This window comes from Heterodontus francisci, chromosome 33 (assembly GCF_036365525.1).
Source record: "Heterodontus francisci isolate sHetFra1 chromosome 33, sHetFra1.hap1, whole genome shotgun sequence".
Lineage (NCBI taxonomy): Eukaryota > Metazoa > Chordata > Chondrichthyes > Heterodontiformes > Heterodontidae > Heterodontus > Heterodontus francisci.
Window position 1 is genome coordinate 15293695 of NC_090403.1, and position 70210 is coordinate 15363904.

The following is a 70210-nucleotide window of genomic DNA, read 5'->3' on the forward strand; positions in this document are numbered from 1 at the left end:
TGTTATCTGGATTCAGGTTGTTAGTGCTTTGTGTTATCTCGATTCAGGTTGTTAGTGCTTTGTGTTATCTGGATTCAGGTTGTTAGTGCTTTGTGTTATCTCGATTCAGGTTGTTAGTGCTTTGTGTCATCTGGATTCAGGTTGTTAGTGCTTTGTGTTATCTGGATTCAGGACGTCAGTGCTTTCTGTTATCTGGATTCAGGACGTCAGTGCTTTGTGTTATCTGGATTCAAACGTCAGTGCTTTGTGTTATCTGGATTCAGGTTGTTAGTGCTTTGTGTTATCTGGATTCAGGTTGTTAGTGCTTTGTGTTATCTGGATTCAGGACGTTAGTGCTTTGTGTTATCTGGATTCAGGACGTTAGTGCTTTGTGTTATCTGGATCCAGGACGTCAGTGCTTTGTGTTATCTGGATTCACGTTGTTAGTGCTTTGTGCTATCTGGATTCAGGACGTTAGTGCTTTGTGTTATCTGGATTCAGGACGTCAGTGCTTTGTGTTATCTGGATTCAGGACGTTAGTGCTTTGTGTTATCTGGATTCGGGTTGTTAGTGCTTTGTGTTATCTGGATTCAGGTTGTTAGTGCTTTGTGTTATCTGGATTCACGTTGTTAGTGTATTGTGTTATCTGGATTCAGGACGTCAGTGCTTTGTGTTATCTGGATTCAGGACGTCAGTGCTTTGTGTTATCTGGATTCAGGACGTTAGTGCTTTGTGTTATCTGGATTCAGGTTGTTAGTGCTTTGTGTTATCTGGATTCAGGACGTCAGTGCTTTGTGTTATCTGGATTCAGGACGTCAGTGCTTTGTGTTATCTGGATTCAGGTTGTTAGTGCTTTGTGTTATCTGGATTCACGTTGTTAGTGTATTGTGTTATCTGGATTCAGGACGTCAGTGCTTTGTGTTATCTGGATTCAGGACGTCAGTGCTTTGTGTTATCTGGATTCAGGACGTTAGTGCTTTGTGTTATCTGGATTCAGGTTGTTAGTGCTTTGTGTTATCTGGATTCAGGACGTCAGTGCTTTGTGTTATCTGGATTCAGGACGTCAGTGCTTTGTGTTATCTGGATTGAGGTTGTTAGTGCTTTGTGTTGTCTGGATTCAGGACGTTAGTGCTTTGTGTTATCTGGATTGAGGTTGTTAGTGCTTTGTGTTGTCTGGATTCAGGACGTTAGTGCTTTGTGTTATCTGGATTGAGGTTGTTAGTGCTTTGTGTTGTCTGGATTCAGGACGTTAGTGCTTTGTGTTATCTGGATTGAGGTTGTTAGTGCTTTGTGTTGTCTGGATTCAGGACGTTAGTGCTTTGTGTTATCTGGATTGAGGTTGTTAGTGCTTTGTGTTGTCTGGATTCAGGACGTTAGTGCTTTGTGTTATCTGGATTGAGGTTGTTAGTGCTTTGTGTTGTCTGGATTCAGGTTGTTAGTGCTTTGTGTTATCTGGATTGAGGTTGTTAGTGCTTTGTGTTATCTGGATTCAGGTTGTTAGTGCTTTGTGTTATCTGGATTCAGGTTGTTAGTGCTTTGTGTTATCTGGATTCAGGACGTTAGTGCTTTGTGTTATCTGGATTCAGGTTGTTAGTGCTTTGTGTTATCTGGATTCAGGTTGTTGGTGCTTTGTGTTATCTGGATTCAGGTTGTTAGTGCTTTGTGTTATCTAGATTCAGGTTGTTAGTGCTTTGTGTTATCTGGATTCAGGTTGTCAGTGCTTTGTGTTATCTGGATTCAGGACATTAGTGCTTTGTGTTATCTGGATTCAGGACGTTAGTGCTTTGTGTTATCTGGATTCAGGTTGTTAGTGCTTTGTGTTATCTGGATTCAGGACGTTAGTGCTTTGTGTTATCTGGATTCAGGTTGTTAGTGCTTTGTGTTATCTGGATTCAGGACGTTAGTGCTTTGTGTTATCTGGATTCAGGACGTTAGTGCTTTGTGTTATCTGGATTCAGGTAGTTAGTGCTTTGTGTTGTCTGGATTCAGGACGTTAGTGCTTTGTGTTATCTGGATTGAGGTTGTTAGTGCTTTGTGTTGTCTGGATTCAGGTTGTTAGTGCTTTGTGTTATCTGGATTGAGGTTGTTCGTGCTTTGTGTTGTCTGGATTCAGGTTGTTAGTGCTTTGTGTTGTCTGGATTCAGGACGTTAGTGCTTTGTGTTATCTGGATTGAGGTTGTTAGTGCTTTGTGTTGTCTGGATTCAGGTTGTTAGTGCTTTGTGTTATCTGGATTGAGGTTGTTAGTGCTTTGTGTTATCTGGATTCAGGTTGTTAGTGCTTTGTGTTATCTGGATTCAGGTTGTTAGTGCTTTGTGTTATCTGGATTCAGGACGTTAGTGCTTTGTGTTATCTGGATTCAGGTTGTTAGTGCTTTGTGTTATCTGGATTCAGGTTGTTAGTGCTTTGTGTTATCTGGATTCAGGTTGTTAGTGCTTTGTGTTATCTGGATTCAGGTTGTTAGTGCTTTGTGTTATCTGGATTCAGGTTGTCAGTGCTTTGTGTTATCTGGATTCAGGACGTTAGTGCTTTGTGTTATCTGGATTCAGGACGTTAGTGCTTTGTGTTATCTGGATCCAGGACGTCAGTGCTTTGTGTTATCTGGATTCAGGTTGTTAGTGCTTTGTGCTATCTGGATTCAGGACGTTAGTGCTTTGTGTTATCTGGATTCAGGACGTCAGTGCTTTGTGTTATCTGGATTCAGGACGTCAGTGCTTTGTGTTATCTGGATTCAGGACGTTAGTGCTTTGTGTTATCTGGATTCGGGTTGTTAGTGCTTTGTGTTATCTGGATTCAGGTTGTTAGTGCTTTGTGTTATCTGGATTCACGTTGTTAGTGTATTGTGTTATCTGGATTCAGGACGTCAGTGCTTTGTGTTATCTGGATTCAGGACGTCAGTGCTTTGTGTTATCTGGATTCAGGACGTTAGTGCTTTGTGTTATCTGGATTCAGGTTGTTAGTGCTTTGTGTTATCTGGATTCAGGACGTCAGTGCTTTGTGTTATCTGGATTCAGGACGTCAGTGCTTTGTGTTATCTGGATTCAGGTTGTTAGTGCTTTGTGTTATCTGGATTCACGTTGTTAGTGTATTGTGTTATCTGGATTCAGGACGTCAGTGCTTTGTGTTATCTGGATTCAGGACGTCAGTGCTTTGTGTTATCTGGATTCAGGACGTTAGTGCTTTGTGTTATCTGGATTCAGGTTGTTAGTGCTTTGTGTTATCTGGATTCAGGACGTCAGTGCTTTGTGTTATCTGGATTCAGGACGTCAGTGCTTTGTGTTATCTGGATTGAGGTTGTTAGTGCTTTGTGTTGTCTGGATTCAGGACGTTAGTGCTTTGTGTTATCTGGATTGAGGTTGTTAGTGCTTTGTGTTGTCTGGATTCAGGACGTTAGTGCTTTGTGTTATCTGGATTGAGGTTGTTAGTGCTTTGTGTTGTCTGGATTCAGGACGTTAGTGCTTTGTGTTATCTGGATTGAGGTTGTTAGTGCTTTGTGTTGTCTGGATTCAGGACGTTAGTGCTTTGTGTTATCTGGATTGAGGTTGTTAGTGCTTTGTGTTGTCTGGATTCAGGACGTTAGTGCTTTGTGTTATCTGGATTGAGGTTGTTAGTGCTTTGTGTTGTCTGGATTCAGGTTGTTAGTGCTTTGTGTTATCTGGATTGAGGTTGTTAGTGCTTTGTGTTATCTGGATTCAGGTTGTTAGTGCTTTGTGTTATCTGGATTCAGGTTGTTAGTGCTTTGTGTTATCTGGATTCAGGACGTTAGTGCTTTGTGTTATCTGGATTCAGGTTGTTAGTGCTTTGTGTTATCTGGATTCAGGTTGTTGGTGCTTTGTGTTATCTGGATTCAGGTTGTTAGTGCTTTGTGTTATCTGGATTCAGGTTGTTAGTGCTTTGTGTTATCTGGATTCAGGTTGTCAGTGCTTTGTGTTATCTGGATTCAGGACGTTAGTGCTTTGTGTTATCTGGATTCAGGACGTTAGTGCTTTGTGTTATCTGGATTCAGGTTGTTAGTGCTTTGTGTTATCTGGATTCAGGACGTTAGTGCTTTGTGTTATCTGGATTCAGGTTGTTAGTGCTTTGTGTTATCTGGATTCAGGACGTTAGTGCTTTGTGTTATCTGGATTCAGGACGTTAGTGCTTTGTGTTATCTGGATTCAGGTAGTTAGTGCTTTGTGTTGTCTGGATTCAGGACGTTAGTGCTTTGTGTTATCTGGATTGAGGTTGTTAGTGCTTTGTGTTGTCTGGATTCAGGTTGTTAGTGCTTTGTGTTATCTGGATTGAGGTTGTTCGTGCTTTGTGTTGTCTGGATTCAGGTTGTTAGTGCTTTGTGTTGTCTGGATTCAGGACGTTAGTGCTTTGTGTTATCTGGATTGAGGTTGTTAGTGCTTTGTGTTGTCTGGATTCAGGTTGTTAGTGCTTTGTGTTATCTGGATTGAGGTTGTTAGTGCTTTGTGTTATCTGGATTCAGGTTGTTAGTGCTTTGTGTTATCTGGATTCAGGTTGTTAGTGCTTTGTGTTATCTGGATTCAGGACGTTAGTGCTTTGTGTTATCTGGATTCAGGTTGTTAGTGCTTTGTGTTATCTGGATTCAGGTTGTTAGTGCTTTGTGTTATCTGGATTCAGGTTGTTAGTGCTTTGTGTTATCTGGATTCAGGTTGTTAGTGCTTTGTGTTATCTGGATTCAGGTTGTCAGTGCTTTGTGTTATCTGGATTCAGGACGTTAGTGCTTTGTGTTATCTGGATTCAGGACGTTAGTGCTTTGTGTTATCTAGTTTCAGGTTGTTAGTGCTTTGTGTTATCTGGATTCAGGACGTTAGTGCTTTGTGTTATCTGGATTCAGGTTGTTAGTGCTTTGTGTTATCTGGATTCAGGACGTTAGTGCTTTGTGTTATCTGGATTCAGGACGTTAGTGCTTTGTGTTATCTGGATTCAGGTAGTTAGTGCTTTGTGTTATCTGGATTCAGGTTGTTAGTGCTTTGTGTTATCTGGATTCAGGACGTCAGTGCTTTGTGTTATCTGGATTCAGGACGTCAGTGCTTTGTGTTATCTGGATTCAGGTTGTTAGTGCTTTGTGTTATCTGGATTCACGTTGTTAGTGTATTGTGTTATCTGGATTCAGGACGTCAGTGCTTTGTGTTATCTGGATTCAGGACGTCAGTGCTTTGTGTTATCTGGATTCAGGACGTTAGTGCTTTGTGTTATCTGGATTCAGGTTGTTAGTGCTTTGTGTTATCTGGATTCAGGACGTCAGTGCTTTGTGTTATCTGGATTCAGGACGTCAGTGCTTTGTGTTATCTGGATTGAGGTTGTTAGTGCTTTGTGTTGTCTGGATTCAGGACGTTAGTGCTTTGTGTTATCTGGATTGAGGTTGTTAGTGCTTTGTGTTGTCTGGATTCAGGACGTTAGTGCTTTGTGTTATCTGGATTGAGGTTGTTAGTGCTTTGTGTTGTCTGGATTCAGGACGTTAGTGCTTTGTGTTATCTGGATTGAGGTTGTTAGTGCTTTGTGTTGTCTGGATTCAGGACGTTAGTGCTTTGTGTTATCTGGATTGAGGTTGTTAGTGCTTTGTGTTGTCTGGATTCAGGACGTTAGTGCTTTGTGTTATCTGGATTGAGGTTGTTAGTGCTTTGTGTTGTCTGGATTCAGGTTGTTAGTGCTTTGTGTTATCTGGATTGAGGTTGTTAGTGCTTTGTGTTATCTGGATTCAGGTTGTTAGTGCTTTGTGTTATCTGGATTCAGGTTGTTAGTGCTTTGTGTTATCTGGATTCAGGACGTTAGTGCTTTGTGTTATCTGGATTCAGGTTGTTAGTGCTTTGTGTTATCTGGATTCAGGTTGTTGGTGCTTTGTGTTATCTGGATTCAGGTTGTTAGTGCTTTGTGTTATCTGGATTCAGGTTGTTAGTGCTTTGTGTTATCTGGATTCAGGTTGTCAGTGCTTTGTGTTATCTGGATTCAGGACGTTAGTGCTTTGTGTTATCTGGATTCAGGACGTTAGTGCTTTGTGTTATCTGGATTCAGGTTGTTAGTGCTTTGTGTTATCTGGATTCAGGACGTTAGTGCTTTGTGTTATCTGGATTCAGGTTGTTAGTGCTTTGTGTTATCTGGATTCAGGACGTTAGTGCTTTGTGTTATCTGGATTGAGGTTGTTAGTGCTTTGTGTTGTCTGGATTCAGGACGTTAGTGCTTTGTGTTATCTGGATTGAGGTTGTTAGTGCTTTGTGTTGTCTGGATTCAGGTTGTTAGTGCTTTGTGTTATCTGGATTGAGGTTGTTAGTGCTTTGTGTTATCTGGATTCAGGTTGTTAGTGCTTTGTGTTATCTGGATTCAGGTTGTTAGTGCTTTGTGTTATCTGGATTCAGGACGTTAGTGCTTTGTGTTATCTGGATTCAGGTTGTTAGTGCTTTGTGTTATCTGGATTCAGGTTGTTGGTGCTTTGTGTTATCTGGATTCAGGTTGTTAGTGCTTTGTGTTATCTGGATTCAGGTTGTTAGTGCTTTGTGTTATCTGGATTCAGGTTGTCAGTGCTTTGTGTTATCTGGATTCAGGACGTTAGTGCTTTGTGTTATCTGGATTCAGGACGTTAGTGCTTTGTGTTATCTGGATTCAGGTTGTTAGTGCTTTGTGTTATCTGGATTCAGGACGTTAGTGCTTTGTGTTATCTGGATTCAGGTTGTTAGTGCTTTGTGTTATCTGGATTCAGGACGTTAGTGCTTTGTGTTATCTGGATTCAGGACGTTAGTGCTTTGTGTTATCTGGATTCAGGTAGTTAGTGCTTTGTGTTGTCTGGATTCAGGACGTTAGTGCTTTGTGTTATCTGGATTGAGGTTGTTAGTGCTTTGTGTTGTCTGGATTCAGGTTGTTAGTGCTTTGTGTTATCTGGATTGAGGTTGTTCGTGCTTTGTGTTGTCTGGATTCAGGTTGTTAGTGCTTTGTGTTGTCTGGATTCAGGACGTTAGTGCTTTGTGTTATCTGGATTGAGGTTGTTAGTGCTTTGTGTTGTCTGGATTCAGGTTGTTAGTGCTTTGTGTTATCTGGATTGAGGTTGTTAGTGCTTTGTGTTATCTGGATTCAGGTTGTTAGTGCTTTGTGTTATCTGGATTCAGGTTGTTAGTGCTTTGTGTTATCTGGATTCAGGACGTTAGTGCTTTGTGTTATCTGGATTCAGGTTGTTAGTGCTTTGTGTTATCTGGATTCAGGTTGTTAGTGCTTTGTGTTATCTGGATTCAGGTTGTTAGTGCTTTGTGTTATCTGGATTCAGGTTGTTAGTGCTTTGTGTTATCTGGATTCAGGTTGTCAGTGCTTTGTGTTATCTGGATTCAGGACGTTAGTGCTTTGTGTTATCTGGATTCAGGACGTTAGTGCTTTGTGTTATCTAGTTTCAGGTTGTTAGTGCTTTGTGTTATCTGGATTCAGGACGTTAGTGCTTTGTGTTATCTGGATTCAGGTTGTTAGTGCTTTGTGTTATCTGGATTCAGGACGTTAGTGCTTTGTGTTATCTGGATTCAGGACGTTAGTGCTTTGTGTTATCTGGATTCAGGTAGTTAGTGCTTTGTGTTATCTGGATTCAGGTTGTTAGTGCTTTGTGTTATCTGGATTCAGGACGTTAGTTCTTTGTGTTATCTGGATTCAGGTTGTTAGTGCTTTGTGTTATCTGGATTCAGGTTGTTAGTGCTTTGTGTTATCTGGATTCAGGTTGTTAGTGCTTTGTGTTATCTGGATTCAGGTTGTTAGTGCTTTGTGTTATCTGGATTCAGGTTGTCAGTGCTTTGTGTTATCTGGATTCAGGTTGTTAGTGCTTTGTGTTGTCTGGATTCAGGACGTTAGTGCTTTGTGTTATCTGGATTCAGGACGTTAGTGCTTTGTGTTATCTGGATTCAGGACGTTAGTGCTTTGTGTTATCTGGATTCAGGTTGTTAGTGCTCTGTGTTATCTGGATTCAGGACGTCAGTGCTTTGTGTTATCTGGATTCAGGTTGTTAGTGCTTTGTGTTATCTGGATTCAGGTTGTCAGTGCTTTGTGTTATCTGGATTCAGGTTGTTAGTGCTTTGTGTTATCTGGATTCAGGACGTTAGAGCTTTGTGTTATCTGGATTCAGGACGTTAGTGCTTTGTGTTATCTGGATTCAGGACGTTAGTGCTTTGTGTTATCTGGATTCAGGTTGTTAGTGCTCTGTGTTATCTGGATTCAGGACGTCAGTGCTTTGTGTTATCTGGATTCAGGTTGTTAGTGCTTTGTGTTATCTGGATTCAGGTTGTTAGTGCTTTGTGTTATCTGGATTCAGGACGTTAGTGCTTTGTGTTATCTGGATTCGGGTTGTTAGTGCTTTGTGTTATCTGGATTCAGGTTGTTAGTGCTTTGTGTTATCTGGATTCAGGACGTTAGTGCTTTGTGTTATCTGGATTCAGGTTGTTAGTGCTTTGTGTTATCTCGATTCAGGTTGTTAGTGCTTTGTGTTATCTGGATTCAGGTTGTTAGTGCTTTGTGTTATCTGGATTCAGGACGTTAGTGCTTTGTGTTATCTGGATTCAGGTTGTTAGTGCTTTGTGTTATCTCGATTCAGGTTGTTAGTGCTTTGTGTTATCTGGATTCAGGTTGTTAGTGCTTTGTGTTATCTCGATTCAGGTTGTTAGTGCTTTGTGTCATCTGGATTCAGGTTGTTAGTGCTTTGTGTTATCTGGATTCAGGACGTCAGTGCTTTCTGTTATCTGGATTCAGGACGTCAGTGCTTTGTGTTATCTGGATTCAAACGTCAGTGCTTTGTGTTATCTGGATTCAGGTTGTTAGTGCTTTGTGTTATCTGGATTCAGGTTGTTAGTGCTTTGTGTTATCTGGATTCAGGACGTTAGTGCTTTGTGTTATCTGGATTCAGGACGTTAGTGCTTTGTGTTATCTGGATCCAGGACGTCAGTGCTTTGTGTTATCTGGATTCAGGTTGTTAGTGCTTTGTGCTATCTGGATTCAGGACGTTAGTGCTTTGTGTTATCTGGATTCAGGACGTCAGTGCTTTGTGTTATCTGGATTCAGGACGTCAGTGCTTTGTGTTATCTGGATTCAGGACGTTAGTGCTTTGTGTTATCTGGATTCGGGTTGTTAGTGCTTTGTGTTATCTGGATTCAGGTTGTTAGTGCTTTGTGTTATCTGGATTCACGTTGTTAGTGTATTGTGTTATCTGGATTCAGGACGTCAGTGCTTTGTGTTATCTGGATTCAGGACGTCAGTGCTTTGTGTTATCTGGATTCAGGACGTTAGTGCTTTGTGTTATCTGGATTCAGGTTGTTAGTGCTTTGTGTTATCTGGATTCAGGACGTCAGTGCTTTGTGTTATCTGGATTCAGGACGTCAGTGCTTTGTGTTATCTGGATTCAGGTTGTTAGTGCTTTGTGTTATCTGGATTCAGGTTGTTAGTGCTTTGTGTTATCTGGATTCAGGATGTCAGTGCTTTGTGTTATCTGCATTCAGGTCGTTAGTGCTTTGTGTTATCTGGATTCAGGACGTCAGTGCTTTGTGTTATCTGGATTCAGGTTGTTAGTGCTTTGTGTTATCTGGATTCAGGTTGTTAGTGCTTTGTGTTATCTGGATTCAGGACGTCAGTGCTTTGTGTTATCTGGATTCAGGTTATTAGTGCTTTGTGTTATCTGGATTCAGGACGTCAGTGCTTTGTGTTATCTGGATTCGGGTTGTTAGTGCTTTGTGTTATCTGGATTCAGGTTGTTAGTGCTTTGTGTTATCTGGATTCAGGACGTTAGTGCTTTGTGTTATCTGGATTCAGGACGTCAGTGCTTTGTGTTATCTGGATTCGGGTTGTTAGTGCTTTGTGTTATCTGGATTCAGGTTGTTAGTGCTTTGTGTTATCTGGATTCAGGACGTTAGTGCTTTGTGTTATCTGGATTCGGGTTGTTAGTGCTTTGTGTTATCTGGATTCAGGTTGTTAGTGCTTTGTGTTATCTGGATTCAGGACGTTAGTGCTTTGTGTTATCTGGATTCAGGACGTTAGTGCTTTGTGTTATCTGGATTCAGGTTGTTAGTGCTTTGTGTTATCTGGATTCAGGACGTTAGTGCTTTGTGTTATCTGGATTCAGGTTGTTAGTGCTTTGTGTTATCTGGATTCAGGTTGTTAGTGCTTTGTGTTATCTGGATTCAGGTTGTTAGTGCTTTGTGTTATCTGGATTCAGGACGTCAGTGCATTGTGTTATCTGGATTCGTGTTGTTAGTGCTTTGTGTTATCTGGATTCAGGTTGTTAGTGCTTTGTGTTATCTAGATTCAGGTTGTTAGTGCTTTGTGTTATCTGGATTCAGGTTGTTAGTGCTTTGTGTTATCTGGATTCAGGTTGTTAGTGCTTTGTGTTATCTGGATTCAGGTTGTTAGTGCTTTGTGTTATCTGGATTCAGGTTGTTAATGCTTTGTGTTATCTGGATTCAGGTTGTTAGTGCTTTGTGTTATCTGGATTCAGGACGTTAGTGCTTTGTGTTATCTGGATTCAGGTTGTTAGTGCTTTGTGTTATCTGGATTCAGGACGTCAGTGCTTTGTGTTATCTGGATTCAGGACGTCAGTGCTTTGTGTTATCTGGATTCAGGTTGTTAGTGCTTTGTGTTATCTAGATTCAGGTTGTTAGTGCTTTGTGTTATCTGGATTCAGGACGTTAGTGCTTTGTGTTATCTGGATTCGGGTTGTTAGTGCTTTGTGTTATCTGGATTCAGGTTGTTAGTGCTTTGTGTTATCTGGATTCACGTTGTTAGTGTATTGTGTTATCTGGATTCAGGACGTCAGTGCTTTGTGTTATCTGGATTCAGGACGTCAGTGCTTTGTGTTATCTGGATTCAGGACGTTAGTGCTTTGTGTTATCTGGATTCAGGTTGTTAGTGCTTTGTGTTATCTGGATTCAGGACGTCAGTGCTTTGTGTTATCTGGATTCAGGACGTCAGTGCTTTGTGTTATCTGGATTCAGGTTGTTAGTGCTTTGTGTTATCTGGATTCAGGTTGTTAGTGCTTTGTGTTATCTGGATTCAGGATGTCAGTGCTTTGTGTTATCTGCATTCAGGTCGTTAGTGCTTTGTGTTATCTGGATTCAGGACGTCAGTGCTTTGTGTTATCTGGATTCAGGTTGTTAGTGCTTTGTGTTATCTGGATTCAGGTTGTTAGTGCTTTGTGTTATCTGGATTCAGGACGTCAGTGCTTTGTGTTATCTGGATTCAGGTTGTTAGTGCTTTGTGTTATCTGGATTCAGGACGTCAGTGCTTTGTGTTATCTGGATTCGGGTTGTTAGTGCTTTGTGTTATCTGGATTCAGGTTGTTAGTGCTTTGTGTTATCTGGATTCAGGACGTTAGTGCTTTGTGTTATCTGGATTCAGGACGTCAGTGCTTTGTGTTATCTGGATTCAGCACGTTAGTGCTGTGTGTTATCTGGATTCAGGACGTCAGTGCTTTGTGTTATCTGGATTCGGGTTGTTAGTGCTTTGTGTTATCTGGATTCAGGTTGTTAGTGCTTTGTGTTATCTGGATTCAGGACATTAGTGCTTTGTGTTATCTGGATTCGGGTTGTTAGTGCTTTGTGTTATCTGGATTCAGGTTGTTAGTGCTTTGTGTTATCTGGATTCAGGACGTTAGTGCTTTGTGTTATCTGGATTCAGGACGTTAGTGCTTTGTGTTATCTGGATTCAGGTTGTTAGTGCTTTGTGTTATCTGGATTCAGGACGTTAGTGCTTTGTGTTATCTGGATTCAGGTTGTTAGTGCTTTGTGTTATCTGGATTCAGGTTGTTAGTGCTTTGTGTTATCTGGATTCAGGTTGTTAGTGCTTTGTGTTATCTGGATTCAGGACGTCAGTGCTTTGTGTTATCTGGATTCGTGTTGTTAGTGCTTTGTGTTATCTGGATTCAGGTTGTTAGTGCTTTGTGTTATCTAGATTCAGGTTGTTAGTGCTTTGTGTTATCTGGATTCAGGTTGTTAGTGCTTTGTGTTATCTGGATTCAGGTTGTTAGTGCTTTGTGTTATCTGGATTCAGGTTGTTAGTGCTTTGTGTTATCTGGATTCAGGTTGTTAATGCTTTGTGTTATCTGGATTCAGGTTGTTAGTGCTTTGTGTTATCTGGATTCAGGACGTTAGTGCTTTGTGTTATCTGGATTCAGGTTGTTAGTGCTTTGTGTTATCTGGATTCAGGACGTTAGTGCTTTGTGTTATCTGGATTCAGGACGTCAGTGCTTTGTGTTATCTGGATTCAGGACGTTAGTGCTTTGTGTTATCTGGATTCAGGACGTCAGTGCTTTGTGTTATCTGGATTCGGGTTGTTAGTGCTTTGTGTTATCTGGATTCAGGTTGTTAGTGCTTTGTGTTATCTGGATTCAGGACGTTAGTGCTTTGTGTTATCTGGATTCGGGTTGTTAGTGCTTTGTGTTATCTGGATTCAGGTTGTTAGTGCTTTGTGTTATCTGGATTCAGGACGTTAGTGCTTTGTGTTATCTGGATTCAGGACGTCAGTGCTTTGTGTTATCTGGATTCAGGACGTTAGTGCTTTGTGTTATCTGGGTTCAGGTTGTTAGTGCTTTGTGTTATCTGGATTCAGGACGTCAGTGCTTTGTGTTATCTGGATTCAGGACGTCAGTGCTTTGTGTTATCTGGATTCAGGACGTCAGTGCTTTGTGTTATCTGGATTCAGGACGTCAGTGCTTTGTGTTATCTGGATTCAGGACGTCAGTGCTTTGTGTTATCTGGATTCAGGTTGTTAGTGCTTTGTGTTATCTGGATTCAGGACGTTAGTGCTTTGTGTTATCTGGATTCAGGACGTTAGTGCTTTGTGTTATCTGGATTTAGGTTGTTAGTGCTTTGTGTTATCTGGATTCAGGTTGTTAGTGCTTTGTGTTATCTGGATTCAGCTTGTTAGTGCCATGTGTTATCTGGATTCAGGTTGTTAGTGCTTTGTGTTATCTGGATTCAGCTTTTTAGTGCTTTGTGTTATCTGGATTCAGCTTGTTAGTGCTTTGTGTTATCTGGATTCAGGTTGTTAGTGCTTTGTGTTATCTGGATTCAGGTTGTTAGTGCTTTGTGTTATCTGGATTCAGGTTGTTAGTGCTTTGTGTTACCTGGATTCAGGACGTTAGTGCTTTGTGTTATCTGGATTCAGGTTGTTAGTGCTTTGTGTTATCTGGATTCAGGACGTTAGTGCTTTGTGTTATCTGGATTCAGGTTGTTAGTGCTTTGTGTTATCTGGATTCAGGTTGTTAGTGCTTTGTGTTATCTGGATTCAGGTTGTTAGTGCTTTGTGTTATCTGGATTCAGGACGTTAGTGCTTTGTGTTAACTGGATTCGGGTTGTTAGTGCTTTGTGTTATCTGGATTCAGGTTGTTAGTGCTTTGTGTTATCTGGATTCAGGACGTTAGTGCTTTGTGTTATCTGGATTCAGGTTGTTAGTGCTTTGTGTTATCTCGATTCAGGTTGTTAGTGCTTTGTGTTATCTGGATTCAGGACGTTAGTGCTTTGTGTTATCTGGATTCAGGTTGTTAGTGCTTTGTGTTATCTGGATTCAGGTTGTTAGTGCTTTGTGTTATCTGGATTCAGGTTGTTAGTGCTTTGTGTTATCTCGATTCAGGTTGTTAGTGCTTTGTGTCATCTGGATTCAGGTTGTTAGTGCTTTGTGTTATCTGGATTCAGGACGTCAGTGCTTTGTGTTATCTGGATTCAGGTTGTCAGTGCTTTGTGTTATCTGGATTCAAACGTCAGTGCTTTGTGTTATCTGGATTCAGGTTGTTAGTGCTTTGTGTTATCTGGATTCAGGTTGTTAGTGCTTTGTGTTATCTGGATTCAGGACGTTAGTGCTTTGTGTTATCTGGATTCAGGACGTTAGTGCTTTGTGTTATCTGGATCCAGGACGTCAGTGCTTTGTGTTATCTGGATTCAGGTTGTTAGTGCTTTGTGTTATCTGGATTCAGGACGTCAGTGCTTTGTGTTATCTGGATTCAGGACGTTAGTGCTTTGTGTTATCTGGATTCAGGTTGTTAGTGCTTTGTGTTATCTGGATTCACGTTGTTAGTGTATTGTGTTATCTGGATTCAGGACGTCAGTGCTTTGTGTTATCTGGATTCAGGACGTCAGTGCTTTGTGTTATCTGGATTCAGGTTGTCAGTGCTTTGTGTTATCTGGATTCAAACGTCAGTGCTTTGTGTTATCTGGATTCAGGTTGTTAGTGCTTTGTGTTATCTGGATTCAGGTTGTTAGTGCTTTGTGTTATCTGGATTCAGGACGTTAGTGCTTTGTGTTATCTGGATTCAGGACGTTAGTGCTTTGTGTTATCTGGATCCAGGACGTCAGTGCTTTGTGTTATCTGGATTCAGGTTGTTAGTGCTTTGTGTTATCTGGATTCAGGACGTCAGTGCTTTGTGTTATCTGGATTCAGGACGTTAGTGCTTTGTGTTATCTGGATTCAGGTTGTTAGTGCTTTGTGTTATCTGGATTCACGTTGTTAGTGTATTGTGTTATCTGGATTCAGGACGTCAGTGCTTTGTGTTATCTGGATTCAGGACGTCAGTGCTTTGTGTTATCTGGATTCAGGACGTCAGTGCTTTGTGTTATCTGGATTCAGGACGTTAGTGCTTTGTGTTATCTGGATTCGGGTTGTTAGTGCTTTGTGTTATCTGGAGTCAGGTTGTTAGTGCTTTGTGTTATCTGGATTCAGGTTTTTAGTGCTTTGTGTTATCTGGATTCAGGACGTCAGTGCTTTGTGTTATCTGGATTCAGGACGTCAGTGCTTTGTGTTATCTGGATTCAGGTTTTTAGTGCTTTGTGTTATCTGGATTCAGGACGTCAGTGCTTTGTGTTATCTGGATTCAGGTTGTTAGTGCTTTGTGTTATCTGGATTCAGGACGTCAGTGCTTTATGTTATCTGGATTCAGGTTGTTAGTGCTTTGTGTTATCTGGATTCGGGTTGTTAGTGCTTTGTGTTATCTGGATTCAGGACGTCAGTGCTTTGTGTTATCTGGATTCGGGTTGTTAGTGCTTTGTGTTATCTGGATTCAGGTTGTTAGTGCTTTGTGTTATCTGGATTCAGGACGTTAGTGCTTTGTGTTATCTGGATTCAGGACGTCAGTGCTTTGTGTTATCTGGATTCAGGACGTTAGTGCTTTGTGTTATCTGGATTCAGGACGTTAGTGCTTTGTGTTATCTAGATTCAGGACGGTAGTGCTTTGTGTTATCTGGATTCAGGACGTCAGTGCTTTGTGTTATCTGGATTCAGGACGTTAGTGCTTTGTGTTATCTGGATTCAGGACGTCAGTGCTTTGTGTTATCTGGATTCAGGACGTTAGTGCTTTGTGTTATCTGGATTCAGGACGTTAGTGCTTTGTGTTATCTGGATTCAGGACGGTAGTGCTTTGTGTTATCTGGATTCGGGTTGTTAGTGCTTTGTGTTATCTGGATTCAGGTTGTTAGTGCTTTGTGTTATCTGGATTCAGGACGTTAGTGCTTTGTGTTATCTGGATTCGGGTTGTTAGTGCTTTGTGTTATCTGGATTCAGGTTGTTAGTGCTTTGTGTTATCTGGATTCAGGACATTAGTGCTTTGTGTTATCTGGATTCAGGACGTCAGTGCTTTGTGTTATCTGGATTCAGGACGTTAGTGCTTTGTGTTATCTGGGTTCAGGTTGTTAGTGCTTTGTGTTATCTGGATTCAGGACGTCAGTGCTTTGTGTTATCTGGATTCAGGACGTCAGTGCTTTGTGTTATCTGGATTCAGGACGTCAGTGCTTTGTGTTATCTGGATTCAGGTTGTTAGTGCTTTGTGTTATCTGGATTTAGGTTGTTAGTGCTTTGTGTTATCTGGATTCAGGTTGTTAGTGCTTTGTGTTATCTGGATTCAGGTTGTTAGTGCTTTGTGTTATCTGGATTCAGGTTGTTAGTGCTTTGTGTTATCTGGATTCAGGTTGTTAGTGCTTTGTGTTATCTGGATTCAGGTTGTTAGTGCTTTGTGTTATCTGGATTCAGGTTGTTAGTGCTTTGTGTTATCTGGATTCAGGTTGTTAGTGCTTTGTGTTATCTGGATTCAGGACGTTAGTGCTTTGTGTTATCTGGATTCAGGTTGTTAGTGCTTTGTGTTATCTGGATTCAGGACGTTAGTGCTTTGTGTTATCTGGATTCAGGTTGTTAGTGCTTTGTGTTATCTGGATTCAGGACGTCAGTGCTTTGTGTTATCTGGATTCGTGTTGTTAGTGCTTTGTGTTATCTGGATTCAGGTTGTTAGTGCTTTGTGTTATCTGGATTCAGGTTGTTAGTGCTTTGTGTTATCTGGATTCGTGTTGTTAGTGCTTTGTGTTATCTGGATTCAGGTTGTTAGTGCTTTGTGTTATCTGGATTCAGGTTGTTAGTGCTTTGTGTTATCTGGATTCAGGACGTCAGTGCTTTGTGTTATCTGGATTCAGGTTGTTAGTGCTTTGTGTTATCTGGATTCAGGTTGTTAGTGCTTTGTGTTTTCTGGATTCAGGTTGTTAGTGCTTTGTGTTATCTGGATTTAGGTTGTTAGTGCTTTGTGTTATCTGGATTCAGGTTGTTAGCACTTTGTGTTATCTGGATTCAGGTTGTTAGTGCTTTGTGTTATCTAGATTCAGGACGTCGGTGCTTTGTGTTATCTGGATTCATGTTGTTAGTGCTTTGTGTTATCTGGATTCAGGTTGTTAGTGCTTTGTGTTATCTGGATTTAGGTTGTTAGTGCTTTGTGTTAACTGGATTCAGGTTGTTAGCACTTTGTGTTATCTGGATTCAGGTTGTTAGTGCTTTGTGTTATCTAGATTCAGGACGTCAGTGCTTTGTGTTATCTGGATTCGGGTTGTTAGTGCTTTGTGTTATCTGGATTCAGGTTGTTAGTGCTTTGTGTTATCTGGATTCAGCTTGTTAGTGCTTTGTGTTATCTGGATTCAGGTTATTAGTGCTTTGTGTTATCTGGATTCAGGTTGTTAGTACTTTGTGTTATCTGGATTCAGGTTGTCAGTGCTTTGTGTTATCTGGATTCAGCTTGTTAGTGCTTTGTGTTATCTGGATTCAGGTTGTTAGTGCTTTGTGTTATCTGGATTCAGGTTGTTAGTGCTTTGTGTTATCTGGATTCAGGACGTCAGTGCTTTGTGTTATCTGGATTCAGGTTGTTAGTACTTTGTGTTATCTGGATTCAGCTTGTTAGTGCTTTGTGTTATCTGGATTCAGGTTGTTCGTACTTTGTGTTATCTGGATTCCGGACATTAGTGCTTTGTGTTATCTGGATTCGGGTTGTTCGTGCTTTGCGTTATCTGGATTCAGGTTGTTGGTGCTTTGTGTTATCTGGATTCAGGTTGTTATTGGTTTGTGTTATCTGGATTCAGATTGTTAGTGCTTTGTGTTATCTGGATTCAGGTTGTTAGTGCTTTGTGTTGTCTGGATTCAGGACGTCAGTGCTTTGTGTTATCTGGATTCAGGACGTCAGTGCTTTGTGTTAATTGGATTCAGGTTGTTAGTGCTTTGTGTTATCTGGATTCAGGTTGTTAGTGCTTTGTGTTATCTGGATTCAGGACGTCAGTGCTTTGTGTTATCTGGATTCAGGACGTCAGTGCTTTGTGTTATCTGGATTCAGGTTGTTAGTGCTTTGTGTTATCTGGATTCAGGACGTCAGTGCTTTGTGTTATCTGGATTCAGGTTGTTAGTACTTTGTGTTATCTGGATTCAGCTTGTTAGTGCTTTGTGTTATCTGGATTCAGGTTGTTAGTACTTTGTGTTATCTGGATTCCGGACATTAGTGCTTTGTGTTATCTGGTTTCGGGTTGTTCGTGCTTTGTGTTATCTGGATTCAGGTTGTTGGGGCTTTGTGTTATCTGGATTCAGGTTGTTATTGCTTTGTGTTATCTGGATTCAGATTGTTAGTGCTTTGTGTTATCTGGATTCAGGTTGTTAATGCTTTGTGTTATCTGGATTCAGGACGTCAGTGCTTTGTGTTATCTGGATTCAGGACGTCAGTGCTTTGTGTTATCTGGATTCAGGTTGTTAGTGCTTTGTGTTATCTGGATTCAGGACGTCAGTGCTTTGTGTTATCTGGATACAGGACGTTAGTGCTTTGTGTTATCTGGATTCAGGTTGTTAGTGCTTTGTGTTATCTGGATTCAGGTTATTCGTGCTTTGTGTTATCTGGATTCAGGTTGTTATTGTATTGTGTTGTCTGGATTCAGGACGTCAGTGCTTTGTGTTATCTGGATTCAGGACGTTAGTGCTTTGTGTTATCTGGGTTCAGGTTGTTAGTGCTTTGTGTTATCTGGATTCAGGACGTCAGTGCTTTGTGTTATCTGGATTCAGGACGTCAGTGCTTTGTGTTATCTGGATTCAGGACGTCAGTGCTTTGTGTTATCTGGATTCGTGTTGTTAGTGCTTTGTGTTATCTGGATTCAGGACGTCAGTGCTTTGTGTTATCTGGATTCAGGACGTCAGTGCTTTGTGTTATCTGGATTCAGGACGTCAGTGCTTTGTGTTATCTGGATTCAGGTTGTTAGTGCTTTGTGTTATCTGGATTCAGGACGTTAGTGCTTTGTGTTATCTGGATTCAGGTTGTTAGTGCTTTGTGTTATCTGGATTTAGGTTGTTAGTGCTTTGTGTTATCTGGATTCAGGTTGTTAGTGCTTTGTGTTATCTGGATTCAGCTTGTTAGTGCCATGTGTTATCTGGATTCAGGTTGTTAGTGCTTTGTGTTATCTGGATTCAGCTTGTTAGTGCTTTGTGTTATCTGGATTCAGCTTGTTAGTGCTTTGTGTTAACTGGATTCAGGTTGCTGGTGCTTTGTGTTATCTGGATTCGGGTTGTTAGTGCTTTGTGTTATCTGGATTCAGGTTGTTAGTGCTTTGTGTTATCTGGATTCAGGTTGTTAGTGCTTTGTGTTATCTGGATTCAGGACGTTAGTGCTTTGTGTTATCTGGATTCAGGTTGTTAGTGCTTTGTGTTATCTGGATTCAGGACGTTAGTGCTTTGTGTTATCTGGATTCAGGACGTCAGTGCTTTGTGTTATCTGGATTTAGGTTGTTAGTGCTTTGTGTTATCTGGATTCAGGTTGTTAGTGCTTTGTGTTATCTGGATTCAGGTTGTTAGTGCTTTGTGTTATCTGGATTCAGGTTGTTAGTGCTTTGTGTTATCTGGATTCAGGTTGTTAGTGCTTTGTGTTATCTGGATTCAGGTTGTTAGTGCTTTGTGTTATCTGGATTCAGGTTGTTAGTGCTTTGTGTTATCTGGATTCAGGTTGTTAGTGCTTTGTGTTATCTGGATTCAGGTTGTTAGTGCTTTGTGTTATCTGGATTCAGGACGTTAGTGCTTTGTGTTATCTGGATTCAGGTTGTTAGTGCTTTGTGTTATCTGGATTCAGGACGTTAGTGCTTTGTTTTTTCTGGATTCAGGTTGTTAGTGCTTTGTGTTATCTGGATTCAGGACGTCAGTGCTTTGTGTTATCTGGATTCGTGTTGTTAGTGCTTTGTGTTATCTGGATTCAGGTTGTTAGTGCTTTGTGTTATCTGGATTCAGGTTGTTAGTGCTTTGTGTTATCTGGATTCGTGTTGTTAGTGCTTTGTGTTATCTGGATTCAGGTTGTTAGTGCTTTGTGTTATCTGGATTCAGGTTGTTAGTGCTTTGTGTTATCTGGATTCAGGACGTCAGTGCTTTGTGTTATCTGGATTCAGGTTGTTAGTGCTTTGTGTTATCTGGATTCAGGTTGTTAGTGCTTTGTGTTTTCTGGATTCAGGTTGTTAGTGCTTTGTGTTATCTGGATTTAGGTTGTTAGTGCTTTGTGTTTTCTGGATTCAGGTTGTTAGTGCTTTGTGTTATCTGGATTTAGGTTGTTAGTGCTTTGTGTTATCTGGATTCAGGTTGTTAGCACTTTGTGTTATCTGGATTCAGGTTGTTAGTGCTTTGTGTTCTCTAGATTCAGGACGTCAGTGCTTTGTGTTATCTGGATTCGGGTTGTTAGTGCTTTGTGTTATCTGGATTCAGGTTGTTAGTGCTTTGTGTTATCTGGATTCAGCTTGTTAGTGCTTTGTGTTATCTGGATTCAGGTTATTAGTGCTTTGTGTTATCTGGATTCAGGTTGTTAGTACTTTGTGTTATCTGGATTCAGGTTGTCAGTGCTTTGTGTTATCTGGATTCAGCTTGTTAGTGCTTTGTGTTATCTGGATTCAGGTTGTTAGTGCTTTGTGTTATCTGGATTCAGGTTGTTAGTGCTTTGTGTTATCTGGATTCAGGACGTCAGTGCTTTGTGTTATCTGGATTCAGGTTGTTAGTACTTTGTGTTATCTGGATTCAGCTTGTTAGTGCTTTGTGTTATCTGGATTCAGGTTGTTCGTACTTTGTGTTATCTGGATTCCGGACATTAGTGCTTTGTGTTATCTGGATTCGGGTTGTTCGTGCTTTGTGTTATCTGGATTCAGGTTGTTGGTGCTTTGTGTTATCTGGATTCAGGTTGTTATTGCTTTGTGTTATCTGGATTCAGATTGTTAGTGCTTTGTGTTATCTGGATTCAGGTTGTTAGTGCTTTGTGTTGTCTGGATTCAGGACGTCAGTGCTTTGTGTTATCTGGATTCAGGACGTCAGTGCTTTGTGTTATCTGGATTCAGGTTGTTAGTGCTTTGTGTTATCTGGATTCAGCTTGTTAGTGCTTTGTGTTATCTGGATTCAGGTTATTAGTGCTTTGTGTTATCTGGATTCAGGTTGTTAGTACTTTGTGTTATCTGGATTCAGGTTGTCAGTGCTTTGTGTTATCTGGATTCAGCTTGTTAGTGCTTTGTGTTATCTGGATTCAGGTTGTTAGTGCTTTGTGTTATCTGGATTCAGGTTGTTAGTGCTTTGTGTTATCTGGATTCAGGACGTCAGTGCTTTGTGTTATCTGGATTCAGGTTGTTAGTACTTTGTGTTATCTGGATTCAGCTTGTTAGTGCTTTGTGTTATCTGGATTCAGGTTGTTCGTACTTTGTGTTATCTGGATTCCGGACATTAGTGCTTTGTGTTATCTGGATTCGGGTTGTTCGTGCTTTGTGTTATCTGGATTCAGGTTGTTGGTGCTTTGTGTTATCTGGATTCAGGTTGTTATTGCTTTGTGTTATCTGGATTCAGATTGTTAGTGCTTTGTGTTATCTGGATTCAGGTTGTTAGTGCTTTGTGTTGTCTGGATTCAGGACGTCAGTGCTTTGTGTTATCTGGATTCAGGACGTCAGTGCTTTGTGTTATCTGGATTCAGGTTGTTAGTGCTTTGTGTTATCTGGATTCAGGTTGTTAGTGCTTTGTGTTATCTGGATTCAGGACGTCAGTGCTTTGTGTTATCTGGATTCAGGACGTCAGTGCTTTGTGTTATCTGGATTCAGGTTGTTAGTGCTTTGTGTTATCTGGATTCAGGACGTCAGTGCTTTGTGTTATCTGGATTCAGGTTGTTAGTACTTTGTGTTATCTGGATTCAGCTTGTTAGTGCTTTGTGTTATCTGGATTCAGGTTGTTAGTACTTTGTGTTATCTGGATTCCGGACATTAGTGCTTTGTGTTATCTGGTTTCGGGTTGTTCGTGCTTTGTGTTATCTGGATTCAGGTTGTTGGTGCTTTGTGTTATCTGGATTCAGGTTGTTATTGCTTTGTGTTATCTGGATTCAGATTGTTAGTGCTTTGTGTTATCTGGATTCAGGTTGTTAGTGCTTTGTGTTATCTGGATTCAGGACGTCAGTGCTTTGTGTTATCTGGATTCAGGACGTCAGTGCTTTGTGTTATCTGGATTCAGGTTGTTAGTGCTTTGTGTTATCTGGATTCAGGACGTCAGTGCTTTGTGTTATCTGGATTCAGGACGTTAGTGCTTTGTGTTATCTGGATTCAGGTTGTTAGTGCTTTGTGTTATCTGGATTCAGGTTATTCGTGCTTTGTGTTATCTGGATTCAGGTTGTTATTGTATTGTGTTGTCTGGATTCAGGACGTCAGTGCTTTGTGTTATCTGGATTCAGGACGTTAGTGCTTTGTGTTATCTGGGTTCAGGTTGTTAGTGCTTTGTGTTATCTGGATTCAGGACGTCAGTGCTTTGTGTTATCTGGATTCAGGACGTCAGTGCTTTGTGTTATCTGGATTCAGGACGTCAGTGCTTTGTGTTATCTGGATTCGTGTTGTTAGTGCTTTGTGTTATCTGGATTCAGGACGTCAGTGCTTTGTGTTATCTGGATTCAGGACGTCAGTGCTTTGTGTTATCTGGATTCAGGACGTCAGTGCTTTGTGTTATCTGGATTCAGGTTGTTAGTGCTTTGTGTTATCTGGATTCAGGACGTTAGTGCTTTGTGTTATCTGGATTCAGGTTGTTAGTGCTTTGTGTTATCTGGATTTAGGTTGTTAGTGCTTTGTGTTATCTGGATTCAGGTTGTTAGTGCTTTGTGTTATCTGGATTCAGCTTGTTAGTGCCATGTGTTATCTGGATTCAGGTTGTTAGTGCTTTGTGTTATCTGGATTCAGCTTGTTAGTGCTTTGTGTTATCTGGATTCAGCTTGTTAGTGCTTTGTGTTAACTGGATTCAGGTTGCTGGTGCTTTGTGTTATCTGGATTCGGGTTGTTAGTGCTTTGTGTTATCTGGATTCAGGTTGTTAGTGCTTTGTGTTATCTGGATTCAGGTTGTTAGTGCTTTGTGTTATCTGGATTCAGGACGTTAGTGCTTTGTGTTATCTGGATTCAGGTTGTTAGTGCTTTGTGTTATCTGGATTCAGGACGTTAGTGCTTTGTGTTATCTGGATTCAGGACGTCAGTGCTTTGTGTTATCTGGATTCAGGTTGTTAGTGCTTTGTGTTATCTGGATTCAGGTTGTTAGTGCTTTGTGTTATCTGGATTCAGGACGTCAGTGCTTTGTGTTATCTGGATTCGTGTTGTTAGTGCTTTGTGTTATCTGGATTCAGGTTGTTAGTGCTTTGTGTTATCTGGATTCAGGTTGTTAGTGCTTTGTGTTATCTGGATTCAGGTTGTTAGTGCTTTGTGTTATCTGGATTCAGGTTGTTAGTGCTTTGTGTTATCTGGATTCAGGTTGTTAGTGCTTTGTGTTATCTGGATTCAGGTTGTTAGTGCTTTGTGTTATCTGGATTCAGGACGTTAGTGATTTGTGTTATCTGGATTCAGGTTGTTAGTGCTTTGTGTTATCTGGATTCAGGACGTCAGTGCTTTGTGTTATCTGGATTCAGGTTGTTAGTGCTTTGTGTTATCTGGATTCAGGACGTCAGTGCTTTGTGTTATCTGGATTCGTGTTGTTAGTGCTTTGTGTTATATGGATTCAGGTTGTTAGTGCTTTGTGTTATCTGGATTCAGGTTGTTAGTGCTTTGTGTTATCTGGATTCAGGACGTCAGTGCTTTGTGTTATCTGGATTCGTGTTGTTAGTGCTTTGTGTTATCTGGATTCAGGTTGTTAGTGCTTTGTGTTATCTGGATTCAGGTTGTTAGTGCTTTGTGTTATCTGGATTCAGGTTGTTAGTGCTTTGTGTTATCTGGATTCAGGTTGTTAGTGCTTTGTGTTATCTGGATTCAGGACGTCAGTGCTTTGTGTTATCTGGATTCGTGTTGTTAGTGCTTTGTGTTATCTGGATTCAGGTTGTTAGTGCTTTGTGTTATCTGGATTCAGGTTGTTAGTGCTTTGTGTTATCTGGATTCAGGACGTCAGTGCTTTGTGTTATCTGGATTCGTGTTGTTAGTGCTTTGTGTTATCTGGATTCAGGTTGTTAGTGCTTTGTGTTATCTGGATTCAGGTTGTTAGTGCTTTGTGTTATCTGGATTCAGGTTGTTAGTGCTTTGTGTTATCTGGATTCAGGTTGTTAGTGCTTTGTGTTATCTGGATTCAGGTTGTTAGTGCTTTGTGTTATCTGGATTCAGGTTGTTAGTGCTTTGTGTTATCTGGATTCAGGTTGTTAGTGCTTTGTGTTATCTGGATTCAGGACGTTAGTGCTTTGTGTTATCTGGATTCAGGTTGTTAGTGCTTTGTGTTATCTGGATTCAGGACGTTAGTGCTTTGTGTTATCTGGATTCAGGTTGTTAGTGCTTTGTGTTATCTGGATTCAGGACGTCAGTGCTTTGTGTTATCTGGATTCGTGTTGTTAGTGCTTTCTGTTATCTGGATTCAGGTTGTTAGTGCTTTGTGTTATCTGGATTCAGGTTGTTAGTGCTTTGTGTGATCTGGATTCGGGTTGTTAGTGCTTTGTGTTATCTGGATTCAGGACGTCAGTGCTTTGTGTTATCTGGATTCGGGTTGTTAGTGCTTTGTGTTATCTGGATTCAGGACGTCAGTGCTTTGTGTTATCTGGATTCAGGTTGTTAGTGCTTTGTGTTATCTGGATTCAGGTTGTTAGTGCTTTGTGTTTTCTGGATTCAGGTTGTTAGTGCTTTGTGTTATCTGGATTTAGGTTGTTAGTGCTTTGTGTTATCTGGATTCAGGTTGTTAGCACTTTGTGTTATCTGGATTCAGGTTGTTAGTGCTTTGTGTTATCTAGATTCAGGACGTCAGTGCTTTGTGTTATCTGGATTCAGGTTGTTAGTGCTTTGTGTTATCTGGATTCAGGTTGTTAGTGCTTTGTGTTATCTGGATTTAGGTTGTTAGTGCTTTGTGTTATCTGGATTCAGGTTGTTAGCACTTTGTGTTATCTGGATTCAGGTTGTTAGTGCTTTGTGTTATCTAGATTCAGGACGTCAGTGCTTTGTGTTATCTGGATTCGGGTTGTTAGTGCTTTGTGTTATCTGGATTCAGGTTGTTAGTGCTTTGTGTTATCTGGATTCAGCTTGTTAGTGCTTTGTGTTATCTGGATTCAGGTTATTAGTGCTTTGTGTTATCTGGATTCAGGTTGTTAGTACTTTGTGTTATCTGGATTCAGGTTGTCAGTGCTTTGTGTTATCTGGATTCAGCTTGTTAGTGCTTTGTGTTATCTGGATTCAGCTTGTTAGTGCTTTGTGTTATCTGGATTCAGGTTGTTAGTGCTTTGTGTTATCTGGATTCAGGTTGTTAGTGCTTTGTGTTATCTGGATTCAGGACGTCAGTGCTTTGTGTTATCTGGATTCAGGTTGTTAGTACTTTGTGTTATCTGGATTCAGCTTGTTAGTGCTTTGTGTTATCTGGATTCAGGTTGTTAGTGCTTTGTGTTATCTAGATTCAGGACGTCAGTGCTTTGTGTTATCTGGATTCGGGTTGTTAGTGCTTTGTGTTATCTGGATTCAGGTTGTTAGTGCTTTGTGTTATCTGGATTCAGCTTGTTAGTGCTTTGTGTTATCTGGATTCAGGTTATTAGTGCTTTGTGTTATCTGGATTCAGGTTGTTAGTACTTTGTGTTATCTGGATTCAGGTTGTCAGTGCTTTGTGTTATCTGGATTCAGCTTGTTAGTGCTTTGTGTTATCTGGATTCGGGTTGTTAGTGCTTTGTGTTATCTGGATTCAGCTTGTTAGTGCTTTGTGTTATCTGGATTCAGGTTGTTAGTGCTTTGTGTTATCTGGATTCAGGTTGTTAGTGCTTTGTGTTATCTGGATTCAGGACGTCAGTGCTTTGTGTTATCTGGATTCAGGTTGTTAGTACTTTGTGTTATCTGGATTCAGCTTGTTAGTGCTTTGTGATATCTGGATTCAGGTTGTTCGTACTTTGTGTTATCTGGATTCCGGACATTAGTGCTTTGTGTTATCTGGATTCGGGTTGTTCGTGCTTTGTGTTATCTGTTTTCAGGTTGTTGGTGCTTTGTGTTATCTGGATTCAGGTTGTTATTGCTTTGTGTTATCTGGATTCAGATTGTTAGTGCTTTGTGTTATCTGGATTCAGGTTGTTAGTGCTTTGTGTTATCTGGATTCAGGACGTCAGTGCTTTGTGTTATCTGGATTCAGGACGTCAGTGCTTTGTGTTATCTGGATTCAGGTTGTTAGTGCTTTGTGTTATCTGGATTCAGGACGTCAGTGCTTTGTGTTATCTGGATTCAGGACGTCAGTGCTTTGTGTTATCTGGATTCAGGACGTCAGTGCTTTGTGTTATCTGGATTCAGGTTGTTAGTGCTTTGTGTTATCTGGATTCAGGACGTCAGTGCTTTGTGTTATCTGGATTCAGGTAGTTAGTACTTTGTGTTATCTGGATTCAGCTTGTTCGTGCTTTGTGTTATCTGGATTCAGGTTGTTAGTACTTTGTGTTATCTGGATTCCGGACATTAGTGCTTTGTGTTATCTGGTTTCGGGTTGTTCGTGCTTTGTGTTATCTGGATTCAGGTTGTTGGTGCTTTGTGTTATCTGGATTCAGGTTGTTATTGCTTTGTGTTATCTGGATTCAGATTGTTAGTGCTTTGTGTTATCTGGATTCAGGACGTTAGTGCTTTGTGTTATCTGGATTCAGGTTGTTAGTGCTTTGTGTTATCTGGATTCAGGTTGTTCGTGCTTTGTGTTATCTGGATTCAGGTTGTTATTGTATTGTGTTGTCTGGATTCAGGACGTCAGTGCTTTGTGTTATCTGGATTCAGGTTGTTAGTGCTTTGTGTTATCTGGATTCAGGACGTCAGTGCTTTGTGTTATCTGGATTCAGGACGTCAGTGCTTTGTGTTATCTGGATTCAGGACGTCAGTGCTTTGTGTTATCTGGATTCAGGTTGTTAGTGCTTTGTGTTATCTGGATTCAGCTTGTTAGTGCTTTGTGTTATCTGGATTCAGGTTATTAGTGCTTTGTGTTATCTGGATTCAGGTTGTTAGTACTTTGTGTTATCTGGATTCAGGTTGTCAGTGCTTTGTGTTATCTGGATTCAGCTTGTTAGTGCTTTGTGTTATCTGGATTCAGGTTGTTATTGCTTTGTGTTATCTGGATTCAGGTTGTTAGTGCTTTGTGTTATCTGGATTCAGGACGTCAGTGCTTTGTGTTATCTGGATTCAGGTTGTTAGTACTTTGTGTTATCTGGATTCAGCTTGTTAGTGCTTTGTGTTATCTGGATTCAGGTTGTTCGTACTTTGTGTTATCTGGATTCCGGACATTAGTGCTTTGTGTTATCTGGATTCGGGTTGTTCGTGCTTTGTGTTATCTGGATTCAGGTTGTTGGTGCTTTGTGTTATCTGGATTCAGGTTGTTATTGCTTTGTGTTATCTGGATTCAGATTGTTAGTGCTTTGTGTTATCTGGATTCAGGTTGTTAGTGCTTTGTGTTGTCTGGATTCAGGACGTCAGTGCTTTGTGTTATCTGGATTCAGGACGTCAGTGCTTTGTGTTATCTGGATTCAGGTTGTTAGTGCTTTGTGTTATCTGGATTCAGGTTGTTAGTGCTTTGTGTTATCTGGATTCAGGACGTCAGTGCTTTGTGTTATCTGGATTCAGGACGTCAGTGCTTTGTGTTATCTGGATTCAGGTTGTTAGTGCTTTGTGTTATCTGGATTCAGGACGTCAGTGCTTTGTGTTATCTGGATTCAGGTTGTTAGTACTTTGTGTTATCTGGATTCAGCTTGTTAGTGCTTTGTGTTATCTGGATTCAGGTTGTTAGTACTTTGTGTTATCTGGATTCCGGACATTAGTGCTTTGTGTTATCTGGTTTCGGGTTGTTCGTGCTTTGTGTTATCTGGATTCAGGTTGTTGGTGCTTTGTGTTATCTGGATTCAGGTTGTTATTGCTTTGTGTTATCTGGATTCAGATTGTTAGTGCTTTGTGTTATCTGGATTCAGGTTGTTAGTGCTTTGTGTTATCTGGATTCAGGACGTCAGTGCTTTGTGTTATCTGGATTCAGGACGTCAGTGCTTTGTGTTATCTGGATTCAGGTTGTTAGTGCTTTGTGTTATCTGGATTCAGGACGTCAGTGCTTTGTGTTATCTGGATTCAGGACGTTAGTGCTTTGTGTTATCTGGATTCAGGTTGTTAGTGCTTTGTGTTATCTGGATTCAGGTTATTCGTGCTTTGTGTTATCTGGATTCAGGTTGTTATTGTATTGTGTTGTCTGGATTCAGGACGTCAGTGCTTTGTGTTATCTGGATTCAGGACGTTAGTGCTTTGTGTTATCTGGGTTCAGGTTGTTAGTGCTTTGTGTTATCTGGATTCAGGACGTCAGTGCTTTGTGTTATCTGGATTCAGGACGTCAGTGCTTTGTGTTATCTGGATTCAGGACGTCAGTGCTTTGTGTTATCTGGATTCGTGTTGTTAGTGCTTTGTGTTATCTGGATTCAGGACGTCAGTGCTTTGTGTTATCTGGATTCAGGACGTCAGTGCTTTGTGTTATCTGGATTCAGGTTGTTAGTGCTTTGTGTTATCTGGATTCAGGACGTTAGTGCTTTGTGTTATCTGGATTCAGGTTGTTAGTGCTTTGTGTTATCTGGATTTAGGTTGTTAGTGCTTTGTGTTATCTGGATTCAGGTTGTTAGTGCTTTGTGTTATCTGGATTCAGCTTGTTAGTGCCATGTGTTATCTGGATTCAGGTTGTTAGTGCTTTGTGTTATCTGGATTCAGCTTGTTAGTGCTTTGTGTTATCTGGATTCAGCTTGTTAGTGCTTTGTGTTAACTGGATTCAGGTTGCTGGTGCTTTGTGTTATCTGGATTCGGGTTGTTAGTGCTTTGTGTTATCTGGATTCAGGTTGTTAGTGCTTTGTGTTATCTGGATTCAGGTTGTTAGTGCTTTGTGTTATCTGGATTCAGGACGTTAGTGCTTTGTGTTATCTGGATTCAGGTTGTTAGTGCTTTGTGTTATCTGGATTCAGGACGTTAGTGCTTTGTGTTATCTGGATTCAGGACGTCAGTGCTTTGTGTTATCTGGATTCAGGTTGTTAGTGCTTTGTGTTATCTGGATTCAGGTTGTTAGTGCTTTGTGTTATCTGGATTCAGGACGTCAGTGCTTTGTGTTATCTGGATTCGTGTTGTTAGTGCTTTGTGTTATCTGGATTCAGGTTGTTAGTGCTTTGTGTTATCTGGATTCAGGTTGTTAGTGCTTTGTGTTATCTGGATTCAGGTTGTTAGTGCTTTGTGTTATCTGGATTCAGGTTGTTAGTGCTTTGTGTTATCTGGATTCAGGTTGTTAGTGCTTTGTGTTATCTGGATTCAGGTTGTTAGTGCTTTGTGTTATCTGGATTCAGGACGTTAGTGATTTGTGTTATCTGGATTCAGGTTGTTAGTGCTTTGTGTTATCTGGATTCAGGACGTCAGTGCTTTGTGTTATCTGGATTCAGGTTGTTAGTGCTTTGTGTTATCTGGATTCAGGACGTCAGTGCTTTGTGTTATCTGGATTCGTGTTGTTAGTGCTTTGTGTTATATGGATTCAGGTTGTTAGTGCTTTGTGTTATCTGGATTCAGGTTGTTAGTGCTTTGTGTTATCTGGATTCAGGACGTCAGTGCTTTGTGTTATCTGGATTCGTGTTGTTAGTGCTTTGTGTTATCTGGATTCAGGTTGTTAGTGCTTTGTGTTATCTGGATTCAGGTTGTTAGTGCTTTGTGTTATCTGGATTCAGGTTGTTAGTGCTTTGTGTTATCTGGATTCAGGTTGTTAGTGCTTTGTGTTATCTGGATTCAGGACGTCAGTGCTTTGTGTTATCTGGATTCGTGTTGTTAGTGCTTTGTGTTATCTGGATTCAGGTTGTTAGTGCTTTGTGTTATCTGGATTCAGGTTGTTAGTGCTTTGTGTTATCTGGATTCAGGACGTCAGTGCTTTGTGTTATCTGGATTCGTGTTGTTAGTGCTTTGTGTTATCTGGATTCAGGTTGTTAGTGCTTTGTGTTATCTGGATTCAGGTTGTTAGTGCTTTGTGTTATCTGGATTCAGGTTGTTAGTGCTTTGTGTTATCTGGATTCAGGTTGTTAGTGCTTTGCGTTATCTGGATTCAGGTTGTTAGTGCTTTGTGTTATCTGGATTCAGGTTGTTAGTGCTTTGTGTTATCTGGATTCAGGTTGTTAGTGCTTTGTGTTATCTGGATTCAGGACGTTAGTGCTTTGTGTTATCTGGATTCAGGTTGTTAGTGCTTTGTGTTATCTGGATTCAGGACGTTAGTGCTTTGTGTTATCTGGATTCAGGTTGTTAGTGCTTTGTGTTATCTGGATTCAGGACGTCAGTGCTTTGTGTTATCTGGATTCGTGTTGTTAGTGCTTTGTGTTATCTGGATTCAGGTTGTTAGTGCTTTGTGTTATCTGGATTCAGGTTGTTAGTGCTTTGTGTGATCTGGATTCGGGTTGTTAGTGCTTTGTGTTATCTGGATTCAGGACGTCAGTGCTTTGTGTTATCTGGATTCGGGTTGTTAGTGCTTTGTGTTATCTGGATTCAGGACGTCAGTGCTTTGTGTTATCTGGATTCAGGTTGTTAGTGCTTTGTGTTATCTGGATTCAGGTTGTTAGTGCTTTGTGTTTTCTGGATTCAGGTTGTTAGTGCTTTGTGTTATCTGGATTTAGGTTGTTAGTGCTTTGTGTTATCTGGATTCAGGTTGTTAGCACTTTGTGTTATCTGGATTCAGGTTGTTAGTGCTTTGTGTTATCTAGATTCAGGACGTCAGTGCTTTGTGTTATCTGGATTCAGGTTGTTAGTGCTTTGTGTTATCTGGATTCAGGTTGTTAGTGCTTTGTGTTATCTGGATTTAGGTTGTTAGTGCTTTGTGTTATCTGGATTCAGGTTGTTAGCACTTTGTGTTATCTGGATTCAGGTTGTTAGTGCTTTGTGTTATCTAGATTCAGGACGTCAGTGCTTTGTGTTATCTGGATTCGGGTTGTTAGTGCTTTGTGTTATCTGGATTCAGGTTGTTAGTGCTTTGTGTTATCTGGATTCAGCTTGTTAGTGCTTTGTGTTATCTGGATTCAGGTTATTAGTGCTTTGTGTTATCTGGATTCAGGTTGTTAGTACTTTGTGTTATCTGGATTCAGGTTGTCAGTGCTTTGTGTTATCTGGATTCAGCTTGTTAGTGCTTTGTGTTATCTGGATTCGGGTTGTTAGTGCTTTGTGTTATCTGGATTCAGCTTGTTAGTGCTTTGTGTTATCTGGATTCAGGTTGTTAGTGCTTTGTGTTATCTGGATTCAGGTTGTTAGTGCTTTGTGTTATCTGGATTCAGGACGTCAGTGCTTTGTGTTATCTGGATTCAGGTTGTTAGTACTTTGTGTTATCTGGATTCAGCTTGTTAGTGCTTTGTGTTATCTGGATTCAGGTTGTTAGTGCTTTGTGTTATCTGGATTTAGGTTGTTAGTGCTTTGTGTTATCTGGATTCAGGTTGTTAGTGCTTTGTGTTATCTGGATTCAGCTTGTTAGTGCCATGTGTTATCTGGATTCAGGTTGTTAGTGCTTTGTGTTATCTGGATTCAGCTTGTTCGTGCTTTGTGTTATCTGGATTCAGCTTGTTAGTGCTTTGTGTTAACTGGATTCAGGTTGCTGGTGCTTTGTGTTATCTGGATTCGGGTTGTTAGTGCTTTGTGTTATCTGGATTCAGGTTGTTAGTGCTTTGTGTTATCTGGATTCAGGTTGTTAGTGCTTTGTGTTATCTGGATTCAGGACGTTAGTGCTTTGTGTTATCTGGATTCAGGTTGTTAGTGCTTTGTGTTATCTGGATTCAGGACGTTAGTGCTTTGTGTTATCTGGATTCAGGACGTCAGTGCTTTGTGTTATCTGGATTCAGGTTGTTAGTGCTTTGTGTTATCTGGATTCAGGTTGTTAGTGCTTTGTGTTATCTGGATTCAGGACGTCAGTGCTTTGTGTTATCTGGATTCGTGTTGTTAGTGCTTTGTGTTATCTGGATTCAGGTTGTTAGTGCTTTGTGTTATCTGGATTCAGGTTGTTAGTGCTTTGTGTTATCTGGATTCAGGTTGTTAGTGCTTTGTGTTATCTGGATTCAGGTTGTTAGTGCTTTGTGTTATCTGGATTCAGGTTGTTAGTGCTTTGTGTTATCTGGATTCAGGTTGTTAGTGCTTTGTGTTATCTGGATTCAGGTTGTTAGTGCTTTGTGTTATCTGGATTCAGGACGTTAGTGATTTGTGTTATCTGGATTCAGGTTGTTAGTGCTTTGTGTTATCTGGATTCAGGACGTCAGTGCTTTGTGTTATCTGGATTCAGGTTGTTAGTGCTTTGTGTTATCTGGATTCAGGACGTCAGTGCTTTGTGTTATCTGGATTCGTGTTGTTAGTGCTTTGTGTTATATGGATTCAGGTTGTTAGTGCTTTGTGTTATCTGGATTCAGGTTGTTAGTGCTTTGTGTTATCTGGATTCAGGACGTCAGTGCTTTGTGTTATCTGGATTCGTGTTGTTAGTGCTTTGTGTTATCTGGATTCAGGTTGTTAGTGCTTTGTGTTATCTGGATTCAGGTTGTTAGTGCTTTGTGTTATCTGGATTCAGGTTGTTAGTGCTTTGTGTTATCTGGATTCAGGTTGTTAGTGCTTTGTGTTATCTGGATTCAGGACGTCAGTGCTTTGTGTTATCTGGATTCGTGTTGTTAGTGCTTTGTGTTATCTGGATTCAGGTTGTTAGTGCTTTGTGTTATCTGGATTCAGGTTGTTAGTGCTTTGTGTTATCTGGATTCAGGACGTCAGTGCTTTGTGTTATCTGGATTCGTGTTGTTAGTGCTTTGTGTTATCTGGATTCAGGTTGTTAGTGCTTTGTGTTATCTGGATTCAGGTTGTTAGTGCTTTGTGTTATCTGGATTCAGGTTGTTAGTGCTTTGTGTTATCTGGATTCAGGTTGTTAGTGCTTTGTGTTATCTGGATTCAGGTTGTTAGTGCTTTGTGTTATCTGGATTCAGGTTGTTAGTGCTTTGTGTTATCTGGATTCAGGTTGTTAGTGCTTTGTGTTATCTGGATTCAGGACGTTAGTGCTTTGTGTTATCTGGATTCAGGTTGTTAGTGCTTTGTGTTATCTGGATTCAGGACGTTAGTGCTTTGTGTTATCTGGATTCAGGTTGTTAGTGCTTTGTGTTATCTGGATTCAGGACGTCAGTGCTTTGTGTTATCTGGATTCGTGTTGTTAGTGCTTTGTGTTATCTGGATTCAGGTTGTTAGTGCTTTGTGTTATCTGGATTCAGGTTGTTAGTGCTTTGTGTGATCTGGATTCGGGTTGTTAGTGCTTTGTGTTATCTGGATTCAGGACGTCAGTGCTTTGTGTTATCTGGATTCGGGTTGTTAGTGCTTTGTGTTATCTGGATTCAGGACGTCAGTGCTTTGTGTTATCTGGATTCAGGTTGTTAGTGCTTTGTGTTATCTGGATTCAGGTTGTTAGTGCTTTGTGTTTTCTGGATTCAGGTTGTTAGTGCTTTGTGTTATCTGGATTTAGGTTGTTAGTGCTTTGTGTTATCTGGATTCAGGTTGTTAGCACTTTGTGTTATCTGGATTCAGGTTGTTAGTGCTTTGTGTTATCTAGATTCAGGACGTCAGTGCTTTGTGTTATCTGGATTCAGGTTGTTAGTGCTTTGTGTTATCTGGATTCAGGTTGTTAGTGCTTTGTGTTATCTGGATTCAGGTTGTTAGCACTTTGTGTTATCTGGATTCAGGTTGTTAGTGCTTTGTGTTATCTAGATTCAGGACGTCAGTGCTTTGTGTTATCTGGATTCGGGTTGTTAGTGCTTTGTGTTATCTGGATTCAGGTTGTTAGTGCTTTGTGTTATCTGGATTCAGCTTGTTAGTGCTTTGTGTTATCTGGATTCAGGTTATTAGTGCTTTGTGTTATCTGGATTCAGGTTGTTAGTACTTTGTGTTATCTGGATTCAGGTTGTCAGTGCTTTGTGTTATCTGGATTCAGCTTGTTAGTGCTTTGTGTTATCTGGATTCGGGTTGTTAGTGCTTTGTGTTATCTGGATTCAGCTTGTTAGTGCTTTGTGTTATCTGGATTCAGGTTGTTAGTGCTTTGTGTTATCTGGATTCAGGTTGTTAGTGCTTTGTGTTATCTGGATTCAGGACGTCAGTGCTTTGTGTTATCTGGATTCAGGTTGTTAGTACTTTGTGTTATCTGGATTCAGCTTGTTAGTGCTTTGTGTTATCTGGATTCAGGTTGTTAGTGCTTTGTGTTATCTAGATTCAGGACGTCAGTGCTTTGTGTTATCTGGATTCGGGTTGTTAGTGCTTTGTGTTATCTGGATTCAGGTTGTTAGTGCTTTGTGTTATCTGGATTCAGCTTGTTAGTGCTTTGTGTTATCTGGATTCAGGTTATTAGTGCTTTGTGTTATCTGGATTCAGGTTGTTAGTACTTTGTGTTATCTGGATTCAGGTTGTCAGTGCTTTGTGTTATCTGGATTCAGCTTGTTAGTGCTTTGTGTTATCTGGATTCGGGTTGTTAGTGCTTTGTGTTATCTGGATTCAGCTTGTTAGTGCTTTGTGTTATCTGGATTCAGGTTGTTAGTGCTTTGTGTTATCTGGATTCAGGTTGTTAGTGCTTTGTGTTATCTGGATTCAGGACGTCAGTGCTTTGTGTTATCTGGATTCAGGTTGTTAGTACTTTGTGTTATCTGGATTCAGCTTGTTAGTGCTTTGTGATATCTGGATTCAGGTTGTTCGTACTTTGTGTTATCTGGATTCCGGACATTAGTGCTTTGTGTTATCTGGATTCGGGTTGTTCGTGCTTTGTGTTATCTGGTTTCAGGTTGTTGGTGCTTTGTGTTATCTGGATTCAGGTTGTTATTGCTTTGTGTTATCTGGATTCAGATTGTTAGTGCTTTGTGTTATCTGGATTCAGGTTGTTAGTGCTTTGTGTTATCTGGATTCAGGACGTCAGTGCTTTGTGTTATCTGGATTCAGGACGTCAGTGCTTTGTGTTATCTGGATTCAGGTTGTTAGTGCTTTGTGTTATCTGGATTCAGGACGTCAGTGCTTTGTGTTATCTGGATTCAGGACGTCAGTGCTTTGTGTTATCTGGATTCAGGACGTCAGTGCTTTGTGTTATCTGGATTCAGGTTGTTAGTGCTTTGTGTTATCTGGATTCAGGACGTCAGTGCTTTGTGTTATCTGGATTCAGGTAGTTAGTACTTTGTGTTATCTGGATTCAGCTTGTTCGTGCTTTGTGTTATCTGGATTCAGGTTGTTAGTACTTTGTGTTATCTGGATTCCGGACATTAGTGCTTTGTGTTATCTGGTTTCGGGTTGTTCGTGCTTTGTGTTATCTGGATTCAGGTTGTTGGTGCTTTGTGTTATCTGGATTCAGGTTGTTATTGCTTTGTGTTATCTGGATTCAGATTGTTAGTGCTTTGTGTTATCTGGATTCAGGACGTTAGTGCTTTGTGTTATCTGGATTCAGGTTGTTAGTGCTTTGTGTTATCTGGATTCAGGTTGTTCGTGCTTTGTGTTATCTGGATTCAGGTTGTTATTGTATTGTGTTGTCTGGATTCAGGACGTCAGTGCTTTGTGTTATCTGGATTCAGGTTGTTAGTGCTTTGTGTTATCTGGATTCAGGACGTCAGTGCTTTGTGTTATCTGGATTCAGGACGTCAGTGCTTTGTGTTATCTGGATTCAGGTTGTTAGTGCTTTGTGTTATCTGGATTCAGGACGTCAGTGCTTTGTGTTATCTGGATTCAGGACGTCAGTGCTTTGTGTTATCTGGATTCAGGTTGTTAGTGCTTTGTGTTATCTGGATTCAGGACGTTAGTGCTTTGTGTTATCTGGATTCAGGTTGTTAGTGCTTTGTGTTATCTGGATTCAGGTTGTTCGTGCTTTGTGTTATCTGGATTCAGGTTGTTATTGTATTGTGTTGTCTGGATTCAGGACGTCAGTGCTTTGTGTTATCTGGATTCAGGTTGTTAGTGTATTGTGTTATCTGGATTCAGGTTGTTCGTGCTTTGTGTTATCTGGATTCAGGACGTCAGTGCTTTGTGTTATCTGTATTCAGGTTGTTAGTGTATTGTGTTATCTGGATTCAGGTTGTTAGTGTATTGTGTTATCTGGATTCAGGACGTCAGTGCTTTGTGTTATCTGGATTCAGGTTGTTAGTGTGTTGTGTTATCTGGATTCAGGACGTCAGTGCTTTGTGTTATCTGGATTCAGGTTGTTAGTGTATTGTGTTATCTGGATTCAGGTTGTTCGTGCTTTGTGTTATCTGGATTCAGGTTGTTATTGTATTGTGTTGTCTGGATTCAGGACGTCAGTACTTTGTGTTATCTGGATTCAGGTTGTTAGTGCTTTGTGTTATCTGGATTCAGGACGTCAGTGCTTTGTGTTATCTGGATTCAGGACGTCAGTGCTTTGTGTTATCTGGATTCAGGTTGTTAGTGCTTTGTGTTATCTGGATTCAGGACGTTAGTGCTTTGTGTTATCTGGATTCAGGTTGTTAGTGCTTTGTGTTATCTGGATTCAGGTTGTTCGTGCTTTGTGTTATCTGGATTCAGGTTGTTATTGTATTGTGTTGTCTGGATTCAGGACGTCAGTGCTTTGTGTTATCTGGATTCAGGTTGTTAGTGTATTGTGTTATCTGGATTCAGGTTGTTCGTGCTTTGTGTTATCTGGATTCAGGACGTCAGTGCTTTGTGTTATCTGGATTCAGGTTGTTAGTGTATTGTGTTATCTGGATTCAGGTTGTTAGTGCTTTGTGTTATCTGGATTCAGGACGTCAGTGCTTTGTGTTATCTGGATTCAGGTTGTTAGTGTGTTGTGTTATCTGGATTCAGGACGTCAGTGCTTTGTGTTATCTGGATTCAGGTTGTTAGTGTATTGTGTTATCTGGATTCAGGTTGTTAGTGCTTTGTGTTCTCTGGATTCAGGTTGTTAGTGTATTGTGTTATCTGGATTCAGGTTGTTAGTGCTTTGTGTTATCTGGATTCAGGTTGTTAGTGCTTTGTGTTATCTGGATTCAGGACGTCAGTGCATTGTGTTATCTGGATTCAGGACGTTAGTGCATTGTGTTATCTGGATTCAGGACGTTAGTGCTTTGTGTTATCTGGATTCAGGTTGTTAGTGCTTTGTGTTATCTGGATTCAGGACGTCAGTGCTTTGTGTTATCTGGATTCAGGATGTCAGTGCTTTGTGTTATCTGGATTCAGGTTGTTAGTGCTTTGTGTTATCTGGATTCAGGACGTCAGTGCTTTGTGTTATCTGGATTCAGGATGTCAGTGCTTTGTGTTATCTGGATTCAGGTTGTTAGTGCTTTGTGTTATCTGGATTCAGGACGTTAGTGCTTTGTGTTATCTGGATTCGGGTTGTTAGTGCTTTGTGTTATCTGGATTCAGGACGTCAGTGCTTTGTGTTATCTGGATTCAGGACGTTAGTGCTTTGTGTTATCTGGATTCAGGTTGTTAGTGCTTTGTGTTATCTGGATTCAGGACGTCAGTGCTTTGTGTTATCTGGATTCAGGTTGTTAGTGCTTTGTGTTATCTGGATTCAGGACGTCAGTGCTTTGTGTTATCTGGATTCAGGACGTTAGTGCTTTGTGTTATCTGGATTCAGGACGTCAGTGCTTTGTGTTATCTGGATTCAGGTTGTTAGTGCTTTGTGTTATCTGGATTCAGGACGTTAGTGCTTTGTGTTATCTGGATTCAGGACGTCAGTGCTTTGTGTTATCTGGATTCAGGTTGTTAGTGCTTTGTGTTATCTGGATTCGGATTGTTAGTGCTTTGTGTTATCTGGATTCAGGACGTTAGTGCTTTGTGTTATCTGGATTCAGGACGTTTGTGCTTTGTGTTATCTGGATTCAGGACGTTAGTGCTTTGTGTTATCTGGATTCAGGACGTTAGTGCTTTGTGTTATCTGGATTCAGGACGTTAGTGCTTTGTGTTATCTGGATTCAGGTTGTTAGTGCTTTGTGTTATCTGCATTCAGGTTGTTAGTGCTTTGTGTTATCTGGATTCAGGACGTTAGTGCTTTGTGTTATCTGGATTCGGGTTGTTACAGCTTTGTGTTATCTGGATTCGGGTTGTTAGTGCTTTGTGTTATCTGGATTCAGGTCGTTCGTGCTTTGTGTTATCTGGATTCAGGACGTTAGTGCTTTGTGTTATCTGGATTCAGGACGTTAGTGCTTTGTGTTATCTGGATTCAGGACGTTAGTGCTTTGTGTTATCTGGATTCAGGTTGTTAGTGCTTTGTGTTATCTGGATTCAGGTCGTTAGTGCTTTGTGTTATCTGGATTCAGGACGTCAGTGCTTTGTGTCATCTGGATTCAGGACGTTAGTGCTTTGTGTTATCTGGATTCAGGACGTGAGTGCTTTGTGTTATCTGGATTCAGGACGTCAGTGCTTTGTGTTATCTGGATTCAGGGCGTTAGTGCTTTGTGTTATCTGGATTCAGGTTGTTAGTGCTTTGTGTTATCTGGATTCAGGACGTCAGTGCTTTGTGTTATCTGGATTCAGGTTGTTAGTGTATTGTGTTATCTGGATTCAGGTTGTTGGTGCTTTGTGTTATCTGGATTCAGGACGTCAGTGCTTTGTGTTATCTGGATTCAGGTTGTTTGTGCTTTGTGTTATCTGGATTCAGGACGTTAGTGCTTTGTGTTATCTGGATTCAGGATGTCAGTGCTTTGTGTTATCTGGATTCAGGATGTCAGTGCTTTGTGTTATCTGGATTCAGGTTGTTAGTGCTTTGTGTTATCTGGATTCGGGTTGTTAGTGCTTTGTGTTATCTGGATTCAGGTTGTTAGTGCATTGTGTTATCTGGATTCAGGACGTTAGTGCTTTGTGTTATCTGGATTCGGGTTGTTAGTGCTTTGTGTTATCTGGATTCAGGACGTCAGTGCTTTGTGTTATCTGAATTCAGGACGTCAGTGCTTTGTGTTTTCTGGATTCAGGTTGTTAGTGCTTTGTGTTATCTGGATTCAGGACGTTAGTGCTTTGTGTTATCTGGATTCAGGTTGTTAGTGCTTTGTGTTATCTGGATTCAGGACGTCAGTGCTTTGTGTTATCCGGATTCAGGTTGTTAGTGCTTTGTGTTATCTGGATTCAGGACGTTAGTGCTTTGTGTTATCTGGATCCAGGACGTTAGTGCTTTGTGTTATCTGGATTCAGGTTGTTAGTACTTTGTGTTGTCTGGATTCAGGTTGTTAGTGCTTTGTGTTATCTGGATTCAGGACGTCAGTTCTTTGTGTTATCTGGATTCAGGACGTTAGTGCTTTGTGTTATCTGGATTCAGGACGTCAGTGCTTTGTGTTATCTGCATTCAGGACGTCAGTGCTTTGTGTTATCTGGATTCAGGATGTCAGTGCTTTGTGTTATCTGGATTCAAACGTCAGTGCTTTGTGTTATCTGGATTCAAACGTCAGTGCTTTGTGTTATCTGGATTCAGGATGTCAGTGCTTTGTGTTATCTGGATTCAAACGTCAGTGCTTTGTGTTATCTGGATTCAGGTTGTTAGTGCTTTGTGTTATCTGGATTCAGGACGTCAGTGCTTTGTGTTATCTGGATTCAAACGGCAGTGCTTTGTGTTATCTGGATTCAGGTTGTTAGTGCTTTGTGTTATCTGGATTCAGGACGTTAGTGCTTTGTGTTATCTGGCTTCAGGTTGCTAGTGCTTTGTGTTATCTGGATTCAGGTTGTTAGTGCTTTGTGTTATCTGGATTCAGGAAGTTAGTGCTTTGTGTTATCTGGATTCAGGACGTCAGTGCTTTGTGTTATCTGGATTCAGGACGTCAGTGCTTTGTGTTATCTGGTTTCAAATGTCAGTGCTTTGTGTTATCTGGATTCAGGACGTTAGTGCTTTGTGTTATCTGGATTCAGGTTGTTAGTGCTTTGTGTTATCTGGATTCAGGACGTTAGTGCTTTGTGTTATCTGGATTCAGCTTGTTAGTGCTTTGTGTTATCTGGATTCAGGACGTTAGTGCTTTGTGTTATCTGGATTGAGGTTGTTAGTGCTTTGTGTTATCTGGATTCAGGTTGTTAGTACTTTGTGTTATCTGGATTGAGGTTGTTAGTGCTTTGTGTTATCTGGATTCAGGACGTTAGTGCTTTGTGTTATCTGGATTCAGGTTGTTAGTGCTTTGTGTTATCTGGATTCAGGTTGTTAGTGCTTTGTGTTATCTGGATTCGGGTTGTTAGTGCTTTGTGTTATCTGGATTCTGGACGTCAGTGCTTTGTGTTATCTGAATTCAGGACGTCAGTGCTTTGTGTTATCTGGATTCAGGTTGTTAGTGCTTTGTGTTATCTGGATTCAGGACGTTAGTGCTTTGTGTTATCTGGATTCAGGTTGTTAGTGCTTTGTGTTATCTGGATTCAGGACGTCAGTGCTTTGTGTTATCCGGATTCAGGTTGTTAGTGCTTTGTGTTATCTGGATCCAGGACGTTAGTGCTTTGTGTTATCTGGATTCAGGACGTTAGTGCTTTGTGTTATCTGGATCCAGGACGTTAGTGCTTTGTGTTATCTGGATTCAGGTTGTTAGTACTTTGTGTTGTCTGGATTCAGGTTGTTAGTGCTTTGTGTTATCTGGATCCAGGACGTTAGTGCTTTGTGTTATCTGAATTCAGGACGTCAGTGCTTTGTGTTATCTGGATTCAGGTTGTTAGTGCTTTGTGTTATCTGGATCCAGGACGTTAGTGCTTTGTGTTATCTGGATTCAGGACGTTAGTGCTTTGTGTTATCTGGATCCAGGACGTTAGTGCTTTGTGTTATCTGGATTCAGGTTGTTAGTGCTTTGTGTTATCTGGATTCAGGACGTTAGTGCTTTGTGTTATCTGGATTCAGGACGTTAGTGCTTTGTGTTATCTGGATTCAGGTTGTTAGTACTTTGTGTTGTCTGGATTCAGGTTGTTAGTGCTTTGTGTTATCTGGATTCAGGACGTCAGTTCTTTGTGTTATCTGGATTCAGGACGTTAGTGCTTTGTGTTATCTGGATTCAGGACGTCAGTGCTTTGTGTTATCTGCATTCAGGACGTCAGTGCTTTGTGTTATCTGGATTCAGGATGTCAGTGCTTTGTGTTATCTGGATTCAAACGTCAGTGCTTTGTGTTATCTGGATTCAAACGTCAGTGCTTTGTGTTATCTGGATTCAGGATGTCAGTGCTTTGTGTTATCTGGATTCAAACGTCAGTGCTTTGTGTTATCTGGATTCAGGTTGTTAGTGCTTTGTGTTATCTGGATTCAGGACGTCAGTGCTTTGTGTTATCTGGATTCAAACGGCAGTGCTTTGTGTTATCTGGATTCAGGTTGTTAGTGCTTTGTGTTATCTGGATTCAGGACGTTAGTGCTTTGTGTTATCTGGCTTCAGGTTGCTAGTGCTTTGTGTTATCTGGATTCAGGTTGTTAGTGCTTTGTGTTATCTGGATTCAGGAAGTTAGTGCTTTGTGTTATCTGGATTCAGGACGTCAGTGCTTTGTGTTATCTGGATTCAGGACGTCAGTGCTTTGTGTTATCTGGTTTCAAACGTCAGTGCTTTGTGTTATCTGGATTCAGGACGTTAGTGCTTTGTGTTATCTGGATTCAGGTTGTTAGTGCTTTGTGTTATCTGGATTCAGGACGTTAGTGCTTTGTGTTATCTGGATTCAGCTTGTTAGTGCTTTGTGTTATCTGGATTCAGGACGTTAGTGCTTTGTGTTATCTGGATTGAGGTTGTTAGTGCTTTGTGTTATCTGGATTCAGGTTGTTAGTACTTTGTGTTATCTGGATTGAGGTTGTTAGTGCTTTGTGTTATCTGGATTCAGGACGTTAGTGCTTTGTGTTATCTGGATTCAGGTTGTTAGTGCTTTGTGTTATCTGGATTCAGGTTGTTAGTGCTTTGTGTTATCTGGATTCAGGACGTTAGTGCCTTGTGTTATCTGGATTCGGGTTGTTACAGCTTTGTGTTATCTGGATTCGGGTTGTTAGTGCTTTGTGTTATCTGGATTCAGGTCGTTCGTGCTTTGTGTTATCTGGATTCAGGACGTTAGTGCTTTGTGTTATCTGGATTCAGGACGTTAGTGCTTTGTGTTATCTGGATTCAGGTTGTTAGTGCTTTGTGTTATCTGGATTCAGGACGTTAGTGCTTTGTGTTATCTGGATTCAGGTTGTTAGTGCTTTGTGTTATCTGGATTCAGGACGTCAGTGCTTTGTGTTATCTGGATTCGTGTTGTTAGTGCTTTGTGTTATCCGGATTCAGGTTGTTAGTGCTTTGTGTTATCTGGATTCAGGACGTCAGTGCTTTGTGTTATCTGGATTCAGGTTGTTAGTGCTTTGTGTTATCTGGATTCGGGTTGTTAGTGCTTTGTGTTATCTGGATTCAGGACGTCAGTGCTTTGTGTTATCTGGATTCGGGTTGTTAGTGCTTTGTGTTATCTGGATTCAGGACGTCAGTGCTTTGTGTTATCTGGATTCTGGTTGTTAGTGCTTTGTGTTATCTGGATTCAGGTTGTTAGTGCTTTGTGTTTTCTGGATTCAGGTTGTTAGTGCTTTGTGTTATCTGGATTTAGGTTGTTAGTGCTTTGTGTTATCTGGATTCAGGTTGTTATCACTTTGTGTTATCTGGATTCAGGTTGTTAGTGCTTTGTGTTATCTAGATTCAGGACGTCAGTGCTTTGTGTTATCTGGATTCAGGTTGTTAGTGCTTTGTGTTATCTGGATTCAGGTTGTTAGTGCTTTGTGTTATCTGGATTTAGGTTGTTAGTGCTTTGTGTTATCTGGATTCAGGTTGTTAGCACTTTGTGTTATCTGGATTCAGGTTGTTAGTGCTTTGTGTTATCTAGATTCAGGACGTCAGTGCTTTGTGTTATCTGGATTCGGGTTGTTAGTGCTTTGTGTTATCTGGATTCAGGTTGTTATTGCTTTGTGTTATCTGGATTCAGCTTGTTAGTGCTTTGTGTTATCTGGATTCAGGTTATTAGTGCTTTGTGTTATCTGGATTCAGGTTGTTAGTACTTTGTGTTATCTGGATTCAGGTTGTCAGTGCTTTGTGTTATCTGGATTCAGCTTGTTAGTGCTTTGTGTTATCTGGATTCGGGTTGTTAGTGCTTTGTGTTATCTGGATTCAGCTTGTTAGTGCTTTGTGTTATCTGGATTCAGGTTGTTAGTGCTTTGTGTTATCTGGATTCAGGTTGTTAGTGCTTTGTGTTATCTGGATTCAGGACGTCAGTGCTTTGTGTTATCTGGATTCAGGTTGTTAGTACTTTGTGTTATCTGGATTCAGCTTGTTAGTGCTTTGTGTTATCTGGATTCAGGTTGTTCGTACTTTGTGTTATCTGGATTCCGGACATTAGTGCTTTGTGTTATCTGGATTCGGGTTGTTCGTGCTTTGTGTTATCTGGTTTCAGGTTGTTGGTGCTTTGTGTTATCTGGATTCAGGTTGTTATTGCTTTGTGTTATCTGGATTCAGATTGTTAGTGCTTTGTGTTATCTGGATTCAGGTTGTTAGTGCTTTGTGTTATCTGGATTCAGGACGTCAGTGCTTTGTGTTATCTGGATTCAGGACGTCAGTGCTTTGTGTTATCTGGATTCAGGTTGTTAGTGCTTTGTGTTATCTGGATTCAGGACGTCAGTGCTTTGTGTTATCTGGATTCAGGACGTCAGTGCTTTGTGTTATCTGGATTCAGGACGTCAGTGCTTTGTGTTATCTGGATTCAGGTTGTTAGTGCTTTGTGTTATCTGGATTCAGGACGTCAGTGCTTTGTGTTATCTGGATTCAGGTAGTTAGTACTTTGTGTTATCTGGATTCAGCTTGTTCGTGCTTTGTGTTATCTGGATTCAGGTTGTTAGTACTTTGTGTTATCTGGATTCCGTACATTAGTGCTTTGTGTTATCTGGTTTCGGGTTGTTCGTGCTTTGTGTTATCTGGATTCAGGTTGTTGGTGCTTTGTGTTATCTGGATTCAGGTTGTTATTGCTTTGTGTTATCTGGATTCAGATTGTTAGTGCTTTGTGTTATCTGGATTCAGGACGTTAGTGCTTTGTGTTATCTGGATTCAGGTTGTTAGTGCTTTGTGTTATCTGGATTCAGGTTGTTCGTGCTTTGTGTTATCTGGATTCAGGTTGTTATTGTATTGTGTTGTCTGGATTCAGGACGTCAGTGCTTTGTGTTATCTGGATTCAGGTTGTTAGTGCTTTGTGTTATCTGGATTCAGGACGTCAGTGCTTTGTGTTATCTGGATTCAGGACGTCAGTGCTTTGTGTTATCTGGATTCAGGTTGTTAGTGCTTTGTGTTATCTGGATTCAGGACGTCAGTGCTTTGTGTTATCTGGATTCAGGACGTCAGTGCTTTGTGTTATCTGGATTCAGGTTGTTAGTGCTTTGTGTTATCTGGATTCAGGACGTTAGTGCTTTGTGTTATCTGGATTCAGGTTGTTAGTGCTTTGTGTTATCTGGATTCAGGTTGTTCGTGCTTTGTGTTATCTGGATTCAGGTTGTTATTGTATTGTGTTGTCTGGATTCAGGACGTCAGTGCTTTGTGTTATCTGGATTCAGGTTGTTAGTGTATTGTGTTATCTGGATTCAGGTTTTTCGTGCTTTGTGTTATCTGGATTCAGGACGTCAGTGCTTTGTGTTATCTGGATTCAGGTTGTTAGTGTATTGTGTTATCTGGATTCAGGTTGTTAGTGCTTTGTGTTATCTGGATTCAGGACGTCAGTGCTTTGTGTTATCTGGATTCAGGTTGTTAGTGTGTTGTGTTATCTGGATTCAGGACGTCAGTGCTTTGTGTTATCTGGATTCAGGTTGTTAGTGTATTGTGTTATCTGGATTCAGGTTGTTCGTGCTTTGTGTTATCTGGATTCAGGTTGTTATTGTATTGTGTTGTCTGGATTCAGGACGTCAGTGCTTTGTGTTATCTGGATTCAGGTTGTTAGTGCTTTGTGTTATCTGGATTCAGGACGTCAGTGCTTTGTGTTATCTGGATTCAGGACGTCAGTGCTTTGTGTTATCTGGATTCAGGTTGTTAGTGCTTTGTGTTATCTGGATTCAGGACGTTAGTGCTTTGTGTTATCTGGATTCAGGTTGTTAGTGCTTTGTGTTATCTGGATTCAGGTTGTTCGTGCTTTGTGTTATCTGGATTCAGGTTGTTATTGTATTGTGTTGTCTGGATTCAGGACGTCAGTGCTTTGTGTTATCTGGATTCAGGTTGTTAGTGTATTGTGTTATCTGGATTCAGGTTGTTCGTGCTTTGTGTTATCTGGATTCAGGACGTCAGTGCTTTGTGTTATCTGGATTCAGGTTGCTGGTGCTTTGTGTTGTCTGGATTCAGGTTGTTAGTGCTTTGTGTTATCTGGATTCAGGACGTCAGTGCTTTGTGTTATCTGGATTCAGGTTGTTAGTGTGTTGTGTTATCTGGATTCAGGACGTCAGTGCTTTGTGTTATCTGGATTCAGGTTGTTATTGTATTGTGTTATCTGGATTCAGGTTGTTAGTGCTTTGTGTTCTCTGGATTCAGGTTGTTAGTGTATTGTGTTATCTGGATTCAGGTTGTTAGTGCTTTGTGTTATCTGGATTCAGGTTGTTAGTGCTTTGTGTTATCTGGATTCAGGACGTCAGTGCATTGTGTTATCTGGATTCAGGACGTTAGTGCATTGTGTTATCTGGATTCAGGACGTTAGTGCTTTGTGTTATCTGGATTCAGGTTGTTAGTGCTTTGTGTTATCTGGATTCAGGACGTCAGTGCTTTGTGTTATCTGGATTCAGGATGTCAGTGCTTTGTGTTATCTGGATTCAGGTTGTTAGTGCTTTGTGTTATCTGGATTCAGGACGTCAGTGCTTTGTGTTATCTGGATTCAGGATGTCAGTGCTTTGTGTTATCTGGATTCAGGTTGTTAGTGCTTTGTGTTATCTGGATTCAGGACGTTAGTGCTTTGTGTTATCTGGATTCGGGTTGTTAGTGCTTTGTGTTATCTGGATTCAGGACGTCAGTGCTTTGTGTTATCTGGATTCAGGACGTTAGTGCTTTGTGTTATCTGGATTCAGGTTGTTAGTGCTTTGTGTTATCTGGATTCAGGACGTCAGTGCTTTGTGTTATCTGGATTCAGGTTGTTAGTGCTTTGTGTTATCTGGATTCAGGACGTCAGTGCTTTGTGTTATCTGGATTCAGGACGTTAGTGCTTTGTGTTATCTGGATTCAGGACGTCAGTGCTTTGTGTTATCTGGATTCAGGTTGTTAGTGCTTTGTGTTATCTGGATTCAGGACGTTAGTGCTTTGTGTTATCTGGATTCAGGACGTCAGTGCTTTGTGTTATCTGGATTCAGGTTGTTAGTGCTTTGTGTTATCTGGATTCGGATTGTTAGTGCTTTGTGTTATCTGGATTCAGGACGTTAGTGCTTTGTGTTATCTGGATTCAGGACGTTTGTGCTTTGTGTTATCTGGATTCAGGACGTTAGTGCTTTGTGTTTTCTGGATTCAGGACGTTAGTGCTTTGTGTTATCTGGATTCAGGACGTTAGTGCTTTGTGTTATCTGGATTCAGGTTGTTAGTGCTTTGTGTTATCTGCATTCAGGTTGTTAGTGCTTTGTGTTATCTGGATTCAGGACGTTAGTGCTTTGTGTTATCTGGATTCGGGTTGTTACAGCTTTGTGTTATCTGGATTCGGGTTGTTAGTGCTTTGTGTTATCTGGATTCAGGTCGTTCGTGCTTTGTGTTATCTGGATTCAGGACGTTAGTGCTTTGTGTTATCTGGATTCAGGACGTTAGTGCTTTGTGTTATCTGGATTCAGGACGTTAGTGCTTTGTGTTATCTGGATTCAGGTTGTTAGTGCTTTGTGTTATCTGGATTCAGGTCGTTAGTGCTTTGTGTTATCTGGATTCAGGACGTCAGTGCTTTGTGTTATCTGGATTCAGGGCGTTAGTGCTTTGTGTTATCTGGATTCAGGTTGTTAGTGCTTTGTGTTATCTGGATTCAGGACGTCAGTGCTTTGTGTTATCTGGATTCAGGTTGTTAGTGTATTGTGTTGTCTGGATTCAGGTTGTTGGTGCTTTGTGTTATCTGGATTCAGGACGTCAGTGCTTCGTGTTATCTGGATTCAGGTTGTTTGTGCTTTGTGTTATCTGGATTCAGGACGTTAGTGCTTTGTGTTATCTGGATTCAGGATGTCAGTGCTTTGTGTTATCTGGATTCAGGACGTCAGTGCTTTGTGTTATCTGGATTCAGGTTGTTAGTGCTTTGTGTTATCTGGATTCGGGTTGTTAGTGCTTTGTGTTATCTGGATTCGGGTTGTTAGTGCATTGTGTTATCTGGATTCAGGACGTTAGTGCTTTGTGTTATCTGGATTCGGGTTGTTAGTGCTTTGTGTTATCTGGATTCAGGACGTCAGTGCTTTGTGTTATCTGAATTCAGGACGTCAGTGCTTTGTGTTATCTGGATTCAGGTTGTTAGTGCTTTGTGTTATCTGGATTCAGGACGTTAGTGCTTTGTGTTATCTGGATTCAGGTTGTTAGTGCTTTGTGTTATCTGGATTCAGGTTGTTAGTGCTTTGTGTTATCTGGATTCAGGACGTTAGTGCTTTGTGTTATCTGGATCCAGGACGTTAGTGCTTTGTGTTATCCGGATTCAGGTTGTTAGTGCTTTGTGTTATCTGGATTCAGGACGTTAGTGCTTTGTGTTATCTGGATCCAGGACGTTAGTGCTTTGTGTTATCTGGATTCAGGTTGTTAGTGCTTTGTGTTATCTGGATTCAGGACGTCAGTGCTTTGTGTTATCCGGATTCAGGTTGTTAGTGCTTTGTGTTATCTGGATTCAGGACGTTAGTGCTTTGTGTTATCTGGATCCAGGACGTTAGTGCTTTGTGTTATCTGGATTCAGGTTGTTAGTGCTTTGTGTTATCTGGATTCAGGACGTCAGTGCTTTGTGTTATCCGGATTCAGGTTGTTAGTGCTTTGTGTTATCTGGATTCAGGTTGTTAGTACTTTGTGTTGTCTGGATTCAGGTTGTTAGTGCTTTGTGTTATCTGGATTCAGGACGTCAGTTCTTTGTGTTATCTGGATTCAGGACGTTAGTGCTTTGTGTTATCTGCATTCAGGACGTCAGTGCTTTGTGTTATCTGGATTCAGGATGTCAGTGCTTTGTGTTATCTGGATTCAAACGTCAGTGCTTTGTGTTATCTGGATTCAGGTTGTTAGTGCTTTGTGTTATCTGGATTCAGGACGTCAGTGCTTTGTGTTATCTGGATTCAAACGGCAGTGCTTTGTGTTATCTGGATTCAGGTTGTTAGTGCTTTGTGTTATCTGGATTCAGGACGTTAGTGCTTTGTGTTATCTGGATTCAGGTTGCTAGTGCTTTGTGTTATCTGGATTCAGGTTTTTGGTGCTTTGTGTTATCTGGATTCAGGACGTCAGTGCTTCGTGTTATCTGGATTCAGGTTGTTTGTGCTTTGTGTTATCTGGATTCAGGACGTCAGTGCTTTGTGTTATCTGGTTTCAAACGTCAGTGCTTTGTGTTATCTGGATTCAGGACGTTAGTGCTTTGTGTTATCTGGATTCAGGTTGTTAGTGCTTTGTGTTATCTGGATTCAGGACGTTAGTGCTTTGTGTTATCTGGATTCAGCTTGTTAGTGCTTTGTGTTATCTGGATTCAGGACGTTAGTGCTTTGTGTTATCTGGATTGAGGTTGTTAGTGCTTTGTGTTATCTGGATTCAGGTTGTTAGTACTTTGTGTTATCTGGATTGAGGTTGTTAGTGCTTTGTGTTATCTGGATTCAGGACGTTAGTGCTTTGTGTTATCTGGATTCAGGTTGTTAGTGCTTTGTGTTATCTGGATTCAGGTTGTTAGTGCTTTGTGTTATCTGGATTCAGGACGTTAGTGCCTTGTGTTATCTGGATTCGGGTTGTTACAGCTTTGTGTTATCTGGATTCGGGTTGTTAGTGCTTTGTGTTATCTGGATTCAGGTCGTTCGTGCTTTGTGTTATCTGGATTCAGGACGTTAGTGCTTTGTGTTATCTGGATTCAGGACGTTAGTGCTTTGTGTTATCTGGATTCAGGACGTTAGTGCTTTGTGTTATCTGGATTCAGGTTGTTAGTGCTTTGTGTTATCTGGATTCAGGTCGTTAGTGCTTTGTGTTATCTGGATTCAGGACGTCAGTGCTTTGTGTCATCTGGATTCAGGACGTTAGTGCTTTGTGTCATCTGGATTCAGGACGTTAGTGCTTTGTGTTATCTGGATTCAGGACGTGAGTGCTTTGTGTTATCAGGATTCAGGACGTCAGTGCTTTGTGTTATCTGGATTCAGGGCGTTAGTGCTTTGTGTTATCTGGATTCAGGTTGTTAGTGCTTTGTGTTATCTGGATTCAGGACGTCAGTGCTTTGTGTTATCTGGATTCAGGTTGTTAGTGTATTGTGTAATCTGGATTCAGGTTGTTGGTGCTTTGTGTTATCTGCATTCAGGACGTCAGTGCTTCGTGTTATCTGGATTCAGGTTGTTTGTGCTTTGTGTTATCTGGATTCAGGACGTTAGTGCTTTGTGTTATCTGGATTCAGGATGTCAGTGCTTTGTGTTATCTGGATTCAGGACGTCAGTGCTTTGTGTTATCTGGATTCAGGTTGTTAGCGCTTTGTGTTATCTGGATTCGGGTTGTTAGTGCTTTGTGTTATCTGGATTCAGGTTGTTAGTGCTTTGTGTTATCTGGATTCAGGACGTTAGTGCTTTGTGTTATCTGGATTCGGGTTGTTAGTGCTTTGTGTTATCTGGATTCAGGACGTCAGTGATTTGTGTTATCTGGATTCAGGACGTCAGTGCTTTGTGTTATCTGGATTCAGGTTGTTAGTGCTTTGTGTTATCTGGATTCAGGACGTTAGTGCTTTGTGTTATCTGGATTCAGGTTGTTAGTGCTTTGTGTTATCTGGATTCAGGACGTCAGTGCTTTGTGTTATCCGGATTCAGGTTGTTAGTGCTTTGTGTTATCTGGATTCAGGACGTTAGTGCTTTGTGTTATCTGGATCCAGGACGTTAGTGCTTTGTGTTGTCTGGATTCAGGTTGTTAGTACTTTGTGTTATCTGGATTCAGGTTGTTAGTGCTTTGTGTTATCTGGATTCAGGACGTCAGTTCTTTGTGTTATCTGGATTCAGGACGTTAGTGCTTTGTGTTATCTGGATTCAGGACGTCAGTTCTTTGTGTTATCTGGATTCAGGACGTTAGTGCTTTGTGTTATCTGGATTCAGGACGTCAGTGCTTTGTGTTATCTGCATTCAGGACGTCAGTGCTTTGTGTTATCTGGATTCAGGATGTCAGTGCTTTGTGTTATCTGGATTCAAACGTCAGTGCTTTGTGTTATCTGGATTCAGGTTGTTAGTGCTTTGTGTTATCTGGATTCAGGACGTCAGTGCTTTGTGTTATCTGGATTCAAACGGCAGTGCTTTGTGTTATCTGGATTCAGGTTGTTAGTGCTTTGTGTTATCAGGATTCAGGACGTTAGTGCTTTGTGTTATCTGGATTCAGGTTGCTAGTGCTTTGTGTTATCTGGATTCAGGTTGTTAGTGCTTTGTATTATCTGGATTCAGGAAGTTAGTGCTTTGTGTTATCTGGATTCAGGTTGTTAGTGCTTTGTGTTATCTGGATTCAGGACGTCAGTGCTTTGTGTTATCTGGATTCAGGACGTCAGTGCTTTGTGTTATCTGGTTTCAAACGTCAGTGCTTTGTGTTATCTGGATTCAGGACGTTAGTGCTTTGTGTTATCTGGATTCAGGTTGTTAGTGCTTTGTGTTATCTGGATTCAGGACGTTAGTGCTTTGTGTTATCTGGATTCAGCTTGTTAGTGCTTTGTGTTAACTGGATTCAGGACGTTAGTGCTTTGTGTTATCTGGATTGAGGTTGTTAGTGCTTTGTGTTATCTGGATTCAGGATGTTAGTACTTTGTGTTATCTGGATTGAGGTTGTTAGTGCTTTGTGTTATCTGGATTCAGGACGTTAGTGCTTTGTGTTATCTGGATTGAGGTTGTTAGTGCTTTGTGTTATCTGGATTCAGGACGTTAGTGCTTTGTGTTATCTGGATTCAGGTTGTTAGTGCTTTGTGTTATCTGGATTCAGGTTGTTAGTGCTTTGTGTTATCTGGATTCAGGACGTTAGTGCTTTGTGTTATCTGGATTGAGGTTGTTAGTGCTTTGTGTCATCTGGATTCAGGACGTTAGTGCTTTGTGTTATCTGGATTCAGGACGTGAGTGCTTTGTGTTATCTGGATTCAGGACGTTAGTGCTTTGTGTTATCTGGATTCAGGTTGTTAGTGCTTTGTGTTATCTGGATTCAGGTTGTTAGTGCTTTGTGTTATCTGGATTCAGGACGTTAGTGCTTTGTGTTATCTGGATTCAGCTTGTTAGTGCTTTGTGTTATCTGGATTCAGGACGTTAGTGCTTTGTGTTATCTGGATTGAGGTTGTTAGTGCTTTGTGTTATCTGGATTCAGGTTGTTAGTACTTTGTGTTATCTGGATTGAGGTTGTTAGTGCTTTGTGTTATCTGGATTCAGGACGTTAGTGCTTTGTGTTATCTGGATTCAGGTTGTTAGTGCTTTGTGTTATCTGGATTCAGGTTGTTAGTGCTTTGTGTTATCTGGATTCAGGACGTTAGTGCCTTGTGTTATCTGGATTCGGGTTGTTACAGCTTTGTGTTATCTGGATTCAGGACGTTAGTGCTTTGTGTTATCTGGATTCGGGTTGTTAGTGCTTTGTGTTATCTGGATTCAGGACGTCAGTGATTTGTGTTATCTGGATTCAGGACGTCAGTGCTTTGTGTTATCTGGATTCAGGTTGTTAGTGCTTTGTGTTATCTGGATTCAGGACGTTAGTGCTTTGTGTTATCTGGATTCAGGACGTTAGTGCTTTGTGTTATCTGGATTCAGGACGTTAGTGCTTTGTGTTATCTGGATTCAGGTTGTTAGTGCTTTGTGTTATCTGGATTCAGGTCGTTAGTGCTTTGTGTTATCTGGATTCAGGACGTCAGTGCTTTGTGTCATCTGGATTCAGGACGTTAGTGCTTTGTGTTATCTGGATTCAGGACGTGAGTGCTTTGTGTTATCAGGATTCAGGACGTCAGTGCTTTGTGTTATCTGGATTCAGGGCGTTAGTGCTTTGTGTTATCTGGATTCAGGTTGTTAGTGCTTTGTGTTATCTGGATTCAGGACGTCAGTGCTTTGTGTTATCTGGATTCAGGTTGTTAGTGTATTGTGTAATCTGGATTCAGGTTGTTGGTGCTTTGTGTTATCTGCATTCAGGACGTCAGTGCTTCGTGTTATCTGGATTCAGGTTGTTTGTGCTTTGTGTTATCTGGATTCAGGACGTTAGTGCTTTGTGTTATCTGGATTCAGGATGTCAGTGCTTTGTGTTATCTGGATTCAGGACGTCAGTGCTTTGTGTTATCTGGATTCAGGTTGTTAGCGCTTTGTGTTATCTGGATTCGGGTTGTTAGTGCTTTGTGTTATCTGGATTCAGGTTGTTAGTGCTTTGTGTTATCTGGATTCAGGACGTTAGTGCTTTGTGTTATCTGGATTCGGGTTGTTAGTGCTTTGTGTTATCTGGATTCAGGACATCAGTGATTTGTGTTATCTGGATTCAGGACGTCAGTGCTTTGTGTTATCTGGATTCAGGTTGTTAGTGCTTTGTGTTATCTGGATTCAGGACGTTAGTGCTTTGTGTTATCTGGATTCAGGTTGTTAGTGCTTTGTGTTATCTGGATTCAGGACGTCAGTGCTTTGTGTTATCCGGATTCAGGTTGTTAGTGCTTTGTGTTATCTGGATTCAGGACGTTAGTGCTTTGTGTTATCTGGATCCAGGACGTTAGTGCTTTGTGTTGTCTGGATTCAGGTTGTTAGTACTTTGTGTTATCTGGATTCAGGTTGTTAGTGCTTTGTGTTATCTGGATTCAGGACGTCAGTTCTTTGTGTTATCTGGATTCAGGACGTTAGTGCTTTGTGTTATCTGGATTCAGGACGTCAGTGCTTTGTGTTATCTGCATTCAGGACGTCAGTGCTTTGTGTTATCTGGATTCAGGATGTCAGTGCTTTGTGTTATCTGGATTCAAACGTCAGTGCTTTGTGTTATCTGGATTCAGGTTGTTAGTGCTTTGTGTTATCTGGATTCAGGACGTCAGTGCTTTGTGTTATCTGGATTCAAACGGCAGTGCTTTGTGTTATCTGGATTCAGGTTGTTAGTGCTTTGTGTTATCAGGATTCAGGACGTTAGTGCTTTGTGTTATCTGGATTCAGGTTGCTAGTGCTTTGTGTTATCTGGATTCAGGTTGTTAGTGCTTTGTATTATCTGGATTCAGGAAGTTAGTGCTTTGTGTTATCTGGATTCAGGTTGTTAGTGCTTTGTGTTATCTGGATTCAGGACGTCAGTGCTTTGTGTTATCTGGATTCAGGACGTCAGTGCTTTGTGTTATCTGGTTTCAAACGTCAGTGCTTTGTGTTATCTGGATTCAGGACGTTAGTGCTTTGTGTTATCTGGATTCAGGTTGTTAGTGCTTTGTGTTATCTGGATTCAGGACGTTAGTGCTTTGTGTTATCTGGATTCAGCTTGTTAGTGCTTTGTGTTAACTGGATTCAGGACGTTAGTGCTTTGTGTTATCTGGATTGAGGTTGTTAGTGCTTTGTGTTATCTGGATTCAGGATGTTAGTACTTTGTGTTATCTGGATTGAGGTTGTTAGTGCTTTGTGTTATCTGGATTCAGGACGTTAGTGCTTTGTGTTATCTGGATTGAGGTTGTTAGTGCTTTGTGTTATCTGGATTCAGGACGTTAGTGCTTTGTGTTATCTGGATTCAGGTTGTTAGTGCTTTGTGTTATCTGGATTCAGGTTGTTAGTGCTTTGTGTTATCTGGATTCAGGACGTTAGTGCTTTGTGTTATCTGGATTGAGGTTGTTAGTGCTTTGTGTCATCTGGATTCAGGACGTTAGTGCTTTGTGTTATCTGGATTCAGGACGTGAGTGCTTTGTGTTATCTGGATTCAGGACGTCAGTGCTTTGCGTTATCTGGATTCAGGGCGTTAGTGCTTTGTGTTATCTGGATTCAGGTTGTTAGTGCTTTGTGTTATCTGGATTCAGGACGTCAGTGCTTTGTGTTATCTGGATTCAGGTTGTTAGTGTATTGTGTTATCTGGATTCAGGTTGTTGGTGCTTTGTGTTATCTGGATTCAGGACGTCAGTGCTTCGTGTTATCTGGATTCAGGTTGTTTGTGCTTTGTGTTATCTGGATTCAGGACGTTAGTGCTTTGTGTTATCTGGATTCAGGATGTCAGTGCTTTGTGTTATCTGGATTCAGGACGTCAGTGCTTTGTGTTATCTGGATTCAGGTTGTTAGTGCTTTGTGTTATCTGGATTCGGGTTGTTAGTGCTTTGTGTTATCTGGATTCAGGTTGTTAGTGCTTTGTGTTATCTGGATTCAGGACGTTAGTGCTTTGTGTTATCTGGATTCGGGTTGTTAGTGCTTTGTGTTATCTGGATTCAGGACGTCAGTGCTTTGTGTTATCTGGATTCAGGACGTCAGTGCTTTGTGTTATCTGGATTCAGGTTGTTAGTGCTTTGTGTTATCTGGATTCAGGACGTTAGTGCTTTGTGTTATCTGGATTCAGGTTGTTAGTGCTTTGTGTTATCTGGATTCAGGACGTCAGTGCTTTGTGTTATCCGGATTCAGGTTGTTAGTGCTTTGTGTTATCTGGATTCAGGACGTTAGTGCTTTGTGTTATCTGGATCCAGGACGTTAGTGCTTTGTGTTATCTGGATTCAGGTTGTTAGTACTTTGTGTTATCTGGATTCAGGTTGTTAGTGCTTTGTGTTATCTGGATTCAGGACGTCAGTTCTTTGTGTTATCTGGATTCAGGACGTTAGTGCTTTGTGTTATCTGGATTCAGGACGTCAGTGCTTTGTGTTATCTGCATTCAGGACGTCAGTGCTTTGTGTTATCTGGATTCAGGATGTCAGTGCTTTGTGTTATCTGGATTCAAACGTCAGTGCTTTGTGTTATCTGGATTCAGGTTGTTAGTGCTTTGTGTTATCTGGATTCAGGACGTTAGTGCTTTGTGTTATCTGGATTCAGGTTGCTAGTGCTTTGTGTTATCTGGATTCAGGTTGTTAGTGCTTTGTGTTATCTGGATTCAGGTTGTTAGTGCATTGTGTTATCTGGATTCAGGTTGTTAGTGCTTTGTGTTATCTGGATTCAGGACGTCAGTGCTTTGTGTTATCTGGATTCAGGACGTCAGTGCTTTGTGTTATCTGGTTTCAAACGTCAGTGCTTTGTGTTATCTGGATTCAGGACGTTAGTGCTTTGTGTTATCTGGATTCAGGTTGTTAGTGCTTTGTGTTATCTGGATTCAGGACGTTAGTGCTTTGTGTTATCTGGATTGAGGTTGTTAGTGCTTTGTGTTATCTGGATTCAGGTTGTTAGTACTTTGTGTTATCTGGATTGAGGTTGTTAGTGCTTTGTGTTATCTGGATTCAGGACGTTAGTGCTTTGTGTTATCTGGATTGAGGTTGTTAGTGCTTTGTGTTATCTGGATTCAGGACGTTAGTGCTTTGTGTTATCTGGATTCAGGTTGTTAGTGCTTTGTGTTATCTGGATTCAGGTTGTTAGTGCTTTGTGTTATCTGGATTCAGGTTGTTAGAGCTTTGTGTTATCTGGATTCAGGACGTTAGTGCTTTGTGTTATCTGGATTGAGGTTGTTAGTGCTTTGTGTTATCTGGATTCAGGACGTTAGTGCTTTGTGTTATCTGGATTCAGGTTGTTAGTGCTTTGTGTTATCTGGATTCAGGACGTTAGTGCTTTGTGTTATCTGGATTCAGGTTGTTAGTGCTTTGTGTTATCTGGATTCAGGTTGTTAGTGCTTTGTGTTATCTGGATTCAGGTTGTTAGTGCTTTGTGTTATCTGGATTCAGGACGTTAGTGCTTTGTGTTATCTGGATTCAGGTTGTTAGTGCTTTGTGTTATCTGGATTCAGGACGTCAGTGCTTTGTGTTATCTGGATTCAGGTTGTTAGTGCTTTGTGTTATCTGGATTCAGGACGTTAGTGCTTTGTGTTATCTGGATTCGGGTTGTTAGTGCTTTGTGTTATCTGGATTCAGGTTGTTAGTGCTTTGTGTTATCTGGATTCAGGACGTCAGTGCTTTGTGTTATTTGGATTCAGGACGTCAGTGCTTTGTGTTATCTGGATTCAGGACGTCAGTGCTTTGTGTTATCTGGATTCAGGACGTTAGTGCTTTGTGTTATCTGGATTCAGGACGTTAGTGCTTTGTGTTATCTGGATTCAGGTTGTTAGTGCTTTGTGTTATCTGGATTCAGGACGTTAGTGCTTTGTGTTATCTGGATTCAGGTTGTTAGTGCTTTGTGTTATCTGGATTCAGGACGTCAGTGCTTTGTGTTATCTCGATTCAGGACGTTAGTGCTTTGTGTTATCTGGATTCAGGACGTTAGTGCTTTGTGTTATCTGGATTCAGGTTGTTAGTGCTTTGTGTTATCTGGATTCAGGACGTTAGTGCTTTGTGTTATCTGGATTCAGGTTGTTAGTGCTTTGTGTTGTCTGGATTCAGGTTGTTAGTGCTTTGTGTTATCTGGATTCAGGTTGTTAGTGCTTTGTGTTATCTGGATTCAGGACGTTAGTGCTTTGTGTTATCTGGATTCGGGTTGTTAGTGCTTTGTGTTATCTGGATTCAGGTTGTTAGTGCTTTGTGTTATCTGGATTCAGGACGTCAGTGCTTTGTGTTATCTGGATTCAGGACGTTAGTGCTTTGTGTTATCTGGATTCAGGTTGTTAGTGCTTTGTGTTATCTGGATTCGGGTTGTTAGTGCTTTGTGTTATCTGGATTCAGGTTGTTAGTGCTTTGTGTTATCTGGATTCAGGTTGTTAGTGCTTTGTGTTATCTGGATTCAGGTTGTTAGTGCTTTGTGTTATCTGGATTCAGGTTGTTGGTGCATTGTGTTATCTGGATTCAGGACGTTAGTGCTTTGTGTTATCTGGATTCGGGTTGTTAGTGCTTTGTGTTATCCGGAATCAGGTTGTTAGTGCTTTGTGTTATCTGGATTGAGGTTGTTAGTGCTTTGTGTTATCTGGATTCAGGACGTTAGTGCTTTGTGTTATCTGGATTCGGGTTGTTAGTGCTTTGTGTTCTCTGGATTCAGGTTGTTAGTGCTTTGTGTTATCTGGATTGAGGTTGTTAGTGCTTTGTGTTATCTGGATTCAGGACGTTAGTGCTTTGTGTTATCTGGATTGAGGTTGTTAGTGCTTTGTGTTATCTGGATTCAGGACGTTAGTGCTTTGTGTTATCTGGATTCAGGTTGTTAGTGCTTTGTGTTATCTGGATTCAGGACGTCAGTGCTTTGTGTTATCTCGATTCAGGACGTTAGTGCTTTGTGTTATCTGGATTCAGGACGTTAGTGCTTTGTGTTATCTGGATTCAGGTTGTTAGTGCTTTGTGTTATCTGGATTCAGGACGTTAGTGCTTTGTGTTATCTGGATTCAGGTTGTTAGTGCTTTGTGTTGTCTGGATTCAGGTTGTTAGTGCTTTGTGTTATCTGGATTCAGGTTGTTAGTGCTTTGTGTTATCTGGATTCAGGACGTTAGTGCTTTGTGTTATCTGGATTCGGGTTGTTAGTGCTTTGTGTTATCTGGATTCAGGTTGTTAGTGCTTTGTGTTATCTGGATTCAGGACGTCAGTGCTTTGTGTTATCTGGATTCAGGACGTTAGTGCTTTGTGTTATCTGGATTCAGGTTGTTAGTGCTTTGTGTTATCTGGATTCAGGACGTCAGTGCTTTGTGTTATCTGGATTCAGGTTGTTAGTGTATTGTGTAATCTGGATTCAGGTTGTTGGTGCTTTGTGTTATCTGCATTCAGGACGTCAGTGCTTCGTGTTATCTGGATTCAGGTTGTTTGTGCTTTGTGTTATCTGGATTCAGGACGTTAGTGCTTTGTGTTATCTGGATTCAGGATGTCAGTGCTTTGTGTTATCTGGATTCAGGACGTCAGTGCTTTGTGTTATCTGGATTCAGGTTGTTAGCGCTTTGTGTTATCTGGATTCGGGTTGTTAGTGCTTTGTGTTATCTGGATTCAGGTTGTTAGTGCTTTGTGTTATCTGGATTCAGGACGTTAGTGCTTTGTGTTATCTGGATTCGGGTTGTTAGTGCTTTGTGTTATCTGGATTCAGGACGTCAGTGATTTGTGTTATCTGGATTCAGGACGTCAGTGCTTTGTGTTATCTGGATTCAGGTTGTTAGTGCTTTGTGTTATCTGGATTCAGGACGTTAGTGCTTTGTGTTATCTGGATTCAGGTTGTTAGTGCTTTGTGTTATCTGGATTCAGGACGTCAGTGCTTTGTGTTATCCGGATTCAGGTTGTTAGTGCTTTGTGTTATCTGGATTCAGGACGTTAGTGCTTTGTGTTATCTGGATCCAGGACGTTAGTGCTTTGTGTTGTCTGGATTCAGGTTGTTAGTACTTTGTGTTATCTGGATTCAGGTTGTTAGTGCTTTGTGTTATCTGGATTCAGGACGTCAGTTCTTTGTGTTATCTGGATTCAGGACGTTAGTGCTTTGTGTTATCTGGATTCAGGACGTCAGTTCTTTGTGTTATCTGGATTCAGGACGTTAGTGCTTTGTGTTATCTGGATTCAGGACGTCAGTGCTTTGTGTTATCTGCATTCAGGACGTCAGTGCTTTGTGTTATCTGGATTCAGGATGTCAGTGCTTTGTGTTATCTGGATTCAAACGTCAGTGCTTTGTGTTATCTGGATTCAGGTTGTTAGTGCTTTGTGTTATCTGGATTCAGGACGTCAGTGCTTTGTGTTATCTGGATTCAAACGGCAGTGCTTTGTGTTATCTGGATTCAGGTTGTTAGTGCTTTGTGTTATCAGGATTCAGGACGTTAGTGCTTTGTGTTATCTGGATTCAGGTTGCTAGTGCTTTGTGTTATCTGGATTCAGGTTGTTAGTGCTTTGTATTATCTGGATTCAGGAAGTTAGTGCTTTGTGTTATCTGGATTCAGGTTGTTAGTGCTTTGTGTTATCTGGATTCAGGACGTCAGTGCTTTGTGTTATCTGGATTCAGGACGTCAGTGCTTTGTGTTATCTGGTTTCAAACGTCAGTGCTTTGTGTTATCTGGATTCAGGACGTTAGTGCTTTGTGTTATCTGGATTCAGGTTGTTAGTGCTTTGTGTTATCTGGATTCAGGACGTTAGTGCTTTGTGTTATCTGGATTCAGCTTGTTAGTGCTTTGTGTTAACTGGATTCAGGACGTTAGTGCTTTGTGTTATCTGGATTGAGGTTGTTAGTGCTTTGTGTTATCTGGATTCAGGATGTTAGTACTTTGTGTTATCTGGATTGAGGTTGTTAGTGCTTTGTGTTATCTGGATTCAGGACGTTAGTGCTTTGTGTTATCTGGATTGAGGTTGTTAGTGCTTTGTGTTATCTGGATTCAGGACGTTAGTGCTTTGTGTTATCTGGATTCAGGTTGTTAGTGCTTTGTGTTATCTGGATTCAGGTTGTTAGTGCTTTGTGTTATCTGGATTCAGGACGTTAGTGCTTTGTGTTATCTGGATTGAGGTTGTTAGTGCTTTGTGTCATCTGGATTCAGGACGTTAGTGCTTTGTGTTATCTGGATTCAGGACGTGAGTGCTTTGTGTTATCTGGATTCAGGACGTTAGTGCTTTGTGTTATCTGGATTCAGGTTGTTAGTGCTTTGTGTTATCTGGATTCAGGTTGTTAGTGCTTTGTGTTATCTGGATTCAGGACGTTAGTGCTTTGTGTTATCTGGATTCAGCTTGTTAGTGCTTTGTGTTATCTGGATTCAGGACGTTAGTGCTTTGTGTTATCTGGATTGAGGTTGTTAGTGCTTTGTGTTATCTGGATTCAGGTTGTTAGTACTTTGTGTTATCTGGATTGAGGTTGTTAGTGCTTTGTGTTATCTGGATTCAGGACGTTAGTGCTTTGTGTTATCTGGATTCAGGTTGTTAGTGCTTTGTGTTATCTGGATTCAGGTTGTTAGTGCTTTGTGTTATCTGGATTCAGGACGTTAGTGCCTTGTGTTATCTGGATTCGGGTTGTTACAGCTTTGTGTTATCTGGATTCAGGACGTTAGTGCTTTGTGTTATCTGGATTCGGGTTGTTAGTGCTTTGTGTTATCTGGATTCAGGACGTCAGTGATTTGTGTTATCTGGATTCAGGACGTCAGTGCTTTGTGTTATCTGGATTCAGGTTGTTAGTGCTTTGTGTTATCTGGATTCAGGACGTTAGTGCTTTGTGTTATCTGGATTCAGGACGTTAGTGCTTTGTGTTATCTGGATTCAGGACGTTAGTGCTTTGTGTTATCTGGATTCAGGTTGTTAGTGCTTTGTGTTATCTGGATTCAGGTCGTTAGTGCTTTGTGTTATCTGGATTCAGGACGTCAGTGCTTTGTGTCATCTGGATTCAGGACGTTAGTGCTTTGTGTTATCTGGATTCAGGACGTGAGTGCTTTGTGTTATCAGGATTCAGGACGTCAGTGCTTTGTGTTATCTGGATTCAGGGCGTTAGTGCTTTGTGTTATCTGGATTCAGGTTGTTAGTGCTTTGTGTTATCTGGATTCAGGACGTCAGTGCTTTGTGTTATCTGGATTCAGGTTGTTAGTGTATTGTGTAATCTGGATTCAGGTTGTTGGTGCTTTGTGTTATCTGCATTCAGGACGTCAGTGCTTCGTGTTATCTGGATTCAGGTTGTTTGTGCTTTGTGTTATCTGGATTCAGGACGTTAGTGCTTTGTGTTATCTGGATTCAGGATGTCAGTGCTTTGTGTTATCTGGATTCAGGACGTCAGTGCTTTGTGTTATCTGGATTCAGGTTGTTAGCGCTTTGTGTTATCTGGATTCGGGTTGTTAGTGCTTTGTGTTATCTGGATTCAGGTTGTTAGTGCTTTGTGTTATCTGGATTCAGGACGTTAGTGCTTTGTGTTATCTGGATTCGGGTTGTTAGTGCTTTGTGTTATCTGGATTCAGGACGTCAGTGATTTGTGTTATCTGGATTCAGGACGTCAGTGCTTTGTGTTATCTGGATTCAGGTTGTTAGTGCTTTGTGTTATCTGGATTCAGGACGTTAGTGCTTTGTGTTATCTGGATTCAGGTTGTTAGTGCTTTGTGTTATCTGGATTCAGGACGTCAGTGCTTTGTGTTATCCGGATTCAGGTTGTTAGTGCTTTGTGTTATCTGGATTCAGGACGTTAGTGCTTTGTGTTATCTGGATCCAGGACGTTAGTGCTTTGTGTTGTCTGGATTCAGGTTGTTAGTACTTTGTGTTATCTGGATTCAGGTTGTTAGTGCTTTGTGTTATCTGGATTCAGGACGTCAGTTCTTTGTGTTATCTGGATTCAGGACGTTAGTGCTTTGTGTTATCTGGATTCAGGACGTCAGTGCTTTGTGTTATCTGCATTCAGGACGTCAGTGCTTTGTGTTATCTGGATTCAGGATGTCAGTGCTTTGTGTTATCTGGATTCAAACGTCAGTGCTTTGTGTTATCTGGATTCAGGTTGTTAGTGCTTTGTGTTATCTGGATTCAGGACGTCAGTGCTTTGTGTTATCTGGATTCAAACGGCAGTGCTTTGTGTTATCTGGATTCAGGTTGTTAGTGCTTTGTGTTATCAGGATTCAGGACGTTAGTGCTTTGTGTTATCTGGATTCAGGTTGCTAGTGCTTTGTGTTATCTGGATTCAGGTTGTTAGTGCTTTGTATTATCTGGATTCAGGAAGTTAGTGCTTTGTGTTATCTGGATTCAGGTTGTTAGTGCTTTGTGTTATCTGGATTCAGGACGTCAGTGCTTTGTGTTATCTGGATTCAGGACGTCAGTGCTTTGTGTTATCTGGTTTCAAACGTCAGTGCTTTGTGTTATCTGGATTCAGGACGTTAGTGCTTTGTGTTATCTGGATTCAGGTTGTTAGTGCTTTGTGTTATCTGGATTCAGGACGTTAGTGCTTTGTGTTATCTGGATTCAGCTTGTTAGTGCTTTGTGTTAACTGGATTCAGGACGTTAGTGCTTTGTGTTATCTGGATTGAGGTTGTTAGTGCTTTGTGTTATCTGGATTCAGGATGTTAGTACTTTGTGTTATCTGGATTGAGGTTGTTAGTGCTTTGTGTTATCTGGATTCAGGACGTTAGTGCTTTGTGTTATCTGGATTGAGGTTGTTAGTGCTTTGTGTTATCTGGATTCAGGACGTTAGTGCTTTGTGTTATCTGGATTCAGGTTGTTAGTGCTTTGTGTTATCTGGATTCAGGTTGTTAGTGCTTTGTGTTATCTGGATTCAGGACGTTAGTGCTTTGTGTTATCTGGATTGAGGTTGTTAGTGCTTTGTGTCATCTGGATTCAGGACGTTAGTGCTTTGTGTTATCTGGATTCAGGACGTGAGTGCTTTGTGTTATCTGGATTCAGGACGTCAGTGCTTTGCGTTATCTGGATTCAGGGCGTTAGTGCTTTGTGTTATCTGGATTCAGGTTGTTAGTGCTTTGTGTTATCTGGATTCAGGACGTCAGTGCTTTGTGTTATCTGGATTCAGGTTGTTAGTGTATTGTGTTATCTGGATTCAGGTTGTTGGTGCTTTGTGTTATCTGGATTCAGGACGTCAGTGCTTCGTGTTATCTGGATTCAGGTTGTTTGTGCTTTGTGTTATCTGGATTCAGGACGTTAGTGCTTTGTGTTATCTGGATTCAGGATGTCAGTGCTTTGTGTTATCTGGATTCAGGACGTCAGTGCTTTGTGTTATCTGGATTCAGGTTGTTAGTGCTTTGTGTTATCTGGATTCGGGTTGTTAGTGCTTTGTGTTATCTGGATTCAGGTTGTTAGTGCTTTGTGTTATCTGGATTCAGGACGTTAGTGCTTTGTGTTATCTGGATTCGGGTTGTTAGTGCTTTGTGTTATCTGGATTCAGGACGTCAGTGCTTTGTGTTATCTGGATTCAGGACGTCAGTGCTTTGTGTTATCTGGATTCAGGTTGTTAGTGCTTTGTGTTATCTGGATTCAGGACGTTAGTGCTTTGTGTTATCTGGATTCAGGTTGTTAGTGCTTTGTGTTATCTGGATTCAGGACGTCAGTGCTTTGTGTTATCCGGATTCAGGTTGTTAGTGCTTTGTGTTATCTGGATTCAGGACGTTAGTGCTTTGTGTTATCTGGATCCAGGACGTTAGTGCTTTGTGTTATCTGGATTCAGGTTGTTAGTACTTTGTGTTATCTGGATTCAGGTTGTTAGTGCTTTGTGTTATCTGGATTCAGGACGTCAGTTCTTTGTGTTATCTGGATTCAGGACGTTAGTGCTTTGTGTTATCTGGATTCAGGACGTCAGTGCTTTGTGTTATCTGCATTCAGGACGTCAGTGCTTTGTGTTATCTGGATTCAGGATGTCAGTGCTTTGTGTTATCTGGATTCAAACGTCAGTGCTTTGTGTTATCTGGATTCAGGTTGTTAGTGCTTTGTGTTATCTGGATTCAGGACGTTAGTGCTTTGTGTTATCTGGATTCAGGTTGCTAGTGCTTTGTGTTATCTGGATTCAGGTTGTTAGTGCTTTGTGTTATCTGGATTCAGGTTGTTAGTGCATTGTGTTATCTGGATTCAGGTTGTTAGTGCTTTGTGTTATCTGGATTCAGGACGTCAGTGCTTTGTGTTATCTGGATTCAGGACGTCAGTGCTTTGTGTTATCTGGTTTCAAACGTCAGTGCTTTGTGTTATCTGGATTCAGGACGTTAGTGCTTTGTGTTATCTGGATTCAGGTTGTTAGTGCTTTGTGTTATCTGGATTCAGGACGTTAGTGCTTTGTGTTATCTGGATTGAGGTTGTTAGTGCTTTGTGTTATCTGGATTCAGGTTGTTAGTACTTTGTGTTATCTGGATTGAGGTTGTTAGTGCTTTGTGTTATCTGGATTCAGGACGTTAGTGCTTTGTGTTATCTGGATTGAGGTTGTTAGTGCTTTGTGTTATCTGGATTCAGGACGTTAGTGCTTTGTGTTATCTGGATTCAGGTTGTTAGTGCTTTGTGTTATCTGGATTCAGGTTGTTAGTGCTTTGTGTTATCTGGATTCAGGTTGTTAGAGCTTTGTGTTATCTGGATTCAGGACGTTAGTGCTTTGTGTTATCTGGATTGAGGTTGTTAGTGCTTTGTGTTATCTGGATTCAGGACGTTAGTGCTTTGTGTTATCTGGATTCAGGTTGTTAGTGCTTTGTGTTATCTGGATTCAGGACGTTAGTGCTTTGTGTTATCTGGATTCAGGTTGTTAGTGCTTTGTGTTATCTGGATTCAGGTTGTTAGTGCTTTGTGTTATCTGGATTCAGGTTGTTAGTGCTTTGTGTTATCTGGATTCAGGACGTTAGTGCTTTGTGTTATCTGGATTCAGGTTGTTAGTGCTTTGTGTTATCTGGATTCAGGACGTCAGTGCTTTGTGTTATCTGGATTCAGGTTGTTAGTGCTTTGTGTTATCTGGATTCAGGACGTTAGTGCTTTGTGTTATCTGGATTCGGGTTGTTAGTGCTTTGTGTTATCTGGATTCAGGTTGTTAGTGCTTTGTGTTATCTGGATTCAGGACGTCAGTGCTTTGTGTTATTTGGATTCAGGACGTCAGTGCTTTGTGTTATCTGGATTCAGGACGTCAGTGCTTTGTGTTATCTGGATTCAGGACGTTAGTGCTTTGTGTTATCTGGATTCAGGACGTTAGTGCTTTGTGTTATCTGGATTCAGGTTGTTAGTGCTTTGTGTTATCTGGATTCAGGACGTTAGTGCTTTGTGTTATCTGGATTCAGGTTGTTAGTGCTTTGTGTTATCTGGATTCAGGACGTCAGTGCTTTGTGTTATCTCGATTCAGGACGTTAGTGCTTTGTGTTATCTGGATTCAGGACGTTAGTGCTTTGTGTTATCTGGATTCAGGTTGTTAGTGCTTTGTGTTATCTGGATTCAGGACGTTAGTGCTTTGTGTTATCTGGATTCAGGTTGTTAGTGCTTTGTGTTGTCTGGATTCAGGTTGTTAGTGCTTTGTGTTATCTGGATTCAGGTTGTTAGTGCTTTGTGTTATCTGGATTCAGGACGTTAGTGCTTTGTGTTATCTGGATTCGGGTTGTTAGTGCTTTGTGTTATCTGGATTCAGGTTGTTAGTGCTTTGTGTTATCTGGATTCAGGACGTCAGTGCTTTGTGTTATCTGGATTCAGGACGTTAGTGCTTTGTGTTATCTGGATTCAGGTTGTTAGTGCTTTGTGTTATCTGGATTCGGGTTGTTAGTGCTTTGTGTTATCTGGATTCAGGTTGTTAGTGCTTTGTGTTATCTGGATTCAGGTTGTTAGTGCTTTGTGTTATCTGGATTCAGGTTGTTAGTGCTTTGTGTTATCTGGATTCAGGTTGTTGGTGCATTGTGTTATCTGGATTCAGGACGTTAGTGCTTTGTGTTATCTGGATTCGGGTTGTTAGTGCTTTGTGTTATCCGGAATCAGGTTGTTAGTGCTTTGTGTTATCTGGATTGAGGTTGTTAGTGCTTTGTGTTATCTGGATTCAGGACGTTAGTGCTTTGTGTTATCTGGATTCGGGTTGTTAGTGCTTTGTGTTCTCTGGATTCAGGTTGTTAGTGCTTTGTGTTATCTGGATTGAGGTTGTTAGTGCTTTGTGTTATCTGGATTCAGGACGTTAGTGCTTTGTGTTATCTGGATTGAGGTTGTTAGTGCTTTGTGTTATCTGGATTCAGGACGTTAGTGCTTTGTGTTATCTGGATTCAGGTTGTTAGTGCTTTGTGTTATCTGGATTCAGGACGTCAGTGCTTTGTGTTATCTCGATTCAGGACGTTAGTGCTTTGTGTTATCTGGATTCAGGACGTTAGTGCTTTGTGTTATCTGGATTCAGGTTGTTAGTGCTTTGTGTTATCTGGATTCAGGACGTTAGTGCTTTGTGTTATCTGGATTCAGGTTGTTAGTGCTTTGTGTTGTCTGGATTCAGGTTGTTAGTGCTTTGTGTTATCTGGATTCAGGTTGTTAGTGCTTTGTGTTATCTGGATTCAGGACGTTAGTGCTTTGTGTTATCTGGATTCGGGTTGTTAGTGCTTTGTGTTATCTGGATTCAGGTTGTTAGTGCTTTGTGTTATCTGGATTCAGGACGTCAGTGCTTTGTGTTATCTGGATTCAGGACGTTAGTGCTTTGTGTTATCTGGATTCAGGTTGTTAGTGCTTTGTGTTATCTGGATTCGGGTTGTTAGTGCTTTGTGTTATCTGGATTCAGGTTGTTAGTGCTTTGTGTTATCTGGATTCAGGTTGTTAGTGCTTTGTGTTATCTGGATTCAGGTTGTTAGTGCTTTGTGTTATCTGGATTCAGGTTGTTGGTGCATTGTGTTATCTGGATTCAGGACGTTAGTGCTTTGTGTTATCTGGATTCGGGTTGTTAGTGCTTTGTGTTATCCGGAATCAGGTTGTTAGTGCTTTGTGTTATCTGGATTGAGGTTGTTAGTGCTTTGTGTTATCTGGATTCAGGACGTTAGTGCTTTGTGTTATCTGGATTCGGGTTGTTAGTGCTTTGTGTTCTCTGGATTCAGGTTGTTAGTGCTTTGTGTTATCTGGATTCAGGACGTTAGTGCTTTGTGTTATCTGGATTCGGGTTGTTAGTGCTTTGTGTTATCTGGATTCAGGACGTCAGTGCTTCGTGTTATCTGGATTCAGGTTGATGGTGCTTTGTGTTATCTGGATACAGGACGTCAGTGCTTTGTGTTATCTGGATTCAGGTTGTTAGTGCTTTGTGTTATCTGGATTCGGGTTTGTTAGTGCTTTGTGTTATCTGGATTCGGGTTGTTAGTGCTTTGTGTTATCTGGATTCGGGTTGTTTGTGCTTTGTGTTATCTGGATTCAGGATGTTAGTGCTTTGTGTTATCTGGATTCCGGACGTTAGTGCTTTGTGTTATCTGGATTCGGGTTGTTAGTGCTTTGTGTTATCTGGATTCAGGACGTTAGTGCTTTGTGTTATCTGGATTCAGGTTGTAAATGCGTTGTGTTATCTGGATTCAGGACGTCAGTGCTTTGTGTTATCTGGATTCAGGACGTTAGTGCTTTGTGTTATCTGGATTCAGGTTGTAAATGCGTTGTGTTATCTGGATTCAGGACGTCAGTGCTTTGTGTTATCTGGATTCAGGACGTTAGTGCTTTGTGTTATCTGGATTCAGGTTGTAAGTGCTTTGTGTTATCTGGATGCAGGACGTCAGTGCTTTGTGTTATCTGGATTCAGGTTGTTAGTGCTTTGTGTTATCTGGATTCAGGACGTTAGTGCTTTGTGTTATCTGGATCCAGGACGTTGGTGCTTTGTGTTATCTGGATTCAGGTTGTTAGTACTTTGTGTTATCTGGATTCAGGTTGTTAGTGCTTTGTGTTATCTGGATTCCGGACGTTAGTGCTTTGTGTTATCTGGATTCAGGACGTTAGTGCTTTGTGTTATCTGGATTCGGGTTGTTAGTGCTTTGTGTTATCTGGATTCAGGACGTTAGTGCTTTGTGTTATCTGGATTCAGGTTGTAAATGCGTTGTGTTATCTGGATTCAGGACGTCAGTGCTTTGTGTTATCTGGATTCAGGACGTTAGTGCTTTGTGTTATCTGGATTCAGGTTGTAAATGCGTTGTGTTATCTGGATTCAGGACGTCAGTGCTTTGTGTTATCTGGATTCAGGACGTTAGTGCTTTGTGTTATCTGGATTCAGGTTGTAAGTGCTTTGTGTTATCTGGATACAGGACGTCAGTGCTTTGTGTTATCTGGATTCAGGTTGTTAGTGCTTTGTGTTATCTGGATTCAGGACGTTAGTGCTTTGTGTTATCTGGATCCAGGACGTTGGTGCTTTGTGTTATCTGGATTCAGGTTGTTAGTACTTTGTGTTATCTGGATTCAGGTTGTTAGTGCTTTGTGTTATCTGGATTCAGGACGTCAGTTCTTTGTGTTATCTGGATTCAGGACGTTAGTGCTTTGTGTTATCTGGATTCAGGACGTCAGTGCTTTGTGTTATCTGGATTCAGGACGTCAGTGCTTTGTGTTATCTGGTTTCAGGACGTCAGTGCTTTGTGTTATCTGGATTCAAACGTCAGTGCTTTGTGTTATCTGGATTCAGGTTGTTAGTGCTTTGTGTTATCTGGATTCAGGACGTCAGTGCTTTGTGTTATCTGGATTCAAACGTCAGTGCTTTGTGTTATCTCGATTCAGGTTGTTAGTGCTTTGTGTTATCTGGATTCAGGTTGTTAGTGCTTTGTGTTATCTGGATTCAGGATGTCAGTGCTTTGTGTTATCTGGATTCAGGACGTCAGTGCTTTGTGTTATCTGGATTCAAACGTCAGTGCTTTGTGTTATCTGGATTCAGGTTGTTAGTGCTTTGTGTTATCTGGATTCAGGTTGTTACTGCTTTGTGTTATCTGGATTCAGGACGTTAGTGCTTTGTGTTATCTGGATTCAGGTTGTTAGTGCTTTGTGTTATCTGGATTCAAACGTCAGTGCTTTGTGTTATCTGGATTCAGGTTGTTAGTGCTTTGTGTTATCTGGATTCAGGTTGTTAGTGCTTTGTGTTATCTGGATTCAGGACGTCAGTGCTTTGTGTTATCTGGATTCAGGACGTCAGTGCTTTGTGTTATCTGGATTCAAACGTCAGTGCTTTGTGTTATCTGGATTCAGGTTGTTAGTGCTTTGTGTTATCTGGATTCAGGTCGTTAGTGCTTTGTGTTATCTGGATTCAGGTCGTTAGTGCTTTGTGTTATCTGGATTCAGGTTGTTACTGCTTTGTGTTATCTGGATTCAGAACGTCAGTGCTTTGTGTTATCTGGATTCAGGACGTCAGTGCTTTGTGTTATCTGGATTCAAACGTCAGTGCTTTGTGTTATCTGGATTCAGGACGTTAGTGCTTTGTGTTATCTGGATTCAGGTTGTTAGTGCTTTGTGTTATCTGGATTCAGGTTGTTAGTGCTTTGTGTTATCTGGATTCAGGACGTTAGTGCTTTGTGTTATCTGGATTCAGGACGTTAGTGCTTTGTGTTATCTGGATTCAGGTTGTTAGTGCTTTGTGTTATCTGGATTCAGGACGTTAGTGCTTTGTGTTATCTGGATTCAGGACGTCAGTGCTTTGTGTTATCTGGATTCAGGTTGTTAGTGCTTTGTGTTATCTGGATTCAGGACGTTAGTGCTTTGTGTTATCTGGATTCAGGACGTCAGTGCTTTGTGTTATCTGGATTCAGGACGTCAGTGCTTTGTGTTATCTGGTTTCAAACGTCAGTGCTTTGTGTTATCTGGATTCAGGTTGTTAGTGCTTTGTGTTATCTGGATTCAGGACGTTAGTGCTTTGTGTTATCTGGATTCAGGTTGTTAGTGCTTTGTGTTATCTGGATTCAGGTTGTTAGTGCTTTGTGTTATCTGGATTCAGGACGTTAGTGCTTTGTGTTATCTGGATTCAGGTTGTTAGTGCTTTGTGTTATCTGGATTCAGGGCGTTAGTGCTTTGTGTTATCTGGATTCAGGTTGTTAGTGCTTTGTGTTTTCTGGATTCAGGTTGTTAGTGCTTTGTGTTATCTGGATTCAGGACGTTAGTGCTTTGTGTTATCTGGATTCAGGTTGTTAGTACTTTGTGTTATCTGGATTCAGGACGTTAGTGCTTTGTGTTATCTGGATTCAGGTTGTTAGTACTTTGTGTTATCTGGATTCAGGACGTTAGTGCTTTGTGTTATCTGGATTCAGGACGTTAGTGCTTTGTGTTATCTGGATTCAGGTTGTTAGTGCTTTGTGTTATCTGGATTCAGGACGTTAGTGCTTTGTGTTATCTGGATTCAGGTTGTTAGTGCTTTGTGTTATCTGGATTCAGGACGTTAGTGCTTTGTGTTATCTGGATTCAGGTTGTTAGTACTTTGTGTTATCTGGATTCAGGACGTTAGTGCTTTGTGTTATCTGGATTCAGGTTGTTAGTACTTTGTGTTATCTGGATTCAGGACGTTAGTGCTTTGTGTTATCTGGATTCAGGACGTTAGTGCTTTGTGTTATCTGGATTCAGGTTGTTAGTGCTTTGTGTTATCTGGATTCAGGACGTTAGTGCTTTGTGTTATCTGGATTCAGGTTGTTAGTGCTTTGTGTTATCTGGATTCAGGACGTTAGTGCTTTGTGTTATCTGGATTCAGGTTGTTAGTGCTTTGTGTTATCTGGATTCAGGACGTTAGTGCTTTGTGTTATCTGGATTCAGGTTGTTAGTGCTTTGTGTTATCTGGATTCAGGACGTTAGTGCTTTGTGTTATCTGGATTCAGGTTGTTAGTACTTTGTGTTATCTGGATTCAGGTTGTTAGTGCTTTGTGTTATCTGGATTCAGGATGTCAGTGCTTTGTATTATCTGGATTCAGGACGTTAGTGCTTTGTGTTATCTGGATTCAGGTTGTTAGTTCTTTGTTTTATCTGGATTCAGGACGTTAGTGCTTTGTGTTATCTGGATTCAGGTTGTTAGTACTTTGTGTTATCTCGATTCAGGACGTTAGTGCTTTGTGTTATCTGGATTCAGGACGTTAGTGCTTTGTGTTATCTGGATTCAGGTTGTTAGTACTTTGTGTTATCTCTATTCAGGACGTTAGTGCTTTGTGTTATCTGGATTCAGGTTGTTAGTACTTTGTGT